Source organism: Chrysoperla carnea, chromosome 1, assembly GCF_905475395.1.
Source record: "Chrysoperla carnea chromosome 1, inChrCarn1.1, whole genome shotgun sequence".
Lineage (NCBI taxonomy): Eukaryota > Metazoa > Arthropoda > Insecta > Neuroptera > Chrysopidae > Chrysoperla > Chrysoperla carnea.
In genome coordinates this window covers 41157547-41218865 of record NC_058337.1, presented here as the reverse complement: position 1 = coordinate 41218865, position 61319 = coordinate 41157547, and the positions used below count along the sequence as shown (strand labels likewise).

Genomic DNA, 61319 nt, shown 5'->3' with positions numbered 1-61319 from the left:
AATCTCAAAATCGAGCTGGATTTTTATATTTTTTCTCTATTCTTTCTACTCTATGTAATCCATATACGAAAATTCGAATAATCCGAAACGAAAATAGTTTTGGATCATTTTGCGATTGAAAAATACAATAAATCGCTTCGATATATTTTCGTTCGTATAATTAACCGGAAAGTAATTTTAATTCATATCTCAGAAACGACTCCTTCAATCTACAAAATTACGTACCCGATTTTAAGACCATGCATATACTTATATAATATATATCAAGGTATACTAAGCTTAGTTTCAAGTTTGTAACGCTTAAAAATATGAACTATGAACAAAATTTTTTGTATAGGTGTTCACAAAATCACTTATTAGTCCATTTCCGATTGTTTATTTATCTGCCTGTCCGCCTGTAGGCACGATAACTCAAAAACAAAAAGAGATACCAAGCTGAAATTTTCATAGCGTGCTTAGGACGTAAAAAGTTAGGTCAATTTCGTAAATGAGCAACATAGGCCAATTGGGTCCTGGGTGGGCGTCTTGTAAATAGTGAGAGATAGAACAAAAGTTTAAATGTAAAAAAATGTTTCTTGTAAAAAAATTAACAACTTTAGTTTGCAACCAATTTTCGAAAACATCACTGTTTACCCGTGAGGCCGCAAATTAAAGTAAGAACATTATATATAGTATTTCGCAGTGTATATTATATGGAAATATCAGTTATGTATGACACCACAGTGCTGTTATATGATTATGTAATCAACACTTACACACGTCTTATTATGTATATATTTGGTATATGGTTTTACCCAAATTGTTTTTCGTGTAATTGTTTCTGCGGAATCTAGTCGACACTCTTTGAAAAAAATTTCCCAATAAAAGTGGTTTATCTTTCTATAAAATTCAATGAAGAAACGCGAAAGGTAGCATAGATTTTTGCTATCAATTACTGTTTAAACTATTTGTTTACAAAAAAATGTTTCAACCAAAAAGTGTTTGCGTTTTTGTTCTTTATAATTTTTTAATTTAAAGTGTTCATCTAATATTTGCCAGTTATGAATCAAAGCGAGGTTTTAATTGAACCTTGAACCCTGAAACTTAGATCGAATTCAATACCTGTATAAGATGTGTGTCTTTGAAATTAACTTTTTTCGTTTGAAGCACTTTCCTCGAATAAACTTACTTTTCGAAATTCACATTTATGCCAAGTTAAAAAAAACACATGGTAAATAGTAATTTTTACCTAAAAAATACAAAAAGCAAGTTCATTTTAATGAATAAAACTAAATTGATTGTAATCGATCTTTTTTATTATATTAAATCATTCAACAAATTTATCTTTCAATAAACATAAATTTATAAGGTTATGGGCCCAGATTTTCTCTGGGTAGTGCGCGATGTTAAAAATAAATTAATAAAAATAAAAACTGAAAACAGTCTAACAATAAAATTAGTGAGGTTACGTATATTGGAACAGCGTGGAAAATTCTATGTACTTTTTGGAGGGAAAACGTGTTGATTAAATTACAATCTAAGATGGCTGTTAATAATATAGTAGTGCCTATTTTGGAGGCAAATAACTACAATAATTGGGAATTTCGAATGAAACTAATTTTGCAAAGAGAAAACTGCAGCAAAGCATTAGAAGATCCACCAGAAGAAACAGCAACTAATGAAGTGAAGTTGTCCTTCTCGAAAGCGGATATTAAAGCTCAATCATTAATTGTACAAGGGGTGTCAGACAAACATTTGGATATAATTAAAGACTGCACAAGTGCAAAATCGCAATTCGAAAGTTTAAAAAATGTGTTTGTGAGAACAAGCTCGTTCACAAAATTATCTCTGTGGAGGAAGTTAATTAACCTTAAACATGATGTGAATGAAGGGTTAGAAGACCATTTCTTCAAATTTGAAACTATAATTCGCGAACTTAAAGATCAAGGATCAAACATCAATGATAGTGATCAAGTATGTCATTTTCTTCTCTCTTTACCTTCTAAATACGATATAGTCGTCACAGCCATCGAAACTATTAAAGATGTTAAGATGGATTTCGTGAAATCAAGGTTACTGGATGAAGAGTTGAAAATAAGTTCCAAAGACAGTATTGAAAATGAAACGGTGTTCAAAGCTAGTACAAATAAAGGATGTTTCACATGTGGTAGTACATTGCATATACAAGTATATTGTCCAAAAAGAAAAGTCCCACCACATAGAGAAGGAAATAAAAACTTTCAACAAAATAATAGAGGTTGGAATACAAATTATAAAAATTACCAAAATGAAAGCTATCAAAATAAAAGGGATAATTATCGTGAAAGTAAACAAGCAGCTAATACAGCTGAAGATACCTATGTAAATTTATACGCAGCAAATGTTTGTAATGAAAAAACCGGAAAAATAGCTTTTGTGTTGGATTCTGGAGCAAGCAATCATTTTGTTCAAGATTGTTTGGAACCTGTTATGCATGACGTTGAAAAATTGACACACTTTGTCGAAATTTGTACTGCGAATGGTCAAGTCATGAGAACAAATAAACAAGGAGTATTGAAAGCGGAATGTCAAGGTCGAAAAAAAAAAAAGGTGACTGTAATGAATAAAACTAAATTGATTGTAATCGATCTTTTTTATTATATTAAATCATTCAACAAATTTATCTTTCAATAAACATAAATTTATCACATTTAACGATTGAGATTTCGCTCAAAACCCTGTACCAAAAGCTTTCATTTTAGAGCGATTTTGGAGATACCTCCTATAAAATAATTATAAAAAAAAAAAAAAAAAACAAACGAAAATCTAGTTGATTTTGAATTTGACAAGTTTATGAAGTTCTTTGTGAAATCACTACATCGTGATGTCACTCGTCGACGATTTTGGATAACTCAGAAAAACTTGCTCAATCGTCAGACGAATAATTTTTTTTATTTGTTCGGTATTATTCTAAAGAGGGTACCGTTTTAAATGAATTTAAAAAAACACAAAAAAGTTTTCGTTTCAGAATTAGATGGATCCTGGTACTTGTGGGGTAATGTCCTGGTGTGGGGTAATGCTGACCAAAAAAATAAAAAATAAAACTATTTCATTCATATTTCATTAATAAAAATAAACAAATAGTTCTTTTTAAAAGTATTTCTATTATAAGCTTAAGTATATAGTTTATTGTATTTTGATAAAAGCTCTCCACAGACTTAAATATTGATCATTTTTAAGCTACCGCCCTTTATAATTCGTTAAAAAGTAATAATTATTACTTTTTACGAACGAATTATAAAGGGCGGTAGCTTAAAAATGATCAATATTTAAGTCTGCGGAGAGCTTTTATCAAAATACCATAAACTATACCTTTTCCCGATATTTAAAAATAATTGACCGAAATGTTAATCCTATATGATTTTTAGGTACAGAATCCTTTCAAATGTAATATTGAGAACTTTACGAAGATAATTTTTTATTAACAATAGTTTCAAATGTTATGGTGATGAAAACTATAATACATACTTATTTCATGAATACTTAGTTTATATAGTCAACTGCTTGTAAGTTGATATCGTTTTTATTGACTATTTCAATATACCCTTGTCTAAAATTTCTAACTAATCATTTTTGTATAAGTCACGAAAGTATCGAATTAGATGACCTCGAATCAATCAAGTACACATATTTATACCTAATCAATATTTTCTCGGAAATCATTTTTTTGAGTTATAAAATTTTTACAACATTTAAATTTTAACTCTATTTAGGACATTTTAAATTGGACTTATTTTAAATTAAAAACAGAGAAACAGAGAAGCTTTTGTGTTGGGAACAAAATGTTAAGTGAAAAATAAAAATACATATTATCGATTTTCTTTAGTTAACATTTAAATCGATGCATTCTGTGTCGTTCGTCTAATTTTAATGTAAGATTTTAATCTGAACAAAATGAAATTAAAAATTTCCCACTGCTGCACGCATTGTCCAATGATGTATGTAAATGTAAACTTAAAACTTGCGTGTAAAAACCTCATTAAATTAAACTTTTACATTAAAAGATGTAACAAAAATTAAAATAGTTACATTGAAGGGAAAGTTAATCAGATAAAAAATTGTGTATATAACTATTAAAAAGATATCAAAAAACTTTTTGCAAAAAAAACAAAATAAAATTAATGTGTGCTTGGTATATACATTTCTTGTTAAAAGACAACCTGAAAAATTATGAAAAATTATTGCTTATACTTTAAGGGAAGGTACATAACGTTATATTCAACCCCTTCTACCTATCGAAGTCGATGGAAATCGAGTTGCGCTTTAAACAGACACGCGCGTCCTACATATATCGGTGTTCATCGCGGTGTTCATCTTTTTTGCAGTATCCAAAATATTATACTGAAAATCTTAAAGAAAATTATAGAAAATTTTATAATACAAAAATCTCTCGTATCAATTAAAAATGTTTAAAAACAGTGGTTAAATTATTAAATAAATTTTACGGTGCTGTTTAATATATTTAATAAAATTAATTTAAGAATAAAATCATAATTTTTTAATAAATAAGATTTGTTAAATCAAAAAATAACATTTTTTTTTACAAAAATTAGTGTTTTTTAAATAAATATTTATGTAAAAGAAATTTTTTTATACATCATAATTGTGTAAACTGTTATTCTGTGTGAAATTTGACTGTATTATTAATGCCTTTTGTTGATTTGTTATAAAATTTGTAAAATTTTATTTAGAATAGAAGAAGGAATCGATTAAACAGTTTGGATGAAAAGGTAAATAATAATTTTATTAAATTATCAAATTAATTATATAATAAAACTTGAGATAATAATCGTAAGTAAAGGTTGAACGCGTCAGGTAAGTTTGTAGGCATATTATAGTCAACATTGATTATATTTGTTATACTTTTTGTATGCGACTTAACGCCCTTTATAACACATAATCATAATTATAATCACTGATTTAAAAAAAGTACTTTGTTTAAAGGAAAGATACAATCAATTAAAAAATATTTTTAATAAGTAAAAAATTACTATTTAAAATGCATTTTAAAATCAATACAAATTAACCCTCAAAAGTTATAGGCAATTGTATTGACTTATTTATATTAAAACTTATACGTTATCAATTACGAATATGTAATAGCGTTTGCCTATGTACAAAAGTTGTAATAAAAACCGGATTAATAAGTTTATAGGTCAATTGAAGACTTCTCATATCTACATGTTTTTATAATGAGTTTTGGCACAGAAAATAAGATAAGACAATTTATGACAAAATTTGGTCTTAAAAATACTATTTAGTTTATAGAAATTTTTAGTTAAATTTAAAATAATAAAACAATGATCTTTTCAAAACAGTGATCTTTCCAAAATGATAGTAATAAATAGTAATACCTACTTTGGAAAGTACTAGGCCATATACATATTTTAAGTCCGATTTGAGTGAAATTTGGTTTCAAGAATTTTGCATTTTGTCAAAATAAAAAATATTTATGTATTTTTTAATCAGTTTTAAGCAAAATAGCACTCCTGTAAAAATTCTTGAAAAATTAAAAATGTAATATTCGATTGCAAGAAAAATGTGTTTTTTTTTTTTTTTCAATATCTGAGGGAATTCGCTTAGCCAACGCAGCTCCTGCGCTAAGAAATGTTTTGATATGTATAGTGGAATTTGGTTAAGTGGGACCTGGATAAGTGAGAAACCCCCATAACTGGAACTCAAGCTGGGGCTCTAATACTTTGACACTGAATTACCTCTTTATGGTGACATGCATGAAACGGGAAACCTCTATATCTAGAATTCGATCTTTCGATTTTATCGATATAGTTACCTCTATAACTTAAACAGCGAGTGAATTTTATATGCATTAACCTCTATAACTGAAAACTGAGATAACATCGTTTTGTTTATTTACTTACTTATTCTTATTCTACCTGCAAATTCTGCACTTAACTAATTTTGAGCCTCAATGACCTTCAGTTTTAGTTTTATTTTACAATCATACAAATGTTTCTTTGAAAAAATGCCGCAACGAAGACTCAAATCGTTATCAGTACGTGAAAAACTTAAGTTAATATCCGTTTATGAAAGTGGGAAGACAAGAAATCGAGCCTGTGCCGAATTTAATGGCTCTACTCTTTATAGACTAATTCAGAATAAAGATAAAATTCAATCACAGTGGTCTGAAGGACAAGAAAAGCTAAAACGTGTATGTTTATCCGAATATCCTGAACTCGAACACTGCTTTCTAACATGAACCAAGCAAGTTTGTAACAAAAACGTTCCGGTAAGTGACTCGATGATAAAAGAAAAGGTGAAACATTACGCGCGAAGGCTCGGTATTTATAATTTTTGTAGGGACAATGGTTGGTTGAAAGGGTTAAAAAACAGAAACGGTATGGTTTTCAAAGCAATATGTGGAGAAAGTAACGCTGTTGATGTTAACAAATGTAGCCAATGGATTTAATACGTTATTAATAAAATTGTACCTCTATAACTGAAATAATCTGTATTCTGACCTCTATTAATGGAATCCTCTGTAAATAAGACACTGGATATCTGAGACACTGGGTAAATGGAATATCTCTATAAGTGAGACAAATTTGCAGGCCCTTTCATGTCTCACTTAACCAGGTTTAACTGTATGTATGTAATATTCAAGGTATGCTAAGTTTAGTCCCAAGTTTGTGACGGTTAAAAATATTGATGCTACGAACAAAGTTTTGGTATAGATGTTTATAAAATCACCTAAAGCGTTTATTTCCGGTTGGCTGCGTGTCCGCCTGCCAAGATGCAATTTTAATAGCGTGTTAAGAACGTAAAAAGTAAGGTTGAGTTCGTAAATGAGCAACATAGGTCAATGTCTTGGGTCCGTAGGATCCATACTTATGATATGTATTTTTTTTGAAAGTGCTGTTTTAATTAAATTTTTTCTAAATATAAAATTGAAAAGTATATGAAGTCACACCAGGAGGGACGGGTGTTCACAAATGTGACCAATTGTGCCAAAGACGCGGGAGGGGGGGGGCAAACAAATCAAAAAATTTTTGTTACTTAATTTATGGATGGATCCTTAAACATAAACGGCATAAAGTTATGTTTACAATAGAGCCATAACCTTTAACATTAATTAGTATTTATTTTATTTTAAATTTGTATACTTTAATAAAATAACAGCCTGTATCTACGTATGTGTGTAATAATGCGGTATTTGTTATAGTGACCAAGAATATCGATAGAAACTGAAATACCGTTGATTTTATCTTATGGGTGTTTCAAATGAATTAGGTAGAAAATGGTGTTTTGCAGATAAAAATATTTGCTAATAGCTGTTTCAAAAATTACTTGGTAAGATTTTAATTAGATTTATAAATTAGCAAATTTCATCGAGTTTAAAACAAACATAATTAAATTTTGTGTTTGTATAATAAAATGTTCTGTTTTAATATTAATATTCTCATGCCACACAGCCTTTAAATGCATACTGGAGTTCGCACATTGATATTGTGTTACAGTTCTATCCAAGATACTTGTTCCGTGCATAATTCATTTCAAAAATTCAAATATTTAAAAAAAATTTAAGACTTGCCTTAACTTTTACCCCGACTACAATGTACAATGGCGAGGGTTATGTGTTTGACCGATATGTATGTATGCTCATCTGTTCGGACCTAACTTCCAAACTACTTATCACAATGTGGCAAATGAGGTACCGTTAGAAGCGTCTTGATTGTACGCTGGTTTTAAGATACGTGGCGTCACATTAAATTGAATATGATGCCCTAAAGGACATAAAGTTATGATCGAAAAACAAATTTCGATTAAATTACAGCGTGTTTAGTATCAAATCGGTATACCGTCCATACGGTATACCGTCTACGGTATACCGTCCATACGGTATACCGTCTACGGTATACCGTCTATACGGTATACCGTCTACGGTGTACCGTCTATACGGTATACCGTCTATACGGTATACCGTCTATACGGTATACCGTCTATACGGTATAACGTCTACGGTCTAGACCGTCCACGGTATACCGTATACGGTCTATTTAACCGTCGGTCTTTATGCCGTCGAGCCCTTATACCGTGTGCGGTATAATCTCGTCCACGGTATACACAATACAGATGGGAAAGCGTATTCTACAGAGATTTTTTGCCGTGCGAGGTTTTAACCGCACACGGTAAGCTATAACACACGGTATGCGTTTATACAGAGATTTTCAAGCCGTGAATAGTTCTATACCACACACGGTAAGCTATAATACACGGTATGTGGTCGAACTAGTCCTATGTCTGCTCAAACCGTGCGAGGTTTTTAACCGTACACGGTATGTCATAACCGTCTATACGGTATACCGTCTATACGGTACACCGTGGACGGTCTATTCTGACGCGGTATGAAATTATCCCGCACACGGTATGTTACATTTCTGTAGAATACGCTTTCCTATCTGTATAATGTATACCGTGGACGAGAGTATACCGCACACGGTATGTTACGTTTCTGTACAATACGCTTTCCCATCTGTATAATGTATACCGTGGACGAGAGTATACCGCACACGGTATGTTACATTTCTGTAGAATACGCTTTCCCATCTGTATAATGTATACCGTGGACGAGACTATACCGCACACGGTATATTTCATTTGCTTCAAATAAGACTTCCAATCTGTATTGTGCATACCGTGGACGAGAGTATACCGCACACGGTATGTTACATTTCTGTAGAATACGCTTTCCCATCTGTATAATGTATACCGTGGACGAGAGTATACCGCACACGGTATGTTACATTTCTGTAGAATACGCTTTCCCATCTGTATAATGTATACCGTGGACGAGAGTATACCGCACACGGTATGTTACATTTCTGTAGAATACGCTTTCCCATCTGTATAATGTATACCGTGGACGAGACTATACCGCACACGGTATATTTCATTTGCTTCAAATAAGACTTCCAATCTATATTGTGTATACTGTGGACGAGACTATACCGCACTCTTTATGCGGCATAAAGCATAAAGAGTATACCGACGGTATAAAGAGTATACCGTGGACGAGACTACACCGCACACGGTATATTTCATTTGCTTCAAATAAGCCTTCCAATCTATATTGTGTATACCGTGGACGAGACTATACCGCACACGGTATAAGGGCTCGACGGCATAAAAGGGCAAAAATAATTTCATACCGCGTCTAAATAGACCGTATACGGTATACCGTGGACGGTCTAGACCGTAGACGGTATTGTGCGGATAGCCACTTCCTAATAAATATTGATGTCACATAAATAAATTTCAAACTGAAAAATATTGGATCGTTTTGGAAAATAAAAATTTCCTTGCTATTATCTGGGAGAAGCGCTCATTTTAAATAAAGTTATCATTTTCCAATGCCTAAAATTTATATTAATAAATATTGATGTCACATAAACAAATTTCAAACTGTAAAATATTGGATCGTTTTGGAAAATAAAAATTCCCTTACTGTTATCTCGGAGAAGCGATGATTTAAATATGAGATCATTTTAAAATAAAATTGTCATTATCCAATGCCAAAAATTAAACTAATAAATATTGATGTCGCATACCATTTTGATTTTTTTTTCCATTTAACAATGTACATAGCTCACATTTAATCACCTTTATATTACTACGGTTACAGAGGTGTTATTAACTGTTTCCTGTTTGTTAAATGACACTGTAAACCTCGATTGTCTTCTATTTAACGTGGTTAATATTTTAGTAGTTCGACAAGTTGCACAATCAGTTAGTTGTACATGAGTATCACAACAGCTGTATAACCTATTTATAAAATTCATATTAATCAATTATCTGGATAATCATTTTGTCTTATAAATTAGACAGCTTTTATAACATGTATGCTATAACTCCACAATATTAGCAAACGGAATCATTAATCTACTCATATAAATAGTATTTGTATAAGGAAATTCAATTAAATAGAACACAATAAATCAAATTATTCTAAACAAAATGTGGAATCCATAATAAAATCCTTTGAAGCATGTAAACTCTGATGTATAATCTTCTTCTGAGTCTGTCTGGACAATAGGATATAATTTTACCGAGCGTCGAGCAAAATGATTTTTTCATTTGTTGTGTTTGGTTGGCAGTAGGTACTGACACTCATCTGGAAATCGAAGATACATCGCGTTGCTTTGCAAAACCCATTAAACCTTCCCTTTGAAGCATATCCAGGTTTTTCCCTCCTATTTCCAAGCTCATTATTTTCTCAATGTCTACTTCTGCCACCTCTTCTAGATCATTTAAAAGATCTGGGACTAAGATTTTACAATACCAACTATTCAATTCTGAACAATGACTCATGTGCGATTCTTCATTTTTGGGTGGATTATTCAAGATGGATTTAGACGGCATAGTTTTCTGTAATAGCTTCAGTGACTAAATTTTTCTGCGGGCTCGATTGTATGATTCAATAATCTCTTTGTCATACTGTTGTCCATCTTCGCCCATAAATTTCGATTTTCGAACCATGATACACTCATCTCGATCCTGCAGTATCTCTCCTTTCTTTACTTTGAAATTCCATCGATCCTTTAGCGATTTGATGTAAATCGATAATTTCATCGATCTTTTAGCGCCGTATCTATCTATATTCATATCGCTGTTTTATGTTGAAACTTTTGCTAGTATGTACGATTTTACATTTTCCTTCACATGTCTGTGGCTTAACCCACAACTTTAAACAGACGTTGTCATCACGAATCTGTGACATTGCAAATTGAGCAAACTATGATATCTCAGGTTGAGCTGTCACCGTTGCTTATGAGTCTGCCCCCTCTCTTTTTGGCTCCTTCTCTTATTGTTGTTAAATAATTATCCCATAAGAATAACAAATATTAGGTATTATTAGGTTATATATTCACTTTAAGGTTCAAGTCCACGAAAGACAATTTCTATACCTACTCAAAAAATTTTGTAAAAGGGAAAACTGTTTGGCTATGCATGATTAATTCAGACACAAAATTTTTTTTTAAAGTGTTATGTATCAATGAAAGTAAATGTCTACTATTTTAAAAATCTATAAATAAATCTTAAACAAATACGTTATAGCCAATAAATATTGTTACATTAATGTAATTATGCAGTTTTAGACAAAAATAATTTACTACGCCCTCTATAATCTAGTTTAATTCATAATAACAAATAATTATTTATTTAAAGGCAATTGTAATTGTTGTAAATAATGGAAGAATTTCATTTGAATAAATTCATTATAATAGAAAAGCATGGTAAAGTTGTATAAATAATATATCATGTAGACGTATATGTATATATAATGTAGTTTAATTATTGTCACTTAAAATTTATTGAGTGCTAATCACGCAATATCTCGTGACAAACTGACAACAATAGTAGTAAAATATAAAAAAAATAGTTCAATTACATAAATATGATGTGTATATGATAAATATTATTGTACCTATCTACATAAAATATTTCATTTAAGATTAAACAAATTTTTTATTTGTTTCAATTAACAATTTCATTGTATCTGTTATTTTTAATATTGGATACAAGTACAAATTTTTTTCTGTTTAATTCATTTCAAAGTCTCTTGACAGTTTATTCATATTATAAATAGGTAGTATTAGTCAATATTTAAAATAATTAATGATTAGAAATGACAATTAATAATACATTGAACTCGTTTAGTTTCATACAATGTTTTATATACTACCCTCGCGTCGAGTACACTAACACGGCTAACTACACTTGCCAAAAAATATCAATGTGTGAACATTCGATTTTTTGTGAAAATTTTTATTTTTAAAATGTCAAAGTAACTTACACTATGAAAACGTTTGCTATAAGTTCTATTTTGTGAAGACATTTGAAGAAAACAAAACTCTGAGCACGGCAAAAATGTATTTTTTGCACTTTAGGTGAAGCTACCTTATATTTTTATTAGAAAAAAAAAGGAAGGTGTCCTATAATGATTTCCCTAAGAAAAAATGTAATTTATAGTAATAACTATTCAGCATATGTACAACTCCGAAATAATTTTGGTTTCCTTCTTCAAGTGTTTCAATATTTTCATGTAAAAGGGATCGTTTTGACCAACCTTGTAAGAAAAGTAGATAAAATGATCCCATTTAATTTTTTACCAAACAGTTCACATAAAATTGTAACTGCTCCTTTACATTGCATCAACGATTAGTACCTATGAAAACAAAAATCATTGCGAAAAATTGTAATTATTATAATTTTAAACACAAACTAGGGATCACTTTAACGTATAGAAAGGGAGTCATTTTACCCGTAACATCATACTTGAATATCGTCATAAAAACTGACCTTAGAATTTATTATACGCCTATCAAAATATGTTATATTATTACTAAAAGTCAACAGAAGCCAAGAGTAAAACAAACAGCCGGCAAAAACCAACATAAAAAAGAAATTTTAGGTTGAAATTTGTCTTGCCATAGATCAAAAGCAGTAAAATTAATATTTTTGCTACGAAACACAAATTAGCTGACACTTCGCTGTAAGTCTTTTTTAAACTGTTAATTTGATCACGCGAAATCCATCTATCGATGAATATAACTAGATGGTTTTAATGTTCACTTAAAACAACGAGGAATCGTTTTACCCTGAGGAATCATTATATAGCACTTTCGGGAGTTTAACATATTTTCAGAAAAAAGTTTAAAGTCTGCTGTCATAGGACACTATATATTTTGTTAACACACCAAGAATATTGAGAAAAAAAAGTGGTTAGTACACGAAGAAGTTTTTCATACCTTAGAAGGCTAGGCTAGGTTAGGTTTGAGTGGCTGTCCTGGGGTGGGACACACTTAGACCATAAAAAGTGTTGGCCCATCCCCGGCCATTACTCCTTGAACCATTTGGAGCTGCTCAAGAACAGCAGGAGTGCTTTGACGTCAATGGACTTCAGGTCGGAGAGATCGTCAAAATCTTTATTATTATCAATTAGGGTTGCCAACCAACTTGTTGTTGTTCAGGTCCTTAAAATTCGCTAGGACTATTCGGTTGTGCGTGAAATTTTTTTTTTTTGTAATTTGATTAAATATTATATCTCGTTTTTCTTTGTTAAAATATTTCGAACTAAATAAAAGCTCGATTTCTAAAATAAAATATTTTTATTTTTTATATTATTTAGGTATTTGTGCTTGAGGCTAGATTAGCTGTGTGAAATGATTTTTCAAATATAAAAATGTGTAAAAAAAATTGTACGTAAAGGGTATTATCTGATAATTTTGTTTTTCTATTTTTTCTTTTTGATGATTTTCTATCAAAAATTTGGCCCAAAACAAAGTTCCACTTGTAGTTTAAATAAGTCCATCGTTTCAAAATTCGAACATTCATCAGTTTAAGTAAGCCAAACGTATTTATAAATTACTTTTTTTCCGCATTTAGTTGACAACGTCCATAAATTGTAGAAGCAAAATTTATCACACTTTCCCTTAAAATTAAATTATATGTTGATACTTTTTAAGGGAGTTTATACTCTGATCGAAATTTTATGTGTGCAATTTTGTACAAAAAATGCATGGCTTTTACTACATTGCTGGTTTGGTATAGAGACAGATACTATTGTTTCTATGTTAGCATTAATAATATTACAAATATTACAGTATTGAATTGGGCTATCCACCAGAAGTATTGTGGGTATCGCCAAAGAGTATGGGCCTGACACCCATATTGCATTGACTCGTCCGCCTTAACTATTGCTAATGTTACTATTCCCTCAATACAGTATACAGTATGGCGTTCACACCGATACTGACATATTGATATTCGCAAAAAATTTGTTATCGTGTATTTTCATCAGTACCTGTGAATTTCAGTTTTTGTGGTATGATTAGATATCCGAAAATGCTTGAAAAACAACTATAAATTTTGAACTGGAAATTTAAATTTCGAATACAAAATGCAACTAAGCTCTTTAAAGATTTACTAATAAATTTTAAAACGAAACACGCCGGTTCTTAACTTTTAATTGAACTCAATATCTATTCGAAATATTAAGGCTTGACTGCATAACTAATTTCATTATCCGCTTGGAAAAATATGAAAAATGTTTTTATGTTTTGAACGTTTTGCATCCACCGTTAAGGCGGATGGTATATACTAATCCCATATAAATACCGGTTCGGCAAATTATGCCTTTTCGTTTCAATATATTCAATAATTTATTATGCTTTCAATACATTCCTGAGCATTATATTTTAAATAGCGGTTAAGATATCCAGCCATTTTTGTTTCTTTGGCCTTTGGTTCCTGCCGATGTTTGAAATGATGTTACCAATGATATTTTCAAATAAAATTAAATTGAAATATCTAAATTACCGTATTTAAAACTTCTTATAGTGGAACAGTAATGTGAACCAACTTGCAAATTGTAATAGAGTATACTTGTAAAAATCTCTTATCATCCAGGATTTTGTAATAAGGGATATTTAGTATTTTTGTTTACAATGTGTCAATGTGTTGATATGTTATGTTTTTCGTTAGTTAATACGATGCGGACGGATGGTGTGTACGGAGCAAGGTGCAGGAGCATCATTGAGGAGATAGGTGCCAGGAGATGAGGCCGTTAGTGTCCGTGCTGTTGCTTTGCTTCCTGGTACCACTACCAATTAAGACATCAGCGGAGAAGGACGCATTGCAAACTGCCGGATACATACATACTCAAGATGCTGAAGATAATGGCGATGATATGTCCGATACCGAAGATGACGACTATAATGAATTCAATAGTACAGGTGAGGGAGACGATTGTTCATATTTTTAATAATTTAAAATTCTATTCAATAGTCCATAGTACATACAGTGTGTCGCATTTAAGATAAAGACTCTCATTTTTTCGTTATTTATAGGAATATCGATTTGAAATTTTGTACAGTGATTCAGAGTGATGGGTCACATATTTTAAGGTACTTAACCGGAATCCGAACTTTAAACTCAGCCTACTACAAATGGACAAATAGATTCGTAATATTTTGCCTAGCGACAGAGATGATTAGAGATATCGAAAAAGACTATTAAAAAAAGTGGCTTATAATGTTTTTTTATACCCATATACAGATTTTCATGGAAAAATTTCCATTTTGAATTTTATCATTATTTTAGTCTTTACACAAAATTATTAAAGTTTATTCAAATAGTTGAATACATAACACTGTTAAATTATCAATTTATCCAGTTTTTATATTCCATAAGCACTAGTTATAAAAGTTTATTTTTTAATTGCATAATAAGTGTGTAATGGAATGTAAAAACCGATTAAATTGATAAATTAATAGTGTTATGTGTTCAAATATTTCAATAAACTTGTAATATATATAAGTGTGGACCAAAATAATGAAAAAAAAGCGAATTTTGTCATGAAAATCTGTATATGGGTATAAAAAGTAACGTTTTCTAATAATTTTTTTCGGTATCTCTAACCATCTCTGACGATAATCAAAATTTTAAGAATCAGCCCTATTTGACAATTTATAGTAGGCTAAGTTTAAAGTTCTGATTGTGCAAAATTTCCTATAAATAACGAAAATATGAGGTTGTCTTCATCTTAAATGCGACACGCTGTACATGTGTTTATTTTACATTGCTTACTGTATTATGACGAGTATAAGGTATTCTCCATTTGAAAAAATTGTCGAGAACGGAAGGGTTTTTTCACGACACCATAATAATTTTTAATTTAGTGGCAAGTAATTTATTCAAAATTTGAAATTAAGTAACAAGCAATGTGAAAATGCCTATATGTACTGTTGTCTATAAATATTGAGCCCACAGTACACTCCAAAATTATTTTCTTATATTTTATTAGAGATGCGTGGAATGTTTCTTGGTTCACCGTGTGACGACACTTGTAATCCAAATTTACATCATACCTACTGTGATCAATCTACAGGAACGTGTGAATGCGATAAAAAATACCCTGTTAAATTGGGCCCAACAAAAGGCTGTGCAAAACGTAAATATTTGTGATTTTTTGTTTATTAAATAAACTATATCTAATTATATTATCAATATTATAACCAAAATTGATTTTAATTTCTTCAAGATATAATTTTTTCAAAGTAAAACAAACAAAAAAAAACATCAATAAATACTTATATAGTTATATTTTAGAAGCATAAGCTTTCTAGAAAAAAAAAAGATAATGTTTGAACATGATTGCTTGTAAACTTTGATAATTTGTAATTGGTAAAGACAAAATCGGATAATAGAAACATCCATAAAAGAGGTGAAAGCAGATAACTTACTTCATATTAAAAAAACTGCCGACATGGAAATGAAAAAAGAGGGTAAATGTTTTTAATCTATATTTAAAAATAGTATTTCGAATCATTTTTTTCCATCTCGTTTGTGGATGTTCCTGTATTCAATTTGTTTTATTTTGAATATGGTGTTAATTACCCGTTATTTATACTAATAATGAGTATAATTTAAAATGATATAAAATGCCTTAAATTATAATAAATATCACTTTTTAAAACTTGTCGAATATTGGAGATTTCTTAATTTTTTTAAATAAAATTTTTTGTTATATAGCTAAGAAACTCGGCGAACAATGTTATTATACCCACACCTGTAAATATATGGACCAACATTCGTCCTGTATACAAGTTAATCATAACGCAGTTTGCCAATGTATGGCAGGATATCATTTGGTCACATTACAAAAACCAACTAAACGAATTTTTTGTGCAGAGGGTACGTATCTTATTAACATACTAATTAAAATTAATCCCACCTTCCGTGTAATCTATTTGGTTTAAATGGAAATACGTACTGTGCCATTTTTCCACCATTTTTTATCAGAATCTGTTCGGTGAAATGAAATGTTGGAAATATTTAAAATCATTATTATTATTATTTAGAAAAAAATTTATTTATTAGTCGCATAAACTGCATGGTCATGAGCGACTTCTGTAACCATATACACAAGTTACAGAAGTAGATCATTATTAAAAGCTTCATATTTTAGTTTATTTATTTGCATAAAAAATTACTCAAATTAAAAATCCAAATTGGTGTCCATAAAAAGCCTTGCAGGTTTTTGATGACTGTTTCTTAATAGTATAAAAGCTGGTAACTTCATGAAAAACTTGATTTCAAGACGGTTTGAATTTGGATATTTATTTATTTTTTATTGAAATTGTGCTTAATAGTACGCTTTCCCGAAAAAGCTGGGAAAATTTTTGATTAAAAAAAAATCATTTTACGACTAACTCTAAAATTTAATTTATTTTTGAATGCAAGATAAATGAATATATAATAAGAGAAAACAATAATGGCCTACAAACATATTGGGCGTTTGGCGTGACCTCCACTCCCAACATGTCGAAAAAATCAGGGTATGAAAATTTGTCAACAATTTTAACACAATAGTTTAATAAATATTAGTACAATGGAATGCTCATATTGGCCTACAAATTTCATGAGACGGTTTCTTAGATCTAAGCCTTAAACATGTCAGTTTAACGACTATAAAGTACGTTTATTATGAACACTTGTAGGGCACGAAAAATACTTGAAAGTTGTATTTTATGAACAAAAAATGTAGTGGTACAAACAAATTAGGCCGTATGTCGTAACCTTAAAAAAACGAACAAAAATTGTATTCGTGACTTATTCGGTAATATATATATAGACAAAGCTGTAGGCCAGTATGAGCATTTGATGAAATTTATAGGCCAGTATGAGCATTCAATTTTACTAATATTTATTAAACATTCATTTTTCTGACATGTTGGGAGTGGCGGACAAGCCAAACGGCCCAATTTTTCTGTAGACTACTATTATTCTCTCTTATTATATTCATTTTTCTTGCTTGCAAGAAAAAAGCAGATGATTGTTGATATTTTTCAATGAGTCGTTTAATTGACATGTTTTCCGTTTTCCACATTGAAAATGGACCCCAATTTCCAAAGTTTTCGTAAATATAAACATTGTTGTTTACACTGGAATGAACCCACTCACGAAGTTTCATACGATTGTTATTTACGAAACCACATCCCCCGAATACTTCTCTCTGTACTGTAGGGTATAAGTAAAGGATGTAAATTTAATTTGCTAGGCACACATTCAATTGCTTTAATAGAGCGAATCCCGCATTAGTTGACGCATCAGCTTTCAGGTGCATGACGTACTTTATCTCAACAAAGTTCAATTAGAAAATAAATATCCAAATTTCAGCCATCTTAAAATAGACTCTCGAAATGGTTGGAAGCACTTGTACCATAACATTTTCTAGCCATTCTAATATTTTTAAAGCTTTAATTTTATAAATTTTGTTATCATATACAGATTTGGTACTCTTGACAACTAATTTGTCAACATTAGCTGGTGTATTCACTGGAATTGCTGTGTTAGCTGGTTTAATATGTTTTGTATTACGCCTTTTTAGCCAAAATCATTATGAACGGCCTAGAAATTTTGCTAATGCTAATATGCCACCTCCTATGTTATATGCAAGTAGCGATACAGGTATGTATAGAATATTTTATAAATTTATATTCTAGTGATTTCCTTAAAAACTGTTTAACCTTGACATACTTTTATATTTTCTATAATTATTTAAGACACGAAAAGTTCTTATCATGCATCAAATCAAAAAAATCATTTTTAACATTGCAGAGGTATTATAATTGAGTCATATAAAAAGCGGACGTCTTAGATAATCTGCATTTTGTGACATCGACTGCAACTTTTGAAAATAAAGACAAATGATAATTATTCAAATTAATATGAGCATTTCTGTGGGCTGTATTATGCATTTTAGTAAGGGGATATATTTTAACAAAATGCAAAATTGATAATATTTATCTCTTTATCCATATATAAATATTAATGGTTAATATACAGGGCGTTCTGTTACTGACTGCAGATCGTTGGCCTACAGAATAAACTTATTAAGACGAAGGAAAAAGTTATTTACCAATTTTGGATCTGAGGCCTACTTTGCGAGATAATTAACAAAATAAATTAATATAATATTAATAAAAAGTAAATAACTTTATCGAATCATAGTCCAATAAAATATTGAAAGATGGTAGGAGGTTGTCCTATAATCTATTTACATACATAAAATGAAAACACTAAAAAAATTAGCGTATTTGAATTTGTTGATTGACTCATCATCAGTTTAGTTTATTTTATGCATATTGATATAATATAGGAGTTTGAGTTTATTATTATTATTATTATTATTATTATTATTTCTTAGTTTATGTAATAATACAACACCATCCTTCAAAATTTTATTGAACTGTGATTCGATAAAGTTATTTACTTTTTATTAATATTATATTAATTTATATTGTTAATTATCTCGCAAAGTAGGCCTCAGATCCAAAATTGGTAAATAATTTTTTTATTCTTCTTAATGAGTTTATTCTGTGGGCCAACGATATTCAGTCAATAACAAAACGCCCTATATATACAGGATGATTTTTTAAAATTTTCACCCATATTTTTCGAGAACGGAATAGAAAATCAATAATCGCAAAAGCACGAAATTATACGAACTACACAGTAATTGCACCAAATTATTGTTCTTTGTCAAAAAAATTAAAATAAAAAAACTATTTACAGCTTGAATTTTTTTTCCTGTCCTTTAATGTTTTGTACACGAGTTTTTGGTTTTTTCAGGATAAAAACTGTAAGAATAACAAAACATTATTTGCATGGGAAGAAATTTAATTTGTTTTTCAATAAACAATAAGAATATGTAAGCAAAATTTTTATTTTGAGAATTTGATGTATAAAAATTTTCTTGGTGAACATTTTTTAACCTGAAAATATCTGCAATCAAGTGCCAAAATTTCAGGCCCAAGAAAAAAGTTGTTCCAATAAAAGTTTTCTTTGCTTCAAAAATCAAGAATCTCGTTTAAAAAAACCAAGGTAACCACTGTTTTACCATGAAGGCGTGAGATATCACGTATTTTCATGTATTTTGATTTTTTATTCCCTTCCCAAAAATAAGGGTGGAATTTTTTTTTTAAATCACCTGTTTCCAGGTTAAATCACCAGGAAATACATATAGGAAATAATTTCCTACAATTTTTGAGATTTTATATCATTTCAAACATACTTTTCTTCATCTCTTAGCCGAAAAGTTTCGACGAACGATCATCCCGACCGCATTTAACTCCAGAAAGAGCGACATTTTTTAGCGTAACAACCAATTTGCAAAATTATCAAGATCGATTTTATTAATTTCCAATTTCTCACTTGTGGTATGTTGGGACTACTTTTTACAGCGCCTTTTTGCTAACATGATCTGAGCCTCCTCTCAACTTTCAAGAAATAAAAAAGAGAAAAAAAATTGTATCTTTGAATTAATTGAACATTTTAGTCATTTGGACACTTTTTTTACTTGAACCCCTACTTAAGATTATCCTCCTTACCTCTACCCTCCATATACTATTTTATAAGCAGGGATTATTCCACAAAAGTGAGTGGGTTAATTTTTGTACAATATTGAACAAAACATGATAACGGTGTTATTTCCATTTAAATAAAGTAGTCACAGCATAACGCAAGCAAGATCTTGAATTTGGAAATTTTTTTAAAATCAATTTTATAATTTTGCAACCTATTGCTCGTAATTACTATATATGGAAAAATTGAAAAAAATTTGGGCTTAAAATGGAAAACAAAATTAAAAAATGCTGTGTAGATCGACAGTAGCTATCTTTTTTCTAACTATCTTGGTTGACTTATTGTTGAAAATCGACAGTATATGTTATTTTTTGTTTGATTATTGCTAGTTTGATAACGATAGTAACGATAGCTTTGGAAAATGAAATTCATAACTGTCTTATTTCTCTTATTAGATGGACTTTTTTCTAAATATTACCGCAAATTTGTTCGAGTCAACCATCGTATCGAAACTAATCAGATTAAACTACCTCGCTGCTATTACTTAAAAAATGAACCACACACACTCACGATGTTATCCTAATTTCACTTTCTTTATGAATTTGATGTCAATAAAAGACACTCAAAGAAGCAAGTATTAAAAAAATTTCACGGTTTTAAATGAATCCTTACAAAATTGTAATTGGGTAACCTTAAAAACATTATTCTATCATAATATTGGTCTCAACGAATTGTTTCTAATTAGGAATACAACATTCAGCAAATCGGTCTGGTAATCGATCAACATCTCGTTCAAGTCAACGAAGTGGTGGCACGATGATATCTGGTTATTCACGACGACCAAGTAGTGCTCAAGGTGTTGGTTCGGATGGTATGATACGTGGTAGTCGTGGTGTATTGGTGCCTTCATCAAGAGCAGGTGCGGCACGTGCCGCCGCCATCTTGCTAATCTCGTGTCACGTGAACAACCCCCGTAATACTAATAATGGGGGTGTATTACGTGAGGAATCTGAGGAGCGGTCATCGCTCGCATCTGCCGAACCACCATTAGCAACTGTTGATGATGTTGACAACATGATGACTCACGAAGTGCAAGAAACACAATCAGTACCAAATTCACCTACTCGACTCGGTAACACTGTTGTCTCAGGCACTACCACTGTTGTCTCAAGAGGCAAACGTCTCATCCGTATCAATAATATTAGGGATTCTGGTTTAAATTTGTTTAAAAAAGCTGCAAGTGTACGATTAGGTACGCACATTCTATTACCACTTTCTTTTTCATATTTCATTAAGAAAAACAGAACTCTTTTCAGTGTAATGATAAAAATTAGTTTTGATTGCATGATGGAATAATGGTTTGTGATCATAATCATATCCCAGATAAGGTATTCATTCGTAAATGTTTGAATACATTCATAAAACTAATTAATTGTAGCTACTTTTTAATTAACCAGAATCCCTTTTTTATGTCGTGTTTTTTTATTTGGCTTGTGTGCCTTGTATTTTTAAGTGTCATACAAATATTTATACATTTTATACTCTCGAAAAAAAGCAACACAAAAACCGAGAGCTATTTTATTTATTTTATTTATAATTCAGTGTATTTAGGAAAAAACCTAGAGAAAATTCAAGTGAAGCGGATTTTTGTTTACACCTTTAATTAGGCTTTACAAATAATATGCAAAAAAATACTCGCGTCGAGAGTTATTCAAAGGTAAAGTCCAAGAAAATTATTTTTCTTGCAAATGCTTCGCTTCCTGATTATTGTACATTAATTGTATTCATGCATTATGCAATGTCTAATTTGAAAATTTACTCAAAAAAATTATATTTCTACATTCTTGAGAAAAGAAAGTCGAGATAATATAGTACTCCTAAAATCAAGATAATAGTACTCGAGAGAAGTATTTCTAAACTTTTGGCTCAAGACATTTTATTTAGCATTTAACGTCACATTTTTATACCCTTTATATATGTAATATATATCAACAGATACCAATAACGCTTAATTGATGCCACGAACAAAATTGTGTTATATGTGTTCATAAAATCATCTACAAATTCCATTTCCGGTTGTCTGTCTGTCCGCCTGTGAACACGGTTACTCAAAAACGAAAAGAGATTATAAACTGAAATTTTTCTAGCGTGCTCGGGATGTAAAAACTGAGATTGAGTTCCTAAATGAGCAACATAGGTCAAAGTCCAGGACCCATCTTTCCAAAGTTTAAATGTAAAAAAGATTCCTTTAGCAAATCAGGTAGGTAATTGTAATTAGCTAAATAAAACTAAAGCTTCTTATAACAAGTGAAAACAACAATTGACTGAGTTAATTTTTGAAATACCCTGTATAGAAAGTGTTGGATGTTACTGCTTGCATTATTTTAAAGCAATTAGAAAAGTGTTTTTTAAACTTACACTTATGGTGACATTTCAGCCTCCATTTGTTTTAATTTTTGAGAATATTTCACAAGACCACTAATTGCAGTTACCGGCAAATTTTCAACTCTCTCTTTTATAGTTTTGGAAAAAATTGACACCAAAATTTTTCAAAGCTGTGGTCTTGTAAAAATATGCCATTGAATGTTAATTACAACAGTGATTTTCAAAACTTTAGATATCGTGCTCTTGGAAATTATTGATCGTACATAAAATTGTACAGAAAATTATTTAAACAGAAAATTTCGTTAATGACTAGAATTAGGGTACATTCAGTAGTAAGCGAGTTATTTGCAAAAAAAATCATGCAGTAAATCTTCGGATAAATCCCGGCGCGAATAAAATTTTGTGGCCGCTATTCAGCATACAATTTTTAAAGGCTAAATAAAGGTACAGGGTATGGTAGAGAAGTGTTCGACTTTGAAAACGTTGTAAAACAAAAACCCATCAACTTTGCCAAATTATTTTTTACCATCTTAAAATACATAGAGAAACATTTAAGTAAATTACATAAATTTATCTTCAAAATTGAATTATAAATTTTTAATTAAATTAAGTAAATTGTATTTTTTAAAACTTATATTTTAAACATTAGATACCTAAAAAAGGATTATTGAAAATTTACTAAATTTAACTTTCAAAGAAGCAGGATGGCGTCCATTCATACGTACATAATCTTCCAGACGACCAAGTTATTTCCCACATTTCGCATGATTTTAAGCATCCATTGTCAGACGTTCTTTCAACGATTGAATTGATGGTGGTCGATTATCTTGATACAGTTTCTCTTTCTGTTGAGATACCTTTTAAAATAACTCACAAGAAAATGTAATTTTCCTAAATACTTGTTTGTTTATTTTAAGATGGTCAAAAATTAATTTGGAAAAATACATGTGTTATATTTTTTAACGTTTTCAAAATCGTACACTTATCTACCACAACTTGTATACAACAACTATCAGCTTGATGAATATTTTTTAAAGGTTGCATCCGTTTGAAACCTAAAAGCATTGAATTATTTACATTATTCTTATTAATATAAATATTATTATAAATCATACTTCATTTTAATTCTCGAATGTGTGAAATCTAATCTCTTTTTTCAACATATTATTATGATGTGCTCTGTTGTCATTTATTATTATATATAAATACTTAACTCTAACTTCTATGTATTTATTTTATTAATTTTGTTTTTTTATTAAATACCTCATATTTAATTACTTATTAAAAATATCATTTTGTAGTTGTGTATAAAGAAAAAAAACAGAAAAAAAATAATCAAATTCGTAATTTGCATTATAAACTTGACCTTATCTAATTTTGTTTTTAATTTAAAAGTATTCATTTATTTAAAAGTATTATTATACTTCTTGTAAATAAATCATTTTCCAAGGTCACGGATAAGCAAGATGGCAGTGTGGTGAAATTTTAAGTATGATTTTTTTAAACTAATTAATTACTTTCTTTGGATGAATTTTTTATATATATATATAGCTTGTTTGCAAACATTTTTTAATATAAATAATTTTATATATACATAAATATTAATAAATTAGCTTTATAGTTTTTAAAAAAAAATTAAAAATCGATTGAATATTGTTATTAGCACCTGAATTATTGAAAAAAAAAAAAAAAAAAATTGAAATTCAAAACAATTTAAAAATGACAAATTTGACACAGTACAAAATAAACTACATAAATTTTTTATCGCATGGACTTTTTTTATTTTATTTTTGTATATTGCATTTGAGTACTATCGCTCGCTTTTACTTTTCTGCACACTTCATATATCACTGTCACACACTCACAAACAGTCTGATTTCTTAGTACCTAAAATATTTCAAGAAATTTTGAAATATTTTTGAAGAAAATAAGACTGCATATTTACATACATTTATAAAATAAAACAATTTAAAACATTTTTAAAAATAAAAACGCAAAAAGAAATTTAAAAAATAAATTAAAATTATTTAAAATTTAAATAATCATTGCTTTCATGCTTTCTTCAGAGCATGTTGTATATTATAAATATCAGTTTTTAGTTTGAATTTTCACCTAAAATACATTCATTGGCATGAAAACTTTCAGTAAATCAGCTACTTTTCATATTATATTTTTCTAAATGTAGTCGTATCTATTGTATTTTAAAAAGTTTTATAAATATTCTCTTTTAATAACAGTTTTCTTATACTGGTTGTTTTCTTTTAAAGTTTCCACCCTTATATGTCAGATACGGAATGAAAAACAAAAACACAAAATCACGTATTGGTTTATTTTTAAGGGGAAGTAAAAAACATAATGTATTTTTTTATACGGGAACGTTTACATGCTCAAACGGGTCTAATTTGGTTTTTTTTTTTTTTAATAGAATTACATATTTTTTGTTGCAGAAACTTATAAAAAATTATTATTTTGAATATTTAACTTATTATTTTACTACTTATTTTATTACTAAAGTATCTAAAATCGGGCTTAGAGAAAATTTTTGTGGTTCAAAAAGAAACAAATTTGATACCTGCTTAACCATGAAGAAATTCCCGTATAAATAAATTGAATAATACATTTTCATTAACCTTAAAAATAAGCCGATTCATGCTGTTTTTTATTTTTCATCCAATTTCCGAAATATAAGGGCGAAAACTTTTTTTAAAAATCAACTGTATACAAGTTCCATTAACTTTTATATTTCTATGATAAAAATTGGATAATCACAAATAAAATTATATTTAAGGATAATTTTTAGTAAGTTGGAGTTTTGAAAATTATCGTTCTTCTAGATTTCTGGACTGTTTCTATCAGCTCACGAAATTCTACAAAATTCAACATAAAATTAATCAAGATTAATAATTTTTATTTTATACTACCCAGAGGTTACCACTTTACAATTAAACATCCAATAATTTGCATAAAAAATTCAGATCGTACTCTGTTAAACCTGATATTATACAGGCTATATGGATTTTATCAGTCATAATACTTTCGAATTTAAGTTGAAACTAGTAAAGTTGAAATTAAAAATATCGTACTTGTTCGAAATTTTATTAATTTTCAGAACTTCACTTTTACGAATTAACGATATGTTTAGCTGATTTTTCAAGTATGAGCACAATCAATATCCCTGAAAAAATCATTTCTATTAAAATTATTATTTGTACAAACAAATTGACAATTTTCTTTAAATTCTGAATCGAGAAGCTTCTCAACGTTAAATTGTAGGTTTTTATTGTATAAACGATTTTCTGGACCCGTATACTCTCGCAGCACCTGAAAATATGTTTATATGTATTTTTCTTTGTATTGGTTTTCGCATTTTCTTCAAGATTTTGATGATTTATCTTAAATAGCGAATACAAAATGTATAGTTCAAGTATTATTTAAACCAGAAAATTCCACTGAAACCTTAAACAAGGTTTTTTAAGCTGTTATTGTAGCTAATATTTGTTCCTCAAAAATGTGTATAAGTATGACCATTTTTAGACTATATTTGTGTAAAAAAATTGCCGATAGTTAAAAACTTTTTGGATGAAAAATCTCTTCTGTATACACAAAATTTATGGAGGGTTTTACTGAAATTGTGTGGTTAAAATAATGGGCCAAGATCTCAGGGCCCCCAGACTTAATTTATTTTCTGATGGGCAAAACATATACGATAGAGTAGTGCTAGTGTGTACAATGAACGTATGCATACTAGGTGTAACGGGTATATAAAAATTTTCCTCACTTTACTTGCAGTCTGAGAACTGATTTTTACGTATGTTGTGATGAATATTTTAAACTAATTGAAATTAATATCGCCAAACTTAAAAATTACTAAACTAAATGTCGAAAGAAAAAACATAGCCTTACTTACAGTCAAAGACTTGATTTTTAGCTATGATATTTAGATACTTTTTCTATACATATATATCTATACATATAATATAGAGAATATTATATAAATATTAATATTTTTGTTATATATAAAATATTTTTATATTCAATATTATTATTATTAAACAATAATTAATTAATAAAATCTATAAATAATTTCTCTTATAAAAAAGTGAAATTAAAAATAGAATATATTGAAATTATTTGTTTATATATATATATATATAATCTCTATTATATATATAGGGGGCTATTTAAATATATTTTGTAAGCTGTCATTCCAATCGTAGGAGCCAAACATCTCCTACGCGTATTTAAAGTGCCCCCGTAAATAAGAGTCAAATAACTATACGTGAGTTTGAGCGTGAGTGAGATAATTATACGCATACGTATAGCTTGCGAATTTTTTAGAGTGCAGGAAATTAATGTAAAATCGGGGTCGACTAACGAATTTTTTTTAACAAATGAACCGATTTGATCTTATAATAAGTTAGGTCTGGGGGCCCTGGGATCTTAGTCTATGATACTTCAATTACGCATATATATTATTAACTTTGCATAATTTAATTTTGTATTCGAAATTTAAGATATGAACATTCAAATCATTTATAGCGAAAATCGACATCTCCCGGTGCGGTTAAAGTATACGTACAGAAAATCATTTAAACAAATTAAAAACCCACAACTTTATGTCGAGAAACTGCTCGTTTCAGAATTTAATAAATCAAATGTCTTATTTGCTCGGAGCATATAATAATTATTTATCGAGATTATTAATACAATTGAAAGAAACTCTAAATAAATTAAACAAAGTTTCAAAAAGTAACTAAGTATGTAAAATTCACATAAATCTAATAATGGACATGGCAACTTGTCTCAGAAAGTTTATATCAGGTGTCCCAAAAGTAGAAATACGGTCCAAGAACTTTAACGAGAAGCATTGTTTTGAACAAAAGTTTCAAAATGAGTATGGCGCAATGAAAGTCCAAAATTGCAAATGAAAAACCTCAATTTTTATGGTTGATTCGTGTAAAAGTCCTGAAAAAACATTTTATTCGAAACATGTTTTTGTAAGCCGATAGTAACGAAACAGATTTTAAGTAAAACGAGGAATCTAACGATGACTCTAATTTTGATTTGGATATTCAAAAATATTTGAAAGCTTACTTTTTTAGAAGAGGTAAACACTTTTTGTTAGTGCACTGAAAAGAAATTCTTAATATCAACCGATATGAGCTCATCTCAACTTCGTCGCGAGAGCAATATGGCGAATGGAGCCATGAATGTAAAATGTGATACAACTTCCGTCAGAATTTGAGTTGTGTAGTTGACACAACCGTACCAGCAGCTAGTACAACTTAAGTTATGTTTCTATATTTAAACGTAAAAATACCACTAGTTGCACTGCCAGTTTAAAAAAAGTTTTTTTATTTTTTTGTTTTTTTTAAGTTTATCTTCAATTTGCCTATCTCCAAGATCAAAATTAATATTTCTTGGTTGAAAATTACTTTTGATCTTTAATAAAAAAAGGCTCAACTAATTGAATATCAAGCTGTTCTGTTACTTTATAGGAAGAATTTTGCTTTTGACTTTTACTGTAGCCATACGGCTTCCATACGGCTTAAATACAAATTTTTCGAATGAAATTTGTCTTTTACGTGAATTGACAATAAAAATTGAGAGTTTCTATTTGAAATTTCATTTGAAGGTCACAAAATATGCTCCCTGAATATAAATTTTCTTCATCCCTTGAAATTTTGGTTGAAACCTTTTGCAAAAAAATGCTTCTCTGGAAAGTTCTTGGATCATCTTGTTACTTCTGCAACACGGTGTATAAGAAGAAAGACTCAGTAACCAAGTAACATGCTAATAGAAGTGACCTCTGTGAAATTTTGAATTTTTTTACATCAAGGAATTGTAATTAAACATCATAAACATGCATTAAAGGATCTCGATCAAAATGATGGGAGCAGAACCTCAATGAAGAGTTCTGAATTTTTGATACATTATAGCTAATAACCTTTTGAAAAGTCCACACAGTTTCGATACTCAAACATGAAAAAATTTTGTTATCTACAAGATACAGACTGGTAAGATTGACAGTTTGCTTCAAGAGCGAATATTAATGTGCACATTTGTGAGTAATACTCCACGTGAAACTCTTTAGCTTTCTGCAAGAACGATTCACCGAGTGAATCGGGCTTAGCACATTAATTGATAATAAAATCGTAGATTACAGCCAAAAATTGTTAATATTTCATAGGCTATAAAAAAATTTTAGAACTTTGTCTTGAGGTAAAGTAGCGTATCATTTTGCTCGCGTTCCTTTGCATTTATAGTCTGGTTAACAAGTTGAATTTGGTGAAATATACAAATAGTGGTTAAAAAAAATGCGAGTGATAGCTCGTTGGATTCGAAATGATGTCTAGAAAATTGTGAAAGAAGTTTTTTTCAGCACATACAAAATTACAGAAGCTATAAACAATGAAAGATGATAAAAAAACGTTTTTCGTGTTTTGCCAATATTTCATAAAATAGTAATATTTTAGAAATAAATAAAAAAATTTTTAAAGAGGAGAAAATTTCCAATAAAAAACTCCGGAAGTCTATCTAAAGCATTTATAATTTTAATTTAAATAATTTTTTTAAGCTATTAACTATTTATTAAAAAATTTGAAAAAATTATGGTGTATTTTGAACACTCTAAAGAATTTATTATTGTTGGAAATTTATCTTAAAGTTAATTTTTGAACAACTAAGACAACTTATTATTCAAAAAATTTTCTGGAATTTTTGTTTTTATTCTAAACTAAAAAGAATGTTTAATTAATTGGCGTAGAGTTTTTTGCCTTCGTGGAGCCCGATTTGGCTCCGTGGATACTCAACAATACCACGTCAAAAGATTTAAAAAAATTTTAATAATTTTTTTATAATAATTTAACCAAAAATGAAAAATCATGCATTATTGTATATATTATATTATTAAATTCATCTTCTTAAGTTATATATGTATACAAGAGGGGATCCATGAAACTAAAAAATTTTACATTATTTAAACATAAAATTTTAGTTTACAATAAAAAGAAAATTCCAGAAATTTTCTGAATAAAAAGTTATCTAACTTGTTGAGAAATTAACTAAAATATAAATTTCCATCGATAATAAATTCTTTTGAGTGTTCAAAATACGCCATAATTTATTAAAATTTTTAAATAAATATTTAATAATTCGTCGTAAAAAGACCTATTTTCAACGTTAAATTTTTTTTTTTTTTTTTTTTTTTTTTAAATTTCTCAACTATTACTATTTTAGAATTATTGGCAAAAAACGAAATACCTATTTTTATCATCTTTAATTGTTTATAACTTTTACAAGTTTTTATGTGCTGAAAAATGCTTCTGGCACTATTTTATAAACATCATTCCGAATCCAACGAGCTATCACCGGTATTTATATGACCATTATTTCTATATGTCACCAAATTGAATTTGTTAACCAAACTACTATTGTCAAATCAAAGGATGTGTATTATCAAAGGACTGAAGCTCAGTTCCATTGAAAAGTTTAAAAATTTTTATTCACAAAAGTAATATTTTTTGCCAAATTTGAATTAAACACTGCTTTATTTCTATTTAAACACAAATAGAACGATTGCCCGCTAATACAGCTTCGCCATGCGTACTACGTTGGATTTATATAAAAAAAAAAACTAGCAATAAATATATTTTTTAAGTTTAAGTTATGTCCTTTCTTGTATTTTGTATCTTTTCATATTGATATGCTTTAGGTTCACGTCGGCCGAGTTTAGCATCAGTGCATAGTACCGGCTCATTACGAAGTTTTGGTGGACGTATGTTAGAACGCGAACGTGAACAGCGGGAACAACGTCAAGAAATTCAAGCACGTTTAGCACGTATGGCGTCGTTGCCGAATTCATTGCCAAAAGTTTCGACGGTGCCGACACCTAGTCCATTATCTACAGATGAATTGTTACCGTCTGTATGCGAACTGAGAGAGGTACATATGTAAGCAGAACATTTTTTATAAATACTGACGTGTCGTAATGTGTATAATTTTATTGCCCATTTGGTACAAAACGAGAAGGCTTTTGAAGTTTTTTTTGTGTCCACTAAACAGCTGTAACAAAATAATTTAAGTACCACAAATATATTTTAACAAACGTCTCACGTATGGCGCTGTCGTTTTACATTGAAAGGTATAATAAAAATTGAATAAGATTTTTATGTTTTATAACTATTTTTAAAATGTTTTCTATCATTTGTCTGTTATGGAAATTTTTCATCGTCAAAAGATTTTACCTTGCCGGGGAGAGTCGGAGAATATTGTACGATAATATCCTCCTTTTATAAATTTATCCTCTGGTACAAGTTAGCCAGTCTCGTAATCGAATGGACCACAAAAATATTGATTATTGAGCATTATAATAATTTTAACCTGTAAAATTTTTGGTAATAAAATCGAAATTATCAATCTGGAAAGTATTGCATTGCCTATCCGCAATTTCAGTTTTGTCTTTATAGTCATTGTGGGTTGATTGTTTAAAAAGGTTACATCTTTATCTTTCAAAAACGGAATTGGTTCATAAAACATGTGAGGAGTCGTTTTTGGAGAAATGAAATACACTATTAATTTTTTATACTAGGACGCCTACATGATCAAACAGGGGTCAATTGATATCTAAGAAAAATTTTTTTTGCGTTCAAGAATATGAATCTGCTACAAAAAATATGCAGTTCCAAAATACTTGTATAAGAAAACAAAATAATACAATTTCATTCCTTCTACAAATGAACCGATGTGTGTTTGTCGGTTGTTTGATTTTCCATTCCATTTACGATAAAAGGTGAAAACTTTTTAAAAAATTACCATATATACAGGGTGGATCATTTTAATCTATATTATCTAATAGCTCGTTTTGTAGTTAACCAATCAAAAAATAACTGTTACAAAAAATAAAACTTTTGATGAGGAACATCATATTCTGACATCAGATTGGTACTAGTTCTTTGGGTTGCTAAAATAGCGAATAGATTCTAAACGGTCAGAGATAGAATAATAATAATAATAATAATAATAAGTGTCATGTTTGTATATTACAAACGTTGACAAACATGCTCTTCCATTTAGCTCGATCGTATGCCAGATGAATAATTTGATTGGCGTTTGCATTTTCATATGTCAGGCTATCTAGATACCTTAATCGTCTTCTCCCTCGTTTCTTACACCCTCCTATCCTTACCGATAGTGTTAAAAATTCTAATTTCCCTTTCCTAATTATATGTCCCAAAAATTCCAGCTATCTTTTGTGAACACTATTTAATACTTGTTTTTTCAGTCCAACCGTTCTCCACACTTTATCATTCGACGTATAATCACTTAATCAGTCCATTTTATTTTCAATATTCTACGCCAACACCATGTTTCACACGCTTCCAAGGATTTTCACAAATTTTTATTAACTGTTCAACTTTCACAACCATAAGTTAACACAAGAGATAGAATAGCACTTTAAATTAGAAAGTTGATCTTCATAAAAAACGAACAATTTTTGGTTAAAACATGTTTTCGAAAAACCAGAGCTTTCGGAGGACATACAACTTAAAAATATTAAATTATTACATTTGATCGAAAGAAAATACGCTTATTAAACACTTAATCGAAAGAAAATAGTTTATCGGTAATTGTAGGCTAGAGTCATGAACACATCAAACGTCCTTATTGCCTTTCCTTATTTCCTCCGAAAGAAAAATGATTTAGATGAAAAATGTTTGATATTTCTAATTAAAAGTGTTCTTGTACTTTTTACCGTTTATAATAAAAATTGGTTATTAAATAAACCCGAAGAACTAGGTGCAATATGTTATTTTTTAATTGGTTAACTGCAAAACGAGCTATTAGCTATTATAGATTAAAAGGACCTACTCTGCATAGTGATTAATAGGGTGAAAATTGGCAGCTAGTCTTTCCAAGAATTATATTTGTCTGTTACAATGATTGATTATATGTCTGGTTACTTCAAATAAGAATTTTGATAAAAATATTCTATTCTTCATGATGAATATATTTTATCATATATTAATATACAAAACTTCTCTCTCGCTCACCAATTTGGCGGTATGAAAAAGTCAAATTTTAGATTCTATAATTCTTTTTGAGACACACCCCTTCTATCAAACACGGCAGCTAAAGCGAGTGAAAAACTGTTTAGTGGCCCAAGTGTAGATCGTATTTGCTTGTTCCACAAATGTCTTATTTACTACTTTTTAATTTTTTGGCATTTCAATAGAAATTTGGTAATTTGTTTCGCTATCTGAGAGTTTCTTAAAACACTAAACATAATTAAGTGAATAGTTTAGAGCATGCCATATCCGACTCTCGCCGAATATTTCCGTTATTGTTATAATTATAAAAATTTAATGGTAATAATAACTGTATTCAATTCTATTGTGCTTGGACAACATATGATAGCTCCAGTAAATTGTTTGTATTAACTTCATTGTCCGGTTTGCTCAGCGTAGTGGGTTCGATTCCCGTCCTCGAACAACAAAATTAATATAAATAATAGTTATGATGGGCTGGTGTAGTTCATGGTATATGTATGAAGTAGGTGTACTCTGCCTCTGAAATTGAGGAGCTGATAAATGAAATTATCAGCGGAAAGGTGGTAAAACACATATATGGTATTACAATGGGCTCTATTGCTTCAGTGTGTTCTTCGTGGACAGCCAATATAACCTAACCTAACCTAACTTCATTGTCTCAAAATTTTTTGTTCTAAAATTTATAATTTGACACTACGTTCATAGAGTAAAAATCAAGATTTTTGGAGTTATTTTTGGAGTTGTCACATGGTTCCTAGCGTCTTAGAATTGTTTTGAATGTTATGATTATTTGAAATTGATGTTTAATCTATATGGGGCATTTTCGATTCTCTGTTTAATTGTGAGTATTTTTTTCAGTGTCGGTATAAGATTTTGTATTCTGATAACATTTTTAACTGGCCTAAAGAAAACTTAAAGAGGATTTTTCACTTAAGGGGACTTTCTCATTTATAATTACGAAAACAAAAAAACTTTTTAAATATTAAAAAGAAAACTATTATTTTTATTAGTATATGAGTCCTTACGGATATGTCTTAAAGTTTATAAACCAATTTTTTGATGACACTTTTGGCACATTTTAATCGCTTCTCCCAAAAAAATACACTTGGATCGGTGCTACACTTTGCTGGTATTCTGTAAAATTCAAACGTGATTTGATTCGAGAGGCTCAGAACTAAAAAATAAACCATTAAAAAATTAATTTTTATCATTTTTATGGTTTTTATACACATTTTTCTAAAAGTTGCATAATCAGCATATTTTGGGGTGAATTTATCTCTAAACAAGGAGGTGTGGTTTTCTAAATTTTTCGAGGTTTATTGTCTAGTTTTTATTATAACGAATCCAAAACCTTTGTAGTATTAAACGTGTATATACGTGTACCAATTTGAAAAACGTAATTTAGAAAAAAACCTGTGGAAAGTTTGTGTATACACCGGTTTTTTTTTCTACTTCACATTTCTTCATAAAATAGTAGTCGAGTATTTCTATGACACAAAGAAACTTATTTGAAAGTTTTAAATGAGAAAGTTTTATTAATTATTTTTTCTACTTAAGTAAATAGTTTTCGCGTATCGCCCTGATAAATATTCATTAATTTTATGTTTTTGAAAGTTTTATTTGGAAAAATTCAGTTCTCAAACGCTTTCTTAAACATTTGCGGCTATTTAGTTAAATGTATGTCTACCTGCCCGTTTTTTATTATTATGATAGCTTGATCTGATTTTCAGCCTTTCAATACAAACACATTGACACAAATTTTCATGAATTTTTAGAAAATTTAACAATGATTTTTGTCTATCGGTTAATGAATATGGTGGAAGCGCAAATAAATCTATGGTAGATAGTAGGAATTAATGAATTACAAAAAATAAATTGCGTTTCCATCATTTATTTGCGTCTCAATAAAGAAAAGATCTCGCACATTTAACATTAGAATTGGCTTTTGTATAAAATCTCGTTACTCAAGATACAAGATGATGTTCTGATCAAACAGATGGAAAACTCTATGTGAGTTTTATATGGAAGAAGTCGCCCCATTAGCTCAGTTGGTTAAGGTGTAAACAATTCAGTCCGCGGTTTGCTTAGGGTTGGTTCAATTCTCGCCGTCGCAACAAAATTAATTTAATTAATAGTTGTGATGGGCTGGTGTAGTGCATGGTATATACATGAAGGAGGTGCACTCAGCCTCTGAAATTGAGGAGCTGATAAATGAAATTATCAGCTCTATTGCTTCAGTGTGTCCTTCGTGGACAGCCAATATAACCTAGCCTAACCTAACCTTTATATGAAAGAAAGTTCTATATGAATACTTTAGATATTTAATGTTCAATAGCAAGGTAGGATTTAAAGAAAAAAATCTTCTCAAATCATTCATTTAAGGTTGCCCTTAAAAAAGTCAAAATAATGTTTGATCATAAATGGAGAAAATTTTTTATTATTTATCAGCCGAATCTATAAAAATTTAACATGTATTTCTACTTTATAAATTACATAGAAATATGATTATTCTATTAAATCGAATTTTTGGAAGGGGTACTTTTTAAGAAATTTCGGAAAAATCGAGAATAATTTTTATGATTTTAGAAAAAAAGGCATTTTAGTAGATAACTTGAGCCCAAGAAAGTTAAGTCAAAAGTAATCCCAGCTATTAAGATATACTCTTTAATTTCTTCGTCTATAAAGATAAATACGTATTTGGCTAAATATTGGTTTCAGAAAAATTGCTTCCGTTAATGCGTAAAACTGATTTTTGACGTTTTAAAAGTAACCCTTAAACGAACGGTTTGGGACAGTTCTTTCCCTTATATACGATATTATTGAACGTTGAATGTCTAAAGTTACATATCCATTCATATTATTAATTCATACAGAAATATGAAATTAGGTTTTTATTTATTATAATTCCGAAACGAATAGTTTTGCAGGGTTTCGCCCAATTGGACTTTTAAATAGTATGACAATAACGTCTTATATCTAAAGCTTCAATAAATTTTAGGCATAAGCCGAATCAAATTTTAAATGTCCGGGATTAAAGTAATTCGTTTCTTTACTTCACCTCGTCATAATTAAATTACGCATTTTTAATCTTTTTAATTAATAGTTTTGGCTTGGTTTTATAACTTTTTAAGATACGCTAAAAGTAGTAGATCATGAACCAATTCCAATGAAATTTGAAGGAGAGATGCCTTGTGTTCTGAAAACGCTACTTTTAACCGCAAGAAATTAGCTCATATATATCATTTGGTTAAATATTATGTGTGAACAAATTCAAGATTTTAATTAAGAACATGGCTAATATAATTATTTAAATTATTTTAGGACGACATAACTCGTATCATTTCTTTATGAATAAATGAATGAATTTTTTAAAAGGTCCTACGGAGAGGAGACTATTCTTATCTTGTTCTTCATACCTCAATTTAGGAATCAAGAAATATCTTTGAACTTAGAATTTCAGCTTTCCCAATAAAGCCGGCACTGATTTCTTAGGAAATACATTTTGTAATAGTTCTACTTCAGGTTCATTCTTGCATGCTCTTATTTTGATGTTAAGAATAAATTTTCTACACTTTATCGTCATGTTGCTCTTTAATAGTATCGTTTGAATGTTTTTCTAAAATTAATTCTAACAATCATGAGCAAACTTCTAATTAATCTTTAATACAACAGTGGACACAAATAACTTATAATTTCAGTAAAATTTTAAGTGTTGCATGTATTTTAAGCTGTATTTCGTTTTATTATTTATAAAAAATGTAACCTGACTTCATTTCTTAAAAAAAAAAAAAATAAGCAAGCTTATTAAAGGCTAAGTATGAGTAGATGTAGCCATGATCAAACACTGGCTCTGGCTTAATTGGCCGTGGGACAGAAAGAACCCTTTGTAAAATGATTAATATATTCTTGAAACTCCGTGAGTGGTTCCTTTGTGGCGAGTCATCCAACTTTCTCCCTAGAATTTTTTTGGAAAGTGCTGCGTTTTAAAATGATCATGATAACGTCGTATTTAAGCCATCGGTCTGAAAAACGCATCAGGGAATTTCAGGGAATAACGTCGTATTTAAGCCATCGGTCTGGTAAACGCATCAGGGAATTTGTCAAACATTTGATAAAATTAATAATTATTAAACTTGTCTACTTCTTCGCTTGAGGAAGTCGAGCCCGAGTTTGTCTATTTCCTCGAACGTGTCGTACATAAGTATTTTTGTTTTTGAATACGTACATGATTCATTTTTGCTGAATTGATTAATAATTATTAATGTTATCAAGTAGTGATAGTGTCCAACAAATTCTCTGCTGCGTTTTTTCAGACCGATAGCTTAAATATGCTGTTATCGTGCTCATTTGAGAATGCAACACTTTTGAAAAATTCGTACAGAGAAGTTTGGTAGACTCTCCAAAAGTTAGCCACGCACGAAGTTTCAAGATGTATTAATCATTTTACAAAAAATTCTTTCTATCCCACGGTCTATAAGAGTTATAAGGAAGTAAGAGTCGATAAACTTTTTATTAATATTTTATTTGTGATTTTTAGGTAAACCTAAGCGAATTAAACGTAAGAGCAGCCTTACACGGTGAAATTGGACCATGTTCGTCAAAGGACTGTCAATAAAAGTAACATTAAAATTTTGAATTCACTATAGATAAAAAATAATTTTTAATCAAAAAGTGTGATTACGAAATACAATCAGTGGAATGAACTATGAACTAAAAAAAAAAAAACAATCATGACCCTTAAAAAAGTGCTAAAAATCAACTAATTTATGCTATTTATAAAAGCATACTCAAAAAAGACTATTTTTATTGTTGTAAAAATCCCAACAAAATCAAAAAATTCTATGTTATTAGTTTAAATAATTTTCTATATTTTAACTGTTAGTTAATTTGCAAAATGCATTTAAAAAAATTTTATTATAATTGGGGGTGTAAAAAATTTAATGGGGGGTGCAAAAGTATTTTATAAATAAATTATAAACTATAAAATGTGTGCTTAAAATTGCAAGGAGCAAATTTATTATATAAATAAATATGTAGATTTTTTTATATTTGCTATTTTTTTAGCAAAAATAAAAGGCAACGCAGCGAAGCAACAAGTAAAACAGCCACAGCGATCATGCGCGATTGATGAGTGTTAATGTGTAAATTTAGTTTATTCCATATACGTAAAACATTTATGGAAAAATATTTATAATAATTAAATTTTTTGTATAGTTTATATATCAGAAAAATTAAAAAAAAGTATATTTATTAGTTAAAAATTTATTATAAGATTTCACAGTGTGATTATTAATTACGTCCATTTTTTTTTGAGATTAACATTCATTTTTTATAGATAGAGAGACACTTTCCTAACTATTTCAGCAGTGTAATACTACCGTACGTCCTTAAATGAGCTGGCGGAACTAATTAATGTAAACCTGGTATGGGTACCGGCACACAAAAACATTCCAGGAAATTGTGAAGCCGACGAGCTTGATAGAAATGGCACAATACTGCCGGACACAAGTGTCAATAAATATCCGGGAATTCCATTTGCGAACTGCAAGTTGCTTCTCAAAGAGGATATCTTAAAAAGGGCCAATCTTAGACGGAGGGAGGAACGTGCTTGTGGTACTACAAGACAGATATGGTCTGAGTACAATCCTAGGCGTTTCGAAAATCTTATATGACTTCCAATGGCCTCTGTTAGCAAAGTTGTTTTGGCTATTACAGGACACTGGTTGGGTGGCAGGCATGCTGAACGCCCGGGCCTGGTAGTGTATCACGACAATGTCTCATCTTCTCTATCACTGCCCAGCTCTTGCCATGAGCAGATGAACTAACTTGAGCCAGCTTCTATTTGACGACCTCTCCGACCTAAAGTCCGTCGACGTCAAAGCTCTCCTTTTGTTCTTAAATAGCTTCAAATTTATCATGGAGTAGTGGCCGGGGATGGTCCAACCATTTTTCGGTATCACAACGGATCCTATGGTCTAAGTGTGTCCCACTCCAAGGCAGCCACTCTAACCTAACCTAACCTAATACTGCAAAGTTTGCGTTAAATTGAAATCTTTACTGATATAGAGGGCATCCTTAAGGAATACTTCAAAGACGATCTGCCATTGGATTACAAAGGGGATACGTTCCTGTTTTAAATTTTAGGGATGCAAACAATTTTTCTGTGAGTATTAGAAATAATCTATTACTTTTCAGCTACGACTAGTAGTTTCTTTTTAAATCCGAAACAATTGCTTCTATTTTTTAACCATTTCCTGGAGTGCCAAATTTAAGAACAAAATACTTGAAATACTATACGCAATTCTTATTACTTAAGTGATATAATTTTTTTTTTTTCACAAAGTGGCCAACTTTTTATCACTTATGTAATATGTATAATATATCATGTAATATTTCGAAAAACATACATCATTATGTTGCTAAATTTTCTAAACTCTTATCTATCAAAATTGCATTTGGTTTCAAATAATATGGACGTAGTAATGACACTGTCCAATTTTATACTATTTACATTAAAAAAAATGTTTTATAGAGTTTATGTGCAAGAATGTAGTACTTTTGAAAACAAAGTAAGAAAGCAAGCGTGGAGTACTACATATTCAAAAATAAGGTTGAAAATTTGTAGCTGTAAAAAACAAATAAAAAAAATCAAAATCGAAATTCATTCTAAACACGCACTACTATGGCGAAAATAATATTAAAATAAAAATCCAGTAAAAATATCCTTTTTTTCTACTAGAAAACGAAATTTTAAAATTAAACATATCACCATACGAAACGTTGTTCACAAACGAAGCATATCGAACTATTTCACAACGATTTTAAATAATAACTTATTGACTGATTCAAAGTTTCTATTCCAATTTTTTTAATATTCTTTTCGTCTTTTCTTCTTCTAGCACAAATTTAACGTTTATACTTTCTTACGATCACAATTTTTTCCTTATTTGGATCAGATGTCAAGCGAAAATTTTGGAATTTTAATTCGAAATTAAGAGATTTACGTTTCTTTGTTAAAACTATAAAGTGAAACACAGAAAATAATCTGAAATTCATATAAAAATACAATAATTTCTGAATACCGTATTTTAATTGTACATCATGCGCATCTTAATAACAAAAATCCATGTACAATTTCACGCCTCTAAAAAAATTATCTTCTATTGCAGGAAGATAAATTCAGTGTCACCGGGTAATCAAACCTTCTAGAATACATGATTACGCATCAATGTTTAACTTTTTAAGTAACCTTAAGGACGTTGCCAAAAAAACGAGTGTATGCATATATTTTAGACTTACGTTTCAAATTTTGAGGGTGGATTCTGTTAGAACTTGAAAAAATTAAACGAAAATTAAGAGTAAAAATACCATACATTTGGAAATATTGATGTCTAAAGATTCAGATTCACTTATACAAGAAATACTATAATCTTTTTAACACAAATGCCATTCCTTTCATCACTTAAAATGTATTTAATGGAAAAACGATTTCCTCTTAATATAATTTTCTTTATAGGAAAATATTTGTCATGCTTTTAATTAATGAATATATGAAATTTTCCAAATTAATCTGAAAAAAATTAGTCTTTTTACATAACAAAGTATGCCTTATAAAACACTTTAATATAGGATGTATATGTTAAAAACTCAAACTTATGCAGCTCAAATTTACAAATTTAACGCCGTAAGGGGTATTAATTTACCTGCTTATATAGGGCATTGATGGTAATGCATATACACGATTTAAAGATGGTCCTAAGAAAGCGTGATTTTTTGGGAACGTCTTAAAGTGCGCACTGATGTACCATGCGATTTTTAACAAGGGACTCGCTAATAGAAGTTTTTTTGTTTTTAAAAAACATAATATTAATGGGTCCAAAATAATAATAATTCTATAAACTTATATATTTATAAATAAAAATCACTAATACATCTGCATGGGTGAAACTTAATTAAAAAACAGAAACACGTTACAAAATATACAATAATTTAGTAAGAGGCTCACATGCCCCCGCGTACCTTTGAAAACCCACCACTACGATTATTTATTATCTTTGATAACACTTGTACGTTTAATTTAGTAGCCTGTGGCAATAAGGTAAGCGAAAATTTAAGTGAACCAATTTAAAATAGCTACAAATTGATCATTTTTAAATTTTTGCCTGTATTAAATAATTAATATTGGATAAATTCAAGGATAGTTTAAGCTAAATAAAAAACGAAATTTCGAGGAAAGTGAAATTATAAATGTACTTTTAAAGTTAGCTAAATCGGAACTTAAAAATTTTTCATAGACTCTTACATTTTGTTATTGGCCCAAAGTACACATTGGAACTAAATTAGGTGCTGATGTAACACACCCACAGTAAATTAGGGAGAAAAATGCGGCGTAGGTGGAGTGAGGAGTTGATTGGAATTGTCCAAGCGGGAAGTGATTTGATTTACTCGATTGGGACACAAATACGTATCTGCGTGATATTTCTATTTGTGATCTCAATTGGGCAACCCAGCTGGATTTCAATTGGGTGCACACGAAAATTTCTGGTTGGGACTTCATATAGGGACACATTATACTTTTAGTGAAATACGATAAAAACAAAATAAAATGAAAAAACAATTTTCATCGATCAAACGTCAATGAATTATTAATTCTTAATTTTCTGTATTTCGCTTTGGGTAGATTTAATCCCATCACACAATTTCTTTGGAAAATTTCTATTTTTGTTACTTGCCCAAGGAGTTACCCAAGTTACTATAACGGGTTGCCCAAGTAATATAACAGAAGGACTTCCTAGAATTTCAAATACATTTATAGAGTCCTCCTCTAGATACAGAGTGTTGAAATTTCGGAAGAGAAAGGATGTTTTGTGAATATTGTCAAAATATTTCAAGCTTTAAGGCTAGCTGTTACAAGTGAAATTTACAAAATATAAAAAACCCCCGACAAATTTTTCGGGCACGGAACCCTAAACTCGCACTTGAAATATAGCTAAGAACACTTTCCGATAAATTAGTTTTCAAACGAAACCGAAAAAATTAAAATCTGTTCATCCGTTTAGGCGCTACGATGCCACAAACAGACACACACATTTAGCGGTAAAACTTATAACACCCCTTTTTTTAGTTCAGGGATTAATAAATTAGAAAATTCAGCGGTAGAGATACGAGTGTGCCCAACGACACACAATCTCTATCGTCAATAACTTTATTGAAAAAACAAAAATGTTATGCAATGTTTCATGCCTGGGCCATTGTGTGCCATTTTTTCAGTTTTCTAAGCTGTCGTTTTGGTAATATTGACAATAATATCCTTTTTGAAGATAATTGAAATTTAGTGTCGTTGGGGAATCAAACCTTCTGAAATATATGATTACACATCTGCATTTGTTCATAACATTGAGGTAGCTCTATTATTTGTCGTAAATACTGATATTCGTACAGCGAATTCTGTTGATATCCATGAAAACTATTGACTGAAATTATTTAGAAATTTATTATTTTTACAAAAAATGTTATTGGATGACTTATGAACTTGCCTCAGTGCAATTATTAAACTATTAAAAAATAATTTTCCAGTAAACTTGCATAAATGACGCAGATTCTTAAACTGAAAGTTTATTAATCTTCCGATTTGTATTTTATACTTTAAACAATAATACCTAAACTTATGAGATTAAACGGTATATACTCCTGTATAAGAATGCTTTTGCACCAAAAAAATCTCAACTAAGAGAATATTCAAGTATTGCGCAACATTTATAACCTTCGAAAGCGGTTACTTAAATTAAGAGATACTGGTGTGCTAAGATGATAAGGAAGTTGCGCGGGGTAAATATTTATTGTAACGTTTTAATTAAAGTATTTACAATAGTGCGATTAAATATTTCAAATAAACTAAGTTTAAATATTATTTTTCGATAATGAATATTATTGACATCGAATTGTGATTTTAATTTGAAAAATTTAGACACAAAAACATTACAGTAAAAATCAGTTATGACATTGAAGCGACCAACAAATTTGATCATTATAATCGGCAGTCGTACATTTTTATACCAAAGTGAAAGAAATTATGTGCTTATATACACATGTTGGGCGTTATTGCTGACTAGCTGTACTAAGAATTAGTCGCTATGACCGATATATGAGTTAATAAGGTTCAAAATAAATTTTCTAAATGGTATTATGATGTTGATATGTTTAACTGAAAAAGTATGTACATGTAAAAATGTGTTTGCTGTATCTCTAACCTCAGGAAAAATTAAGCTGCAAACCGTAGGATATAAATTTCTCATTTCAGAGGGTTTAAAGTGAGGTGACCCATTATAACCAAAATTATTTTACACTGTGCTGCGATATGTTTTTCCTAAATAGAACAGGGAAGATTTTGTTTTGATAGTTGACGAAAAAAGACTTTCTAACCAGTGGTTCGCTGGCTATGTTATGGTTTTTGCTGAAAACGTAGAATATCTTGAAATTATATTAAAATATCTTTCATGATGTACCAAAACTGTAGATTTGGAAATAAACAAACATGGAAAAAACAATGTTTATTACAAATGCGGATATGCTTTCCATAGATTTAAACATTTCTTCCTAACGGCGGTCTCACGATCGCTATCTCCTTTATGTATATATTTTGGTCGTTACAGCCGATAGGTCGGCTTATAATTCCAATGAATATTGGTTGCTATAGTCGATATGTCGTTACAATCGATGTTATTATAGTCGATACAATCATATAATTGTCAACTTAGGGATTCGATCGGGACCTTTAGTTTTTGTTGATATAATCACTTCGTCTTTTTCTTTAAATTTTGCATTAAGTTTTCAGATACTTGTGTTGGTATAAAACCATTTACGGCACATGAGCTCTAAAATTACCTGAAAATGTATAACGTAATACTTGAACTTTCTCTAAATAATTCATATCTATTATATAATCAAAAAAATACTATTTTAAAAACATTTTTAATGAATATATAATATTCTAATACCAAAAAAAAAAATCTTTCTCTGCTTTATAGAATTGTATCGAGAAATAAAACTAAAAACACTTAGATAATTCAATTCGAGAGACAAAAAAGATAGATTAAATTTTCTATAGCTACAAATTGTTAATATTATTGGTAGAATTTTATCATAATTATGTTTTTTTGTACTTCTATATTTAAAAATTAGAATCTAGTATAGAGCATAGTAACGCATACGTAAGAAAAATCATTCGAGCAATATTTTTTCCTTCGATTTTCTAGACGAGTTGAAATATTCGAAAACGTTCGTTTCAGATGCAAAACCTATGCGATTGCCATAATTTTTGCTCGATTTTTGTTCACACTATCGTCTTACTATAGTTAAAAGTATTTTGTACTGCATTTGAAATTAAAACAAGTAGGAATAAATGTCACACATTTTATACTTTGATAAACGGTCATCAACTTTTCTAGCGAATGCGCAACTATTATCTACACTAATCGTATATTTTTGTTGATTTAAAAGTTTGATGTTAAACCAAAAACCAGAAAAAAAAAACAAAACAAAAAACAAGATATCAGCGTGCTTCAAAATATCTTCCCAAAAAATAAATAAATAAATAATTACAATAATTTAAATATTTAACTTTGTAATACTATTTCTTGAAGAATAAAAGAATATAAAAAAATGCATTTTGAGAAATCAAAAAAAATTCAAAATATATCAATCAAAATTACCAAAATTTAACTAAAATATTGGGGTTTTGTTGTACTGAACTTTGTCTCATTGGATATCTGGGATATGTTTTGGATGTTTATTTAAAAAGATTTAATGTACCTTACACATCGAAATTTTTTTTTTTAATCTATTTTCTTGAAAAACGAAAATTTGTCATTTCTTTTTGGAGATCGCTAAGAAAAAGAGAAAGAGTGCTAACTTTTTATTTATTTTTCTGTGTACAATTTTTGAAAAACGGAAAGTGTGTGTAATCAAAAGATATGTGTATAGTTCGTTAACTTTGACAAATTTTTAATAGTTTTTTAATAGGAAAACATTTCAAAAAAGCTCTCATTAATTACTTCTTAATGTGTGGTAGATTAAAATAGTGCAATTGCTTTAAAGCTACGCAGTTTTCATTCATTTAACAAAAAAGTTGAGAGTTTTTATCCAGCAATACACCCGTAAAAAAGTGTAAGAATTGTATATTTAGTTTAAGGTTGTTGTCGCGCTATGAGCGTTTCAGAAAATTCTAATATATTTTATACTTATTAAGGATATTATAATACAGTTACCATAAAAATTCGAGAGTCATTGCCCGTCTCTAACTCGAGTTAAACTTAATTAAAGATCGGAACATTAATCAGGACAGCATAAGGGAGGTTGAATTTTTAAAAAGTTTATTAATTTAAGAAAGAAACTGACTCTCCGTAATTTTCAAAAAATTTAGGAAAGAGTTATGAAAAGAAAAGCCAAAATTATTTTTCATTCATTGTTGAGATACAATAACGCAAAGTTAATCAATTTTATTATAGTAGAAACGACTATAGTTAGAGAATTGTGGTTAAAGAGAGATTACCATATTAACAAAATTTTAAAAAACTCCGCGCACACTATATATTGTGTGAGAAACAGTTGGGTGATATGGTATAGACAAAACTACATGGATATTATTTCACTTCACGCTTATATACTCTTACTGAGCATATAATCCAATTTTTTTTACAATATTGAAGAATAACAAGATAGCAACCTTAAGACTGAGTGTTTATAAATTGATTATTCTAATAAGAATAATAAAGTTACCCTTGCGACAAAGTTTAGTATAGCTAAATTTATTTTAGTAAAAAAATCGTAAAATAGGGAATTTCGTTAATTTGGTATTAATTTAAAAGTTATTGTTAATCCGTTCTTAGTTTTTATAAGATAATTTGCAAGCTTGGTATATTCCCTATTTAAAGGTTTTCAAAACAGATCAGAGATTCAATCAAATAAATGTAATACCTTTTATATAAAAACCTGAACAAATTAATTTGACAAAAATAAATATAACAAAAATTGTATAAAAATGCCAAAAATAATGTGAATTCTCAATGTAAAATTTAAAAAATAAAATAATCGTACAATAATTGTTAATCTTTTTTATTACCTATCCTGAAATTCTTCACGATAGCAGATTTCGTTTTCAATAAAATAACAAATTTTTAAATGTTAGTTATTCAATCAACTAACGAACCATTATTTTTAAATTTGTGGGTCCCTTCAGGACTCACAGTAAAAATATTTAGCTTGATTTCTAAAATAATTATTAATTAGCTAGACCGGTTTTATTGGATCCTGCAGGAAATATATTTTAACAAAATGCATAATACAGCCTACAGAAATGCTAATCTTAATTAGAACAAGGGAAAACAAACAATTGACTGAGTTAATTGTTGAAATACCATGTATAGACAGTCTTGATTACTCTGTCATTGCATCACACATGCATACATGTCACACAAATATATCTGATATACCCATATAATACGCATACTATACAATTTGCGTATAATATGCGCTCTCACGGGTAAACAGTGATGTTTACGAACAAATGTTTCAAACAAAAGTTGTTTATTTTTTTATAAGAAACATTTTTTATATTATACTTTTGTTCTATCTCTAACGGTTTACAAGAGGGGTCCTACGGACCCAAGACCCAATTGACCTATGTTGCTCATTAAAGAAGTCAACCTCTCTTTTACGTCCTAAGCACGCTTTAAAAATTTCAGCTTGATATCTATTTTGGTTTTTGAGTACGGACAGACAGATAGATGGATAAACGGAAATTGACTAATTAGGTGATTTTATGAACACCTGTATCAAAATTTTGTTCATAGTTTCAATATTTTTAAGCGTGACAAACTTGGGACTAAACGTAGTATACCTTGGTATATATCATATACATGGTATATTAATATCCTGCCGAGCAAAAACCACAATTTTATTCATTTTAAATATTTTTTATTTTTCACTTTAGCTAGCTGCTAAGCATAGACAATTAAGTATACGACACATACGTAACTCTAATATCATGCTAGAATTGAAGGTTTAGCGCTTACTCAGATTACTGAATTGCGCTTCAGTCAGTTGTCCCTTTTTAAAAATATTTGAAGTATATTTGAAGTACAACCGCATTTTAAGTATACAACCGCATTTTAAGTACAGCCAAAAAACTTTTTTTTCAAGCCATGCGCTTAAAACAGTAAAATTAACTAAACAATAATAATATAATTTTAAAAAAAATTTCAATCTAAAATAAATTTATTTCCTCAATTTTAATTTTATATATTTTTATTTTTAATTTAGTATCTTTTAAATCATGAACAGACCTTAAATCTAATACCCCTAAAGTATTATTTGCATTATGCACCTAAACGGAATTAAAATATAAAAACAAACTGAGGTAAATACGTACGCATTTTTTACATATTTGTCGGAGATGTTGACCTAAACAACGTTTTTTTGAATGTATACTAATTTCTATTATATTATAGTATGTTCATAATCTGAAGACATTCTTTCTAATTTCTTCAACTACTATAGGAGTAGTTTTCATTTATATAAAATTTCAAAAAAAAATTTGTTAGTAGGTAAATTTTATGTGAATTTCTTTCGACTGCGGTGCTGAAACACGCAAGTAAAGTTGCTTTTTTGGTACGTTATTTGGACCCATTATAGGACTGTGAAACTACGTTTTGCAATTTTTCGGACTTTTTTCAATTTTTTAAGTTCAATTCAAAAACTATGAGCTTTTGACATTAGTTGCTACTATTACTTGCAAAGTATAATAAATTTCAAACAATTCAAACCAACCTACATCTCACTATGCTTAATAGTTTTTGAGATATGATACTTGAAAAATTTACATGGTTTTCAGAAATGATAAAAGTTTGAGTTTTGTTTTTGTTAAGCTGTTAAAGCAAAAACAAAAGTTTAAAGATAAAAAATGTTCCTTATAAAAAACATACAACATTTGTTTGGAAAAATTTTGCGTAAACATTGTTTTCTCACAAGGGAGCAAATTAGGGCAAAACTTTCTTCAAAAATATAACAAAGAGATATGAAAATTTGTAGGTAGCTTCAATTAGTGAGTCTCATGAAAAATTGTTCAAAAAAAAAAAAAAAAGATTGAATTGAAATGCAAAAACTGAAAAAAATAAAAAAACTTTGCAGTTATTCTCGTATTACGCAGGAAGCACAACTTTTTTTACTTTTAAAACGTAGTTTCAGTCTCCCAGTCTCCCTTTAGGTGTCCAAATTACATACTCAAAAAGCAGCTTAACATTGTGTTTTGCGATTTTAACGTAGAATATGATTGGCGTAAATAAAAAATGACAAATTTGGAAACATCTGAGCAAAGTGAGATTAGTTTTAAATCATCGATTTTTTGTAAATCAATTTCAAAATCCTATCTATTGAATTCGAAAAACTGTTTCCAATGAGCTATCGATTCACGATACCTTTAAAAAAAACTTTATTCACCTCCCCGTGCCCCATTCCAAGTCTTCATAAAAATTCGAGCTCTTTATCTTGCTCAGTTTGAAAGTAATTTATGAGTTGCAAGTTTTTTTCCCAACACTGTATGTACCAAAATAGTTATTTATAAAACAACGGCTTAAAAGCTTAGGTAACGCAAAGTAAATTATTGAAAGAGACCGAAAAAAGGAACGTCTTCCCTCTGTGTCTCGCAGCCTATCAAAACGCTATATAAATATTTTGAATTATTGTATAAACACGTACATGGCTGTGTATTTCATGAAGGTAATATAAGACAGACGAAGACAGCTGTACGGGTACTTTTTTTAGGTCTCTTTCTATAACGATCAACCGTTTGGAGGCCACATTACGGTTCTATGTTATTATTTCTATGGTATATACCAACAACTTACATAAAAACTGAATAGAAATCCATCTGTTTTTCGAAAAGAATTAAAAGAAATATTTTATACATTCAAGAATTCATTACATAATGGTTTGAATCTCAAATGAAATTCGAATAGTTCGTATTTCCACCAATAGAGAGCTGTGTTACACCATAAACCAATCTCAAAAATAATATTACGAATAGTTTTCTATGATTTTCGTAAATATATATTTCAAAATATTTATTATTTTCGTTATTAATTTAAAATCGATATTATAAGCTACATGAAATTCAGTTTGCATATATTTGAATATATCTAGCCTACATATGTATGTTGTAGAAGAAAGTTGTCTAGGGCAACCGACTGTCAAGTTAATTGCCATTGTAAATGCATAATGGGATTTTTGTTCGAAAACATTCTAGGAGAGTTCAATTCCATAATGAGTTTGGTTATAACACGATGCACAATAATACCTTGATTGTCGTCAAAATCGGACTATTTGTGCCGTCAAAGTTGGTTCGAACCACCGAACGAATTGATCGAACCATCGTAAATTTGTTGAGTGTCATGTAATAGTGCCATAAATTCTACCATGAACTACTTTGCTATATCTGAAGAAAGTAAAACTGTCCAAATAATAGGAATATGCCGTCGAATTATTTTATTCTTTTGATTCTTGTTTTGAATTATAAAAGAAAAAAGCTCAATAAATTAGTCTCTATATTTCATTCAATTCATTTTCTATATTTTTTTGATTTTCAGTGATGATCCAGTCTAGACAACATGGGCCAACTTTGAGTAAATTTTTTTTTTTTTTTAATTTTAATTAACTTATACATATTAAATCAACTTAAATTAGGGATATAAAGAAAAATACTTGTTTTTTGAGCTGGCAACATTTTCAAGAATTTATTTTACGACGATTTTATTGAACTTAGGTGAGGATGAAGACTACAGCTAAACTCGCTCTAATAAAGCAATCTATTTTGTGTCTTAATTATATGAAATTTACAAAATTTAAAAAATTCCTGGCAAATGTTGCTGATACGGAGCCCTATTCTTGCACTTGAAGCACAGTTAAGAACATTCTTAATTAAAATACCTTTCAAATGCAACGCTTTGTGTGTGTCTGTCTGACAGACAGACAGACACACACAAAGCGTTCGAACTCATAACACCTCTTTTTTGGTTGAGAGGTTAAAAACTAATTTGCATTCAAAATACAGTCAAAGTCAAACTAATTTTGATTTGAAAATTATTATAATAATATATGGGACGGTGTTGCCAGCGGCATAACTGCCTGAAAATTATAGTTTATTAAAACAGGAAAATAATGATTAAAATAATTATCATAAAATGTTTAAATAATCAGCAAATTTCGTATTAGTTTTTTTGCAATGAATACAAGTAAACGTAGTAAATCCAACCGCTCTCAGGGCACTCAGTAGTACACGATCCTTACCTAATTTCAACAAAAACATCCTAAATTTATCCAACTATCCAGAAATCAATTTTTCAGTAACGTTGTTTAACTTTCATACCTTTTCTAAGAACGTTCTTACATTTTTCTATTTCTTTCTTATAAATGTGGATTAAAATGTAAAACAAGGCCAATCTTGACGACTTTCTCATATATTGTTATAATATATTATGATACCAAAGTTATAGCTAATAAATCAAAATAAAATACCGATACCAACGAATAACAGCAACAACAACAACAACAACAACATTGGTGATGCTTACCTACAACCTTCTACCTTCTACCTGTGTTTGTGTTGGAGTTCTATAAAGTACAACAAGGAAATACAGTAGAATCTCGATAAGTTAAAGTCCCAGGGAAACGCAAAATATTTTAAGTTATAGAGGTTTTAAGTTATCAAGAGTCTATGTTAGGTAAAGGTTAATATAGAGGTATGTACATGTTTCTATGTACCCTAGTTAATATAGAGGTATGTACATGTTTCTAAGTAGTTACTGAGGGCCTATACAGAGATTATTTATTTAAGTTATAGAGGTTGCGTATTTTAAGTTATAGAGGTTTTGGGCTCTGATGGGAAGGGAACATAGTATTTTTTGAAGTAACAGAGGTTTTTATGTTACCGAGGTTTAAGTTATCGAGATTCTACTGTATTATAAAATAAGGGTTGGTATAAACTACGAATATAACTATATAGTTGGTATATGTATAGTTTAAGGAAATAAACTATAAAGGTTTAGGTAGAAATCAGATATGTACTTGTATTTTACCTCCCTACTTATTTTGATCATGGAATGATGTCCGAAAATACGCCAATATATATTCAATAGTCATACTACATAGACTACATATACAATACATACATACATAGGGGAAAGTGTATTACCTAGGATCAAAATTTGTGTGTGTTTTTAGGCCATTTCCTCACTAAAAAGAGAGGTGTTATAAGTTTAACGTGTCTATGTATCATCTGTATATTTGTGTATCTGTGTATTTGTGTATTTGTGTGTCTTTCTGTGGCATCGTAGCTCCTGAAAGGATAAACTGATTTTGATTTTTAGTTTGTTTTAAAGATAATTTGATCGAGAAAGTTCTCCCCCATGATTATGTACCGATAACAACTAGAAAAAAGGTAGATAATCTTCAAACGACTGAACAGGTTTTCTGTAAAACATAGCCAAAACGCTCTCGATCAAATAAACTTTCGATCAGACCTGATTTTGAAGTATCGTAGCTCTTTAGCGGATATACCGATTTTGATTAGTAATTTTTTTTGTTTATAAGGTAATTTGATATTAATTGGAAGGTGATAATTAGTTATGTTTCAAGTGCGAGTTCAGGTTTTCGTATCCGCAACAACTAGAACGAGTAGACGATCTTCGTGGCTGAGTGTGATTTTCTTGAAACAAAGCTAACCACGATCTTTCAAACAGAAATAAAAATTTCAAAACTAGTTTAACCGATCTTTAATTAATCATTTGTATTTATCATTACTATTATAAAACTGTTGTCTGCCTGTTTTTGTGCTTGTACGCACGTCAAAACTGGATTGATTTAGACGAAATGGAGGTTGTTTAATAGCGTATGGTCAGAATTAATACTTATATTTAGTAGGTATATATTTGGTTATTATAGCGATATAAACTTGTACATATCGCCTTGGTAATATTGCGAGTGCAGCTCTGATATAGAAAGGAAAAGACAGACAAAACGTCGTCTTAGTATCATAAATCTTAACGGATGTAATGTTCTGCCGATGGGCTAAGGGAAGGATGACGGATATTATGCGGTAATAGTTTTTAAAATTAAAACTGAACAGGAGATGCGGGAAGGCAGCGATTAGTTGATAATAAATTTAAAACTTATTTTTGTTTCCTATTAATTGGAAGTTTCTAAATTTTGATTTTTTTTTAAAGTAATGCATTATTGGTAGCTTATTTTCTAGCAATTTTTGCTGTTGTCACAATCAGTAGTCGACAGTTTTCAGGGAAATTTAACAAATCATAATATTTCTCATTTACTCTTTTATATATTGGGTGACTCAAGTTATCCAAGTAGTAGCGTTTTTCCTACATTGCAATTTGGTCATAGTTTCAAACACTTTATAATGTGTAAGAGTTATTGAAACCGCTGCGTCAGTCACAATAATAAGCTCCCATCTCATCGGCAAGTATAATAGGTTTAATGGCGATTTATATAGGTTTGTGCAGCAAAATAACAGCAAAATATCTGTTTCAAAGAATTTTTTATTTTGAAGATTCGGGATGTCGGGATGAGTATTATGAAAGTTTTGAGAAAATATCAAAAGTAATTTGAAAATATTCTTTCGGGAAAAGATGATCCACGTGTAGTGTGTATGAAAAAAAAAATCGATTCTTTTAAAACATTGAAGAAATGTTCTCTAAGAACCCTTGAGTATCCGTCAATCTTTTCATATTTTTATAAGCAATGGTATTTTTACTTAAAGAGGTTAAAGTTAAGTAAAATGGACAAAATCTTCAAAAACAAGCAACTATTAACTCAAAATTGCGGGAAAACCATGTTTTTTTTTTGCGGAAAAATACTAATACTGTGCATCACTTTTAAAAGCAATTTGGCTTACAGGATAAATGACTTTCGACCTTTTAGGGTCTTTGAAAGTTCCTAAACTAAAAAAAATAGAGTAGTTTGCTGATTTTGAGATAATAAACTTCTATACTTTTGATAGTTTTATATTAGACTATTTATAACTTTCATATTTAAAGTACAAAATTGTAATTTTGAGTATAAAGTAACGATAAATTGATTTTTATCATGTTTGCATGAATGCTTCAATTGTTTCTTTGTAGAATATTTCGATGGAAAACCACAAAGATTTCAACTATTTTATTTGTTACATTTACAGGCAGATGAGATTCTGAATTGATTGCGATATCTAAGGCGGAATATTAGCATGTTTCTTTATACACTTTATTTTTCGATTCACATATTTTATAATAAGCAAAGAAATATTTACGTAAATTTCCACACGTTAGTAGTTTTTTTACCATTAGTCTAATAGTATAGAAACTTGATCAACTGTAGCGAAGCCAAAGCTCGGCCAAGTTTGTTTATTAGTGTAAACATCTTATTTGAGAATACAAGTATTAATTAATATTATGACAATAAAATTCAAATACAAAATTTTCGTTATTTTGAGTGCCAAATTAAATTATCAAAGTTTTCTCCATTGATTTTATTAGCAACAGGTCATTGTAGGAAAACGTCTTGTTATTTGATTCTGCTTTTATGCATTCAAGCGCGAATTCAAAATATTTTTGAAAGGAGCAATATGACATTGATTATTTTTGAGTAATTAACAATTTTACAATTCTTTTAAATTTTATTTTGCACTGACATTGAACCTTCCATGCCGTCTGATTTTACATCAAATAGGGGATACTAACACTTTTAGTAAATTCTTCCTGTGTATTAGAATAAAAATTTTTTCCCCATTTTTAAAATTATTGTAGTTAATTATAACATTAAAATTAGAAAGTAATTTTAATTTAATTAATTATTGGTTAAATATTGCCACTATTTAAGGGTTAAACTTAAAATTTAATTTAACATATGACATTCTTTTGTTTTAATAACATAAAATTTACGTGTTAAATAATTTGACCATGCATAAGATTCGTCACTAAATTAACAACGATTGGCATACACTATTAACAATAGTAATAGGGAATATTCATGAAATTTAAATTGTACTATTCTATGGCTTTTTATTAGAAAACTTAATAATAACGAGTGTAAATTCTGTCTTGTAAATTCATTTTTTTAAAGTATAAATTATACATTGAACTGTCACCAATCGACAGATCACGTACTTATACGTCATCAACAGAGAGCGCCAAAAAACTGCGTTTAAATATCTCAAAATTATAATGTTTTTAAATATTTTTTTACACATAAATAGAGCATTTTTAAGCAGTATTTATATTTTTTACTTTGTTATAACGGTGTAAACAATGAATTCTAAATATAAAAAAATACATGAATATTCTTATTACGATTAGCTAGAAGAAATTGAGGGGAAATAAACAGTTGATAATGTATTAATTGTTAGATTTTTACTATTTGTTGGAAGTGATTTTCACTGAGGAAGTGAGAAGAAATATACTCTTATTACTTTGTGTGTAAGAGTGGCTATCTATCTTTACTCATTTGACGTAAAAAACAAACGATTTAATAATGAACACTGTCAATACATGGTATTTCAACAATTAACTCAGTCAATTATTTGTTTTCACTTCTTAATTATATATTATTTATAATATGGTTTTAAAATACATTGTTCTCTCATTTAAGTGGTTACAACTTTTTGGACAAAATGTCTTCCATATACATCTTATTGAACTGTTCTGTATATGTATATTTTATCAAAAGTTTACCTTGTTTTCATTTTTGAGAGTTTGGTGGAGGAATATATTTAAATAACTGAAGTAACCGTTGTGGTGTGAAATACGAAAAACATCAGAAAAGGCACAAGATTGGGACGCCTTTTTAAGGATACCAAGATCTTGAGAGAATCCGTATAATAAAGTCTATCAGTTTCCTCTACGAATGCGAATGCTGTTTTTTAGTTTTCAATACATGATATATAAGTTTAGGTGCTTCGATGCCACAGACAGATAGACAGACGGATAGACTGATAGACATATTTTAGTTTGGGGTTAAAAATTGATTAATTCAATAATTTAAGGTTAAATCTTCAAAGACTTTGGTGTTAAAAACATTTAGGTGAGGAATCGAATGTAAAAAATTCCATCTCAATCAGCAGATTTTTCAGAAGTTTCATCGATTTTTGTGTTAAATTGTACATAGTAATTACCCTGTTCGTCTCTTCTGCTGAAGATTGTTGTTTGATGAAGCATAGTATACACACCATCTATATTCTATACCAACTGTTTTTGTACCATCTAGGCATATACATGTCTGTAGTATGACTGAATACATCCGTTTAGTAATGCATCTAAGCGAGATGTATTATATACATGTATTTAACATTAGTTGGGAGACGCTTGGAGAGTGGAAGTTTTTTAGATAATTAATAATATTTGTATGCAACAAAACTCCCACTCTCTGCATGCATACAACAAAAGTCTTGTGTATCGTATCTGTAGCCTTACAATATATGCATATAATACATCTCGCTTAGATGCATTACTAAACGGATGTATTCAGTCATACTACAGACATATATATGCCTAGATGGTACAAAAACAGTTGGTATATAATATAATATTGTATTTTATATTATCGGTGTAATAAAAGCGATAAAAAAAATTACAATTACATTTACAATTTTATATACATATATGTATAGGAAAAGATTTATATACATGTAGGTATAAATACATTGTTGTTCGTAAAATCCAAGAGGAACAATATTAAACAATCCGTATCTTATGTAGTACTTATTAGTATTCTGTTTTACTTTGTTATAAATGAATTCTGCTAGTGTTTATAATATAATAGTTAGTGTCCGATATACCAAGTGTCCTATGTTAAACAATCCACTCGAATTTTTTTTTTTTTAACAAATGGGTTTTGGAAAAGATCTTATTAAATTTGAACTTAGCTTATAATGTCGTTACAACTAACTGCAGATCATAGCCGATAGCAGGTAGAAGAAAAGTTTAAAATACAAACTTATAAAACAAAAAACCACTTTTCTCGAAAACAACTTTTCTCGAAAACAACTTTTCTCTATGTCTTACTATTATCAAAAATCATATCATCTTACCAAATGAGTATAAACATCATTTTGCGATGCAACAAAAGTTGTAACCAACGAATAATTTTCTTACAAAAAGAATTTTTGTTTCTTTTCAGTACATAACATAAGCTAATTTTTAAATTACCTTGCAAAGTCAAGGTTAAATTAATGGCTTCTGCGACATGTTTGATCTGCAAAAAAAAAAATTTTATTCTCAAAAAAAACTTCGTAAAGGAAATTTGCAATCAGATTCTTAAAATTGCGACACCTTGTATTACAAAAAAAAAATAAAAATAAAAACAAAAAAACAACAAATAATTTAATAGAAAAAAATTCCGACAACCAGAATCTGCGTAAACTTAGCGAATTTTCTTCAACGATAACCTTGGTCTATTATGCTACGCCCCTAAATATTCTTCTCACTTCACATATGGTAAAAATTTTAAGGTTAGTAATATGAAAAAAGAAATGTCCAAAACGAAATTTTTTCTTTTAATATTTCAATATTTTTGTATTAATAATCCCCAATTTAACCTTCAGTATTATCGAGTTGAGTTGATAAATAAATGATAAACTATAAACTTGCAATTCAAAGTTAGCCACAAATATGCAGCTTTCGAACTAATATAGATTCAGAAGAAAGCTATAGAAATTTTCAAAATGGTGATAAACATTATTTTTACACATTTTTCTACATTCGGTTTTCAATACAAAAAATTAGGTGGGCGAAATATGAAATTTTAAAGTTGTAGGAACTATAGATTTTTTTGAATGTTGGATCACAGTATACAGTTTCGGCGGGGCGGTAGTTATTTCAATTATTTGGAGCATTAACATTTTGCCAGTCCCTAAACTTAAAATGAAAAGCTCTCCTAATTAGGTCCTTGCTCATTGTTGTAAGATTATTTGGGACATATGCAAAAAAGTCCAAAAAATGTATGGTAACTTTGTATCTATAATTTTATTTCTTCAAAAGACTGTAGAATATAATGAATGTACTACCTAAATAATAATTTCATAAAATTTTTCTATTTTGTTGATCTAAAAAGTAGAAAATAAATCTTGTTTGAATTAGTAAATTTGTAGAAAATTACTAAAACAATAATTTATGACAATGTTTTCCGTAAAACTAGAATTTGCAGAAATATTTACTATTTTTATACCATTTATATGAAATATATCAAGGTACCATACCATTTATATGAAATATATCAGGACCTAAAAAGTGAGGTCGATTTCGTAAATCAGAACATAGGTCATATTCTTGGGTCCGGAGACCCATCTTGTAAACCGTTAGAAATAGAACAAAAGTTTAAATGTAAGAAATGTTCCTTATAAAAAAATAAAAAACTTTTACTTGAAACATTTTTTCGAAAATATCACTGGTTCAAATAAGGTTTGAACATTATATAGTAGGTATATGTATATAATACATACCAGTCATGTGTGTGTGATTTGTATGTATGGCTGGCTATCTTTTTTAATTACATGTCGTCAAAAAACAAACGGTTCCGTAATCAACACTGTCTATACATGGTATTTCAACAATTAACTCAGTCTATTGTTTGTTTTCACTTGTTATAAATACTTTTGATCTCAGTACATCTTGCATAGAGAGCAAGTGCTTAACTTCAAAGTTACATATCTTTATTGAAAAACAAAAACCAATATTCAAGTGTTTTTGAATAGAAAGTTATATTCATTATCTGAGAAGTTGAATGTGTGGATCACAAAGGATGGCACTCACATGAACAGCTTGTTTGATTATGTTATATTCAGGAAATCAATAATGGCGTCAAGAACTTAAATCTTAAAAAAATAGTAATGGTGTATGGAATAATTCGACCACTAGGTTATCAGTGACAACTAAGTTCGTTCTTATATTTGAAAAGTGTTGTTGCAAATTACTATACTTTCTTCATATCTATAAAAGAAATTTTAAAAGGAACCTTCCATACGTCAATTAAACAAAAAGTTATGGTTACATGCAGTCTACCGGTAATACTGGTGTCAAAAATGGTCTAGGAAAGACACAACAATAGCAGTGTGTCAAAGAAAAATGGAAAGAGCAATATTAAATGTACGATTACGCGGTCGAATAAAAGTAATATTAAATGACAGTGTCCGTAGTAAAACAGAAATTAAAGATGCTGTTTTCATGGCCAAAAAACTCAAGTGGTCTTGGACCGGTCACATTTTAAGAATACTAGATGATCGGTGGACTAAAAAATTAATATATTGGACTCCTAACTATTGAAAAGAAGGCAAGGAAGGCAGAACCCAAGATGGGTGGGCGAATTTAAGCGTTATGCTGGTAACGAGTGAACTAGATTTGCAAGAGACAGACGTGTGTGGAAAAATGCCATTAAAAGTTTACCAGAAATTTAAAATTAATATTTAAAAAAAAAAAAAACATAATTAAAATCACAATTTTGTAATATTAACTAAAATATACTTAAAAAAACTTAGCTAAAATATACTTTAACTAAACTAAAATATACTTAAAAAAGTGGAGGACTAAGTGGGTTCAGCGGTTTATTGTTATTATTATAAATTTATTCAACGCCTGCAGAAACCCACATTAAGCTTGTTACCGTAGTTATATTTTAATCTTTTAATCCTACGGTTGTTGCACTGCAAAATGATTTTCTTAATAATAACTTAAAGCTGCTTAGAATTGAAATGGTCAGGAATGTGAAATGTTCACTGAATAATATTGGTTTACGCTTTAAGTGAATCCGTCTACCAGCAAACATTACTAGTCAGAATAAAAACGAATTAGAAAAACCGGCAATAGTTGTTGTGCTTCAATATTATATTTTGTTCATATTTATTTATATGAAACATATAATAATTTTTTATGGTATTGTTTATGAACAAATTTTCTGTAATACTTGTTTTATGTATTTTAAAAGTATAAGTAGTTTATCGTTATTTTTACGATACATGTTATATTGTTTTTTATTATGGATGTAAGCACAATTCTCTATGGATTTTGTTTTTAATAATGAAAAAACATCAGCTTCCAACTTAATTTTTATAACTCATACTTTAAGTATATGCACAAATTTATTGTTCAAGATACAAATGAGAATAATCAATATCTTACCACCATATATTAAATTGGATTTTTATACCATGCATATATGTAATATGCAAGGTATACTAAGTTTAGTCCCAAGTTTGTAACGATTAAAAATATTGATGCTATGAACAACTTTGGTATAGGTGTTCATAAAATCACCTAATTAGTCCATTTCCGTTTGCCTGTCTGTCGCCTGACTGTCGTCTGTCTGTCCGTCTGTCATCACGATTACTCAAAAAACGAAAAAGCAATATCAAGCTGACATTTTTCTAGCGTGCTTAGGACGTAAAAAGTGAGATCGAGTTCGTAAATGAGCAACATAGGTCAATTGGGTCTTGGGCCCGTTAGAACCATCTTGTAAACCGTTAAAGATACAACAAAAGTTTAAATGTAAAAAATGTTCCTTATAAAATAATAAACAACTTTTGCTTGAAACATTTTTTCGTAAACATCACTGTTTACTCGTGAGAGCGCAAATTATGCGCAAATTGAATAGCATGTATTATATCGGAATATTAGCTATATATGTGTGACATGTATGTATGTGTAATGTGATAGAGTAACCAACACAGTCTATACATGGTATTTCAACAATTAATTCAGTCAATTGTTTGTTTTCACTTGTTTTAATTTATCTTTTGAAAATTTTCATTGAGAGATATAGTTGAATAAAATTACGACATGTGTATGGATTAAAAGTTCGGGCAGCGAAACTTTGGGGTTTTCCTTTTCACATAAAAATAAGTTATTTTTGAATTTTTTTTACTTTCCCGGTGTGGTGCAACATGTCTAACCAACAAAATGATGTCAAAAATGATATTTTTTTCAGAAATTTCATCATTTTTAGTTTATATTCGCAAGAGGAGACATCGGTGCATATCCAAATTTGGTGGGTTTGTAGTAAATGTTCAAAAGTACACCTCATATTTTTTTTATGAGGTTTCGGCTACCGCCCCCCCCCACAGTTATGCATATATGTATACATGCATATGGTAAAACTGTTCGTTTGATTGTATGTTGAAAAATATTTTACTGATTTTAGAAAATATTAAACTAATATTAAAAGTATGTTTTAATACTTACAACTTTCAATTAATTTTAGTCTTATCCGCCAAATAGTTCAGCCAAAATTTCCAATTTAGTAAATTTTGTCCTACGGAGTTGAAAGGTTACTCCTTGACCCATATTTTTGCGAAAAACGGAAAATGTAACAATTTTTGAAAATAATTGTTTGCTGTGTGTATTGACTGGTAGTTTTTTGCTTTGGCTTCAAAAAAATTAGTCTTAAAAAAGGTATAAATGGTTTAAAGCGGAACTTTTTAGTTTTAACCCCCGCGCTATTGGGGAAAAGGGATGAAAAGAATAAATACCTTTTAAAAGGTCAAAATAGTTTAAAAAGCTATAGTAACCCGAAACTTAAGACATTTATATTAATATACTCCTTTTTACACCATCCACCCCCCGTCCAATATAACAGCCTTTGTTTTCTCAATTTTATTCCAGTAATATATGCAAAAACTACTATGTACTGATATTCACGGACTAAGAGGAACTGAAGTATCACCTTCGCTTTAAGATACTCTGAAAGCAGAGGTGATGTTGAAATAAAAACTAGTGAAAATAAACAATTCACTGTGATCAATGTTGAAATAGCCAATCTAGAAAGAGTTGAATATCAGTGTTTGCACTATTTTTTATAAAATTTGATGGGCTTAAAAAAGAAAAAACATTTATGAATGAAAAATTTTGAGTATCGAATTTTTTTGTAATTTTTAAACATATTTTTTAGGAATTTCGATTAGTTTATTGAAATACACATATATGCTTTGAAACTAATATTAAAACAAAAACATTTCCCTCGAAAATTACCCATGCAGTAGAATCAATAGACTTTTTTCGATTCAAATTTTATGCAAAACACTGTGGAAGCAAAAATGAATTGATATTGTTCGATTACACCTACATACATAAACAGTTTTAATTATATAAATATGTTTCGTGGAATTTAATATTATAAATAAATAAAAGTGGGAGTTTTGTTATTATTATAAATTGGTAAAAAATTTTCTGTTTATACCTTTAATATACAGGGTGGGCCATTTTAATATACACGCTTAAATATCTCGTTTAGTAGCTAAGCAATCAAAAAATAACTTAAACAAAAGTTGCACAGTTTGATGGGGAACATCATATTATGACATCAGATTGAACCTAGTTCTTCGGGTTTCTTTAATAGCCAATTAAGATCCTAAACGGTAATAGATAGAATAACACTTTAATGTAGAAAGTTGTCAAA

General features: G+C 29.3%; 1 protein-coding gene across 1 annotated transcript; it reads left to right on the top strand.

The window, feature by feature from the left end:
• Positions 1-4674: 4674 nt before the first annotated feature.
• On the top strand, positions 4675-37452 carry LOC123304988. The gene is made up of 8 exons (XM_044886570.1): positions 4675-4748; positions 14521-14771; positions 15842-15988; positions 16570-16731; positions 18328-18507; positions 21149-21322; positions 30503-30732; positions 37375-37452. Exons 2-8 carry the CDS (start codon positions 14594-14596, stop codon positions 37450-37452), a joined length of 1149 nt encoding a protein of 382 aa, XP_044742505.1. The 5' UTR covers positions 4675-4748; positions 14521-14593.
• The last annotated feature ends 23867 nt before the right edge of the window (positions 37453-61319 follow it).

Bases quoted from the DNA above. Each gene is read 5' to 3' on its own strand.
- LOC123304988 (XM_044886570.1), top strand. From the start codon at position 14,594: ATGAGGCCGTTAGTGTCCGTGCTGTTGCTTTGCTTCCTGGTACCACTA. The intron at 16,732-18,327 runs GTACGTATCTTA...TATCATATACAG, and splicing joins ACGAATTTTTTGTGCAGAGG to ATTTGGTACTCTTGACAACT. The intron at 30,733-37,374 runs GTACATATGTAA...TGTGATTTTTAG, and splicing joins CTGTATGCGAACTGAGAGAG to GTAAACCTAAGCGAATTAAA.